At 55.0% G+C, this 68852-nt stretch overlaps 2 protein-coding genes across 8 annotated transcripts in view; one reads left to right on the top strand and one right to left on the bottom strand.

Annotated features, from left to right (window-relative positions):
* Positions 1–544, bottom strand: part of MECR (mitochondrial trans-2-enoyl-CoA reductase) — a 7547-nt gene extending 7003 nt beyond the window's left edge. Inside the window, exon 1 of one of the 2 annotated variants that reach the window (XM_064731727.1) lies at positions 238–544. In XM_064731727.1, coding sequence (XP_064587797.1) covers positions 238–458 — 221 coding nt within the window. In that variant the 5' untranslated portion in view covers positions 459–544. The remainder of the gene's footprint in view (positions 1–237) is intronic. The other variant, XM_064731728.1, reaches the window with a different exon arrangement.
* Positions 545–11555: 11011 nt separating this feature from the next.
* On the top strand, positions 11556–68290 carry PTPRU (protein tyrosine phosphatase receptor type U). Of its 6 annotated transcripts, XM_064731837.1 has the most exons (32): positions 11556–11699; positions 26828–26956; positions 32349–32620; positions 32691–32772; positions 33440–33555; positions 33746–33920; positions 34858–35151; positions 35696–36004; positions 39451–39560; positions 39886–40087; positions 40929–41031; positions 41141–41414; positions 43019–43055; positions 43606–43744; positions 45341–45370; positions 46321–46478; positions 48851–49041; positions 50228–50300; positions 50439–50515; positions 51227–51244; positions 52029–52065; positions 52348–52445; positions 52542–52658; positions 53219–53373; positions 54647–54782; positions 54874–55023; positions 55126–55299; positions 57723–57863; positions 59547–59672; positions 62016–62173; positions 63274–63409; positions 65575–68290. In XM_064731837.1, exons 1-32 carry the CDS (start codon positions 11627–11629, stop codon positions 65635–65637), a joined length of 4353 nt encoding a protein of 1450 aa, XP_064587907.1. In that variant the 5' UTR covers positions 11556–11626; the 3' UTR covers positions 65638–68290. The 6 variants fall into 6 exon arrangements, with proteins under 6 accessions (XP_064587907.1, XP_064587909.1, XP_064587908.1 ...); XM_064731839.1 differs by lacking the exon at positions 45341–45370; XM_064731838.1 differs by lacking the exon at positions 51227–51244.
* The last annotated feature ends 562 nt before the right edge of the window (positions 68291–68852 follow it).

The raw sequence follows: 68852 nt of genomic DNA, 5'->3' as shown, positions 1-68852 counted from the left end.
AGGGGTCCCACAGGGAGCTGCAACACATCCCCATCCTCTACAACTGTGGGCAATCCTGACCCCCCTGCACTGCACCCCCACTCCTCTCGGCACCCCTGCAGCTCCAGATCTCCGCCCAGCTGTGCCCCCCCAGCCTTGGCCCCACGCCTGCACCCCCTCCCTGCAATGCCTCCCATATTCACACCCATCCCATTCCTGCACCCCCTGCAATGCACCCCCTGCGTGTCCCCCCCTTACTGCACGACGGCTGTGGCTTCCCCGTGCCGCTCATAGAGCAGCCCGAGCGGAGGGGTCCCCGCCGAGGCCGACCGTGCCCGCACCGGGGGGGTCCGGACCAGGGAGGTCAGCACTTGTGGGGCCCGAACCAGAGAGGTCAGCACTCGGAGGGTCCGTGCCGGCGGGGTCAGCACGCGGAGGCTCCGCGCCCCGCGCAGCACCCGCGCTGCCGCTCGCTGCATTCGGCTGAACTCGGCTCCGCTCGGCTGAACTCGGCAATTCTCGGCGCTCTCCGGCTGAGCCCGGCGCTGCTGCCGGTGACGCTCGGGTTGGCCCCGCCCCCGGCCGGCCCCGCCCCCGCGGCTTAAGGCGGCCCGGCCGCCCGTGCGCGGAGGGGGCGGGGGTTTGGCGGGGCCTCCCCGCGGCCGCTTCCCGCCCGTTTGTCCCCAAAACGCCCCAAAGTTATTGACTGTGCCCGGTCTGCGCAGGCAGGCATCGCTGATGGACGTAGGAGCATCTCGGTCCGAGTGGTCACTGGATCATGGAATCATTTGGATCGGAAAATACCTGCAGGATCAGCCCTGGAGCCCTGGTAGTGCCCGAGGCCCGGCTGGACACGGGCTGGCAGCACCTGGGACTGTGGGAGGTGTCCCTGCCATGGCAGGCGTGGAATGGGATGAGCTTCAAGGTCTCTTCCCACCCAAACCATTCCATGGTTCTGTGATTCTGGGGAGAAAAGTCCATTTTCTCTGCTTTATTGCCCGGTCCTGTCTGGGATAGACACACTCCCGGCAGGGAGAGCTGCAGGGACGTGTTCGTCAGATGATTACTTAAAACAACAGATGCCTGACACAAGTGGTGAGGAAAAAAATTGCCGACAGTAATTCAATTCAATGTTTTGTATAATTATCTTGAAGGAAAGGTCTCATTTAGTCTTCCAATTATAACTGACTCGATCAGAGGGGGAAAAGAGAAGCAGAGCCTCCTGCTTTCCCGATAGAGCTGTCACAGAGGATTGCTTTGCAAAGGATTGATATCCAGGGGAGGATTTGCTTGGTTCAGCCCCACAGATCCCTCCTGGATCCTCACAGATCGTCCCAAGCCTGGCCCCATTGTGGGGATCCAGCACAGACAGATACTGGTGGGTACTAAAACAAGGCCAGGTGCTCAGGGCAGGATCTTTTCTGTCTCAGGTGACCCAGCCCTAAGACTGTCGTGATCCTAAGCAGAAGATTTAGTCAAGCTGCTTGATATGTTCACATAATTTTTTAACAAAAAAAGGAAACCAACATAGTTTTTGGGGTGTGAATTCAGATTCAAGGTGAAGGGAAAGTTCAGGTTTGGAAAAAACTCTTCCAAAGTGCTGGTGACAGGTTTTCTGCCTTTTCTAGGTTATGATTTGCTTTTGGGGGTGCCTTGGAGGGCTCAGGGGTGTTCCCACCAGAGCCTCTGTGACAGCACGGAGAAGAGAGACTAATAAAGAACTTTTCTCACTGACTTCTTCAGTTTATAAGGAGCCTTAAGGTCACTTGTAGGTGGATGTAAAAGTCTCCCATGTGAGGGCACTGCAAGGACAGCAGAGTCACAGGACAAAACAGCCTTTTCCCACCTGGTTGGTTTGGGATCCTGGGCACATCCAGGTCCTTCCAGGCAGGAAGGGGCCTCCCCTGCTGCCTCCAGCATGGCTGGACATTTCAATCATTTAATCATTTTAATCTAACCACAGCAAGAAAATAATGGGATTTTAATAACCTCAAAACCTACAGCTTTCCAAGGATGCCAGGAGTGCCTCAGATATTTTGTGTTGGGGGGATGCACGAGCAATCCATGGTGTAGAATGCTGGCTGTGTCCGTGCTCTGCCCCGCATGGCAAAGGGTTAATCACTAATTACAGAAGCCAAATGAGAGGCCTCTCCATCCCCTTGCAAACGTGTGCTCCCGCAAATCAGAGCTGGCAGACGATTTATGATTATTTTGTTAATGTTTCTCCTGTAACAAGCACAATTTCCGGGTGATTAATGACTACTTCACATCCTGGAATTGCACTTTTTTATAGGAGCGTTGCATGAAAATCCACTTTGCACTTGAGGGTTTAGGAGTGGGTGGGCAGAGGAGGAAGAGGAGATGACTCCCCAGCACCTGGCAGGGGGAAGGAAGGAGTGCTGTCCTCTGCTCCCCTCTGCTTTAACCCCTGTTATTGTTAACGAGCTCTGATTTATCACAATATCACGATTTACAGCCATCAATTAATTGCAATTGTTCACACTTGGGCATGGCTGGAAAGCAAGAGTGCTGATGGTAAGGTGGATTTGTTCCTGCAGGCGTGAGGGGATGCAGGGTGGGAACAAGCACCTTTGTGACACCAGGGTGGCATTTTCTGGGATTTCATCCCTAAATCCTGTTGAGGACAGAGATTTTATCTCCTGGTTTAGGAGGAGTTGAGCCCAGCAGGTTCAGCCTGACCCCGGGAGCCTCGTGTGGACTGTGCTGCCTCGAGCTCTCCCAGTGCTTAATTAAGTTAATGTGGAATTATTAATTAACTGCTTATAAGACCGACACCCCTTTTAATTAAGGGGAATAATAATTTATTGCCTTTTCCCTTTTTGGTGGAGAAATGGAAGGTGTGTCTGCTTTGTTTAGGAAAAAATAAGAAAGCCGGGGCTGGAGAGATTTCTGGGAAGGGTTTCTGAGGGGGGATTTTGATGTTGCATCTCCGTGCCTGTTCCAGGGCAGCTAGATGTGGTCCAAGCCCTGTTGGATCCCCTGGACATCAGGTCAGGAGGCTGGGATGGGATTTTAGGGCTGGGATGCACCAAAAGGACAAGGCTTGCAACCAAGCTGCAAAACATCTTCCTTGTGCAGGCAGAGAAGGGGATGCTCAGAATCCCCCGTGGGGGAAGGTGGCAGAGGGGCTGCCCCGGCCCTCAGCACTGAGCTCCGGTGTGCCCAGACCCTTCTGCCTCTTCCACCATCCTGCTCCTGTGTCCATTGCAGGCTCCTGGGGCCAGCCCCTCCCCACCCCCTGCATTTTGTAATGCTTAAGAACAGCTCAGCTGGTTATTTTCCCATTTTGAGCCTCATTCCCCCCAAACCCAGTGCTGCTGGTAGAGGCCCATTGCTCTGACATCAATCGCTTTTTATTAGACGTGCCTGAATCTTTGAATGGAAAACACATTGTCCTTAAAGATCTGCTTTACATAATCCTTGGTTTATCCCTGAATCCCTCATTTAACATCTCTGATGGAGCTGGCCAATCCCATAAACTATTGAATTCTTCACCTCAAAACGTGTGCCTGATGCTCCCAATTCCACATGGGGATGAGGGCAGTGAGATGGGATGCCCACAGAGGTTTATTTTTTTAAGCACACTGATGGCTGTTTTTTGCCTCTCTGATTTTTTATTAATCCCCCTTTAAGTTGTTTTATTGTCAGATAATTAAGAAAAAATGTCTGGGAAGAAACATGACGCTCGGTGGCGAATGGAGAATTGATGAGTTCTGATCCTCTGCCAAGGAGATGAACAAGGAGGATTCAGCTCCAGCCATAAATAAGGAAGGAGGGAGAGATGCTGAGAGGATCCAGCTGTGCTGGGACATCGTCCTTGCTTGCTCCTTGCTTTTCCCATCACGGCTTTTTCCTGTGCTGCCAGTATTCAGGTTGTGCAGTGGAGCTCTTCCATCCCTGGACTTTCAGGGTGATTGATGCAAAAATCATCCTGTTCAGGCATTTTTCCAGCTTGGGACAGTGCAGGAACTGGTCTTGGAGGTTGGTGTTTGGGAGGTGACTCAGAAGTGAGGTGTGATGTCCACAGGGATGAGGAAGAGCACGGCCGGGGTGGGGAGGGGAGACGCTGCTTTTGGGGAGATGCTTCTTTTGGGCCCCATGCTGCCACAATGGCACCCAGAGGCATCATCCCAAGTGACTTGGCAGGGAAGATCTCTTGGAACAGCTTGAAAAGTTGCCCAGGTGAAGAAAGGCACCAAATTGGTGTCTCTTATCCTTTTAAAACTGCATTTTAAATTCTCATTTTCCTTCTGTTGTCTGTAGACCTGAAATTTCCCCGTCATTGCAGGAAATTGTTAGTGTGAACAATTATTTGGGAAAAGAACTGATGGATGTCTGGGTTCTGTCCATGCCTGAGCCAGTTGGTTTTGTTTGTTCCCATGAAATGCCCGATAAACTCTTTTTGTCACAAACTGCCGAGCGCAGCTTTTCCCCAACGGGATTTGGAAAGGCACCAAAGCTGAGCTGCCGATGCTCAGAGGAGGGCAAACGAGACAGGAGAGCTGACACTTCTCCTGTACAGAAAACTGAACAAAATAAACCCAAACAAGATGTAAAACCAAATTTAAAATGATAATAAATGAACGTTGGATGTGATACTGTTCCTTCCTTTCCTTGCTGTTGGATTTTAAAAGGAGCTGGTTGCACAGCCAGCTCTGTGCTCAGGCTCCAGCCTGTCAGCACTGAGACATGATTATGAGAAATTTGAGCAATAGCCAAACCTCAGGTCTGAAAATAAATGACATTTGTGATTTTGGATGTGATCAGAGACACAAAATGCCTCAGCTGATTTACATCCCCCCAAAGAAAACCTCCATCCTGAGGCAATACCGAAGGAGCAGCACAAAGAGCTTTGGTGTAGAACTGGCTGGGTTCAATGCCTTGGTTCTGGTTGGTTTTTAATCAAGGTCATTTTCTTGCGAGGTTTAGGGATGGGCAAATCCAAGCAGCTGGAATGGCAGCTGGGCTGCGTGAATTGCTGAGCAGGTGGACAGACGGATGGTGCATGGTGCTGGGGTGTGTTTTGGGGTTAAAAGCAGTCTGCTAAAATTCCAGGAGCATTTATGACGCTCCCAGACAGTTCCAAAAGCAGGGAAGGGACTGGAATGAACACCTGTGTCCCCAGTAATGTAAATTTTAACTGTTTATGTGACAATTCCAGGGTGGGGACTACAAGGTAATGCAGAGCTATTCCTGCAATTCTACCCCACACTCACAGAAGTCTTTCCAGGAATAAAAAAAAAGAGATAAAAATGACTTGAAGGAAGATAAATAAGCCCACAACGAGGTGACATGGAGAAATCATTTGGGCTTTTCTTGCACGGCTGGCCAGGAAGCAGCTGTGGCTCCAGGTGCTGTGGGTGCAGCCCCAGGAGCATCACGGTGTGCCCAGAGGTGACACTGGTGGTGCCACTGTCCTCATGTCTGTCACACTCCAGAGAGGACAGAAATGGGAGGGTTTAGGAGGGTAACAGAGGGGGAACAAGCAGGGTCCTAGGAAGTGTTGGGATTTAAAATTCTGCAGTGGAGCTGCTGCCTTGGGCTGTTCCTCACCAGCCCAGGAGGGAGGCCCTGGGGGTTTGCATCCCTCCAAGGAAGTGCTGTGAAAGCCCACGGGGGGAGTTGGGACAGGGTCAGTCCCTGTTGGCACAGGGTCAGTCAGGGCTGGCCAGGGCAGTGGTGGCCTGCAGGGCTCACCCAGAGCTCCTGGCTAGCTCCAGAGCATCTCCACAGGGGCTGGGACGCTGCTGTGGGCTGGGCTGGGTGTTCCACCTGCACATCTGGGGACATTGCATGGAGTCTTGGGAAATGCAGGGACAGCTTGAGACATCTCTTTCTGAGATGAAAAGCAAAGTTTCTCCTTGGAATTAGTAGCTGGGGGGAGAAGACAGCAGTTTGCTGGATGTAAGTGGTGCAAGGATTCAGCCACATGTGGAACATTGATGAGGTTGTGCCACTGAGCAGTCAAAAAATGCTGGAGCAGCACCCGGGTGAGGATTTAGCTCTGTGTGTTGGCACTGATCCTTGGGCTTCCCAATTCCCCATGGAGAAACCCCCACGCCCTTTGAGCCCAAACCAAATGTGACTTGGTGAAGGGTTGGATCTTAAATAACACCTTCGAACACCTTGTAACATCTTCTAACATTTTCCTAGCTATTTCCCTTGGGAACTGTTGTTCATTTGTTGCATTGAACAGGAATAGGGAGTTTTATTTGGATGAAGGCACAGAAGTTATTTCATCCTTTCAGGCTGTGATAACTCATCTAATAGCCCTATTACATCCGGCCACGGCACCGACGGGTGTCTGACCACTTGGGGCTGGACAGACAGGGAGGAGAACAGCAGGATGAGATAATCTATTTTGTCTGTTAAGAAAGAAAAAGGGCTTTTGGCATTAGCAAAAGGCAGGTGATTTAAGAAAATGGCAGAGAGTTGTTAGAGCTGGATGGGGGTGTGATAGGTGGAGATATAGAAAAAGAAACGGGGGGATATGGGAGAAAGAGGGAGAGAGACTGGAGTAAAGGGGAAAGGAGGAAAAAAACCCAGAAGGCAAAAAATTTTTGGGGGGTGAAATTGCTTAAAATTCAATGTGGGGTGTTGTGTCCCAGCAGCTCTGCAAGAGCTGTTTGCTGCAGGGAAGGCACTGCTGGGAGTGATGCTGGGGAGGGAGTGATGGGCTCTGTGTCCTGTGGGTTTAATGGGGAAAAATGAGGGATTACTGTGCTGGCAGCAAAAGATGGTATTCTGAAACAAGTCAAAATTTAAAGGGTTTTGGTGTGGTCAGTATGGAGATGCTTGCCCAGTGGTTTGGGGAGGACCAGTGGGTGCTGCAGCTGCATCCCTGGGCTCTGGGTTAAGGGCTCAGGGCAGCCCTACTCCCTCAACCTGCCATTCCACAGAGATATCTGAGAGCAAAAGAATCCTCCTGAAAGTACTGCTGGCTCCTAAGAATTCAAAGCCCCAAGTCCCATCTCTACCCCCAACCTGGGAGAAGCCATAAGATGTGATGTAGCCACACTGGCTGTGGTTGAGGCTGCTGTCACTGAGCACCCTGGAGCTGAAAACATTTCTCTCCTGAGTGGGAGGGATGGTTGCAGTGGAGACCATTTGCAATCACAGCAAGGCCTATATTTTTCCTGCAAATGACTGTACTTGAAAAGTGATTACTTCATTTTAACTCGATCGCTCCTGCAAGACCGTCGGGGGCTGATGGCACAGGGAGACAGGGCAGGGGACTGCAGGCTCATGCTGCCAGTGCTCAGGGTGGGAGGAGATGCTTGGGAAGGGTTAGGAGAAAGGATTCGCACCTCGGGAACGGAATGGAGCTTGTTCCTGATGGGTTGCCACTGGCTTCATCCCTGCAGCTGCATGGGGCAGTGCCATCTGTCCGTCCATCCTTCCTTCCTCACTGCTTCCCTTTGTCCCTCCTTTCCTCCCTCGGTGCAGGGTTAGTCCCAGACCACACATGATGGGTGCTGTGTCCCCTCCAAACACATCCTGTGTCCCTGTGTCCCAGTCAGTGCCAGGCAGGCCCCCCCCAGCTTGGGGAAGCAGTGGTGGGTCCTTGGCCAAACTTTCCTCCCTTTCAGCCCTGTCTGACAGATGGGATTGAGCTGGATGTGCTGGAGGGACAATTGTCAGTAACTGTCCTCATGCAGATCCCTGAGGACAATTTTTGCTTGTCCCCAAACCCAGTCACAACATGAATGCGCACCATCCACGTATTCCTCCCTGCATCCCTCCCCAGGCTCAGCTCCATCACCTCGGGAGACTCCCCCAAGCCCCTTCCCCAGGGAGGAGCCCCTGGGAGGTGCTGCCCACCTGCGCCGGGCCAGTGCCAGCCCTTGTTGGGGACGAGGAGCCTTTGTGGAGCCCCGTGTCCGTCCTGCTCATGCAGAATTGGTGCCGTGCCCGCAGTGCGCGGTGGCTCCTTGACCAGTCCGGCTGTTCGTCTCTGCCCGGTCATGCGTACGATGGCCTTGGGACAGCCCGCGCTCCAAAGGACGAGTCTGGACTCTTCAGATTTTCAGTCTTCGATATTGTTTATTATTTCTTATCTACAAGATTTTCTTTCAGCCTGACAGAGGTCTGACCAGCAAGGCAGCCAAGGGCACTCTGACCTCCCACTGGGCAGTCATCTATTTTTATACTAAAAATGACATACATCATATTTACCTTTATTTCCCAATACCTTTCACCCATATTAGCAAGTGCACCTTCACCAAGAACCAATCCCAAAGTGCCAACATCACCACAGAAAATGGATGACAAGAAGAAGAAAGAAGGACAAGACATGCCCTGATCCCTCCATCTTGTCTCCATAACCCCCCTTTACCATAATCTTAAAATCTATATTTCCACCCTGTGAATACTTAATTCTTACACCATTTATCCCCAAGTGACTCTCTTGTCCTCAAACAGGTGGCACATCCTGTGCAGGGTCAAAATCCAACCACCAAGCACTCCTGGCAACATTCCAGGATTTCCTGGCCCCCCAAGGGTTGTCTCGGTAACTCTGGACATGCAGAGTGATGTGCTGAGTTCCCACAGCTCCTGGTGCACTGATGATCCCGCTGGGGAAGCACGGGGGTGGCACCGATGGACCCCAGGGCTCCCCCGAGGAGGTGGCACCGATGGGCTGTGGGACTGTCGGAGCAGCACGGTGACCACAGGGAATGGGGAACAGTTCTGTTGGGATACGCTGGCTGCAACAAACCTCCCTTTTATTGTTTTTTGAAGTGATTGCTTTGGAAGTACAATTCAGGGGTTTAAAAGGTGGTGGAAAGCACAGCACAGTGCTCCAACAGGCTTGTGCAGCTTGAAAACTCCACGTTTCCTGGTTGATTTCCCCAGAATCCTGGGAATATTCTGCTTCTGCTTACCCTTGGCTGCATTTCCTCCATGAACATCTTCAGTTCAGCTCCTGGGTCAAGACCCCTCCAGATTCCTCCCCAGTCTGGGCAGAGACTATCCCCAGCTCATCCCTCAGCAGCTGCATCACCCAGCTCCTCTTCCCAGAAGGATTTGGGGGATTTTTCTCAAAAAATCTCCAGGGGGACCCTGCAAAGTGCCACCCTCAGCACCGTGCCAGCCTGCGCCGTGCCAGCCCTCTCCTGCCTTCGCTGCCACACATCTAAGCAGCTTAATTCCCTTATTGGGCATTATTTTAACAGGCTTTTAGTGTCACTGGGGAGAGGATTTGTCAGGATCACACTGTGCTCAGCGCGAGGCAACTTGGAGAGGAGTGTCCATCACCCTCTGCCCTCACCCCAGATGTGCTGTCCTGGTTGGGGGGGACACGGGACTGGTCTGGTTTGTCCCCAGATCCATGGGGACGGATGGATCCTGCAAGAAGTGTCACCATGGTGCTAACCTGCTGGGGGAGCTGCTGGGGGCAACTGGGAATGGAAGAGAAACGTTTTGTACCCCCATGGCACAGGCAGGGGTGACACCGGGGACACTGACAGGAGGAGTATTTGGGGTTGGCAGCTCTGAGGTGTGCTGAACCCCTGTCCCAGGGAGGAGGGGGCCAGGCGGGGGCTCTGCAGTGTGCCCAGGTCAGTGCAGTGTCCCCAAGGCTGTGTAGTGTCCCCAGGGCTGTGCAGTGCCATGTGTCAGTGCAGTGTCCCCAGGTAATGAAGCCAGCCCAACACGGAGAAGCAGCACAGCAGCATCCCTAGGGATGAGCTGAACTTGGATGGAGCTGGCGGGCAGTGCTGTCCTACTTCTGGGGCTGGGAGCTCCCCAGTGGCTTCGCCGGGCTCAGCAACCCCCAGACACCATCCCCCTGCCTCTGTCACCCTGCTGGATGCTGGCAACTGGCTGCTGTCCTTCAGGACAAGGCTGAATCATCGCAGGGTGATGCCAATGCCAGGGATTCTCCCTGTGTGATTTGGGGTAAGAAGTCCCAATATTTCCAGTGTTGTTCCCTCTGCTTTCCAAGTTTCCCTGTGCCCAGGCAGTTTCACACCCTGGAGCTGCAGCCAGGGCTAGGTGAACTAGGCATGGATCATACCAGAAAGCTGATGCAAAGTTCCCCTCCTCCTCACCTCAAACATTTGGGAAAACATTTTCCTCCAGAAATAGGGCTGGAGAGGATGTCAACAAACAAGGGGCCTTTCATCTCTGCTGGCACTGCCGGCAGGGACACCAGGGCTGCCAGTGCTCTGTGCCTGATCCTGTGCACTCGGCTGGGAAACGGACAGAGATTTTCCTCCTTTTCCGTCCTTCCAGGGTTTTCTCCTTTCTGCTCACTCTGAGTTAGACCCTGCACCTCCCCTCGCTGGGGGATGGTGACTTTGCTGGGTGTCTCTGGGGCTCAGGTGCCACTGCCGCTCCCACACAGCCGTGTCCGGCTTTCCCTGTCACCATGCTGCGGAGCCAAGCATCCTGTCCCTGTCCCTCAAGGACATCCAGGGGGGTTTCAGGGTCCGAGGACACCCTGCACAGGGCAGGAGGCTCTGTCCCCAGTGTCCAGTCCATAGGGTCTTGTCTCTGCCCCACAGCCTCGGACACAGCCCAGGGGTGATGGGGGCACTCGAGGGCTGGGGGAACCCACCCCAGAGTGGGTGTCACCATCACCTCCCAGGTCCCAGCCTCCTCCCAGCACCTGTCCCGCAACTGGAAACCCTGCAGGATCCACTCCCAGCTCGGTGGGCACCCTACAACTGGGACCCCTGAGGACACTCCCTGCATTTGGGGAGTCGTGGGGACCCTTGTGGAGGCAGGCCCCCCAAGCTGGGGACTATCCCTGCATCCCTGCACACCCCGAAAACCAGGGATCCCCCAGCCCCAGAGCCTGGCAGCCCCCTGCCCGCAGGGAACCCCTCTTTCCCCGCTCCGCTGCAACAGGAGACACCGCAGCAGCTCTGCAGGACCTCCCTGCAGCCGGGGCCCCCCGTGCTTTCTCCGCACCCTTGCGGGTCCTCCCGTGCCCCATCCCTCACGCAAGAGGCGCTCCCGGGCAGCCCCAGCCGCTCTCCCCCGGCACCGGAGACCTCCCCTCCCTTCAGCGTGCACCTTCCTCAGCCCGTAATTCCCGGGACCCCCACTCCCCGCCTTTGCCGGGACCTCCTCTCCCTCTGTCCCGGTACCGGATATTCCCCTCCTCCCACCCCCCGGTACAGGAGGCCCCCCCGCCCCTTACCCACGCACCGCCCCCCTCTCCCCTTAACTCCCGGGACCGCCCCTCTCCCCGCACCCCCCAGTACGAGAGAACCTCCTCCCTTAACCTAGCGCCGCCCGGGGTCCACAGCTCCCGGGACCCCTCCCCGGCTCTCCTCTCCCCCGGTACCAGGGAACCCCCCCCCAGGCGCCCCCGTAGCTCCCGGGACCGCCCCCGCCGCTGCTCCCAAACTTCCCCCGCAGCGGCACCGCTCGTGTCCGCCAGGGGGCGCCGCCGCCCCGCCCGCCGTTGCCGTTCCCGGTACCGGCGCCCCCCCCTCCCGCGCCCCCCCGCGGGCGGCGGTGACGTCACGGCGGGCGCGAGCCGCCGCCGCTGGTATTTGAGGCGCGGGGCGGGCACGGGGGCCCCGCTGCGCCCCCGCCGCGCCGGAACCGCGGGCGCGCAGCGGCGGCGGCGGCCACGGCCCCGCCGCCCCCCCTCGGTCCCGGCACCGGCCGCACCATGCGGAGCGCCCGGGCGCTGCTGCTCGCCCTCGCCCTGCGGGTCTACGCGCTGGACACCGAGACGCCCGCCGGTAGGAACGGAGCGCGGCATGTGCGCCGGGGAGAGGGGTCCTGCTCGCTCGGTGCGGTTCCGGGGCTCCACCGACCCCGGTGCGCGGGGGGTCCCGCCCGGCCCATCGCCACCTGTTCCCAGCGGAGGGTGTCCGAACCGCCTCGGGACCCCTGTCCTCCGTGAAACCACCAGAACCCCGCTTCCGTCCCCTCCGGGCACCGGTGTGGGGGCTCCTCTCGCCTGCGACCCCCCCCCCCCCCGCCACCGGGGGAAGTTTTCCCTGCCGGGAGTGCGGCGGCCGGGGGGTCTCGGCGGCGCCCCCCAGCCCCAGGATGCTCCGCCGAGCGCAGCCCCACGGTTCCCGCTCGCTGCCGGTACCGGGGCCGCCGTCCAACCCCCGCCTCCCGCCGCACCCCGGCAGGGAAAACTTCCCCCGGTGGCGGCGGGGGGAGCGCGGCGGGAGGAGCCCCCCGGCCGGTGCCCGGCGGGATCCCGGTGCTTTCACTGGCGGCTCCGGCGGGAAGCTGGGGACCCTCCGTAGGAACAGGTGGCGGCTCCGATCGCAACCTCCCGGCTCTCGTTTTGCTGGGGGGGTACCGGGACAGTTGTACGGAGATACGATCGATCGATTAATTTGATTAATTTATGTATTTTTAATTTTCCCTTCCTCCCCCGATCTACCCGTGCTGAGCCCTGCGCCCCCCGGGACCCCCGGGCAGGGGCTCGGGGAGAGCTGGTGCGGCGTGCGGGACGATGCCGACTGGCTCCCAGTCCCTTCGGGAGGCTGGAAATGGGGTTGGACGCTGCGGAGAATGGGAATTTGGGGCTCCCGAGGTGCTACCGGGGGCTGCCAGCGCTTTTTTGGGGAAACGGAGCCCCGGGAGTTGGTGCCTGACTCCAAGGGCTCCCTGGTGCTATTGCTCCCAGCTCCTGGGTGATGTTGATCACATTAAATACACATTAAAGGGTATTTTTGCCTAGTTCTTTGGTTTTTTACCTTTAAATCCAAGCTGTTCACCTGCACACAGTCCCTGTGGTGGTGCATTGATTTTGTTTTTTTGGGTAGTGGCATTTCTCCAAAGATTATAAATAGTGACACCCATCAGCAGAAAACAAGCGGCGGCTGACCCGTGCATGGGGGGTGGGGGGATGCGAAGCCGTTCAGGGTCCCCCGGCTCCTGCAGGGTGGGGGAGATGGGGAGGGAACGGGTTTGTATTTTGGGGGGAGAGGCTGTGTGCTGCTGCTCTGAGCTTCGGGGCCGAGCAGGGGGCAAAGGGGAAACTGAGGCATGGAGCTGATGGGGGCTGGTGGAGTAAGGGGCCTCTGCCCGCCCTGGTTTCAGAGGGGGATTTGGGGTTTGCTGCTCCCCAGCCCTGGTGCGTGGTGCTGTGCTGGCTCTCGGGGCTGAGCTGCTGGAGAGGCAGTGCTGGGGAAGCACCGGGGGCTGGGGTGGCTTTGTGGGGAGGGTCCCCTCCCAGGCAAACCCTTTTCCCTCGGTGGGGTCCCTTCCCTGCAGGACGGCGCTGGCGAAGGGCAGGATCGAGCCTGCTCCTGGAGTAAATCAGGAGTGCGTTTGCTCCATTTCCCTGGCAGATGCAGAGCAGGCTCAGCTCCGCAGTGGAGCTGAAGGGACTGGATCCAGCTGGAGGTGAGGGGTCTGCTGCCAGCCCCCTGCTCCACTGCAGCCTGCTTTTCACCTGGATCTGCTGTTTGATCCTGCTGATGTGGCTTGGCCGGCTGTGGGGAGGGTGCCCAGCTCATCCCTGGGGCTGCACGGTCGGCAAGGGCTAGGAAAAATATATTGAAGCCATTTGCACGTGCTCTGGGCCTCTGGGGAGGACACACTGCTTGTCTCGGTGGATATTTTCAGAAGATGAGGTTTTTTTAGCTGTGCCTTTGCGAAGAAGGGGCGTAGGTGCTCCCTTCTACAGGTGGGGGAAGTGAGGCACAGGGAGGAAGCAGGATGCCCTGGTTACAGCCCACCACGGCCTTAGGGCGTTCTTTGCTCCTTCCTGCAGCCCTCCAACTTCTTGTAGTTCATGAAGGTTTCACAGTGACTGAGCTGTCATTGCCGGCCCGTTGTGCTTGTCACGGAGGGGACTTGGGTGAGGTTGGGAGGCACTGGCTGACCCCCCAAACTGAGGGATGCGGGGGCTCGTGTGGTGTCGGCAGGCTGGGATGGGGACCTGTGCTTGGCACCAGCCTTTGGCAGCCCCGTCTCTCCTCCCTGGGCACTTTGCGGCAGGAGCCTTTCCCTGCTGGAAGCCCGTGGCCAGGAGCCGCCGGGGGCAGGAGGTTGTGCAGGCTCCGGTATTTCCCTCCGCTTCTTGCCTTCCCTGCCAGCAAAGGTGGATGTGGCACTTGGGGACGTGCTGCGGGCATGGCTGGGCATTCCCAACCCAAATGATTCCATGGTAAGGTGCACCTCTGCTTCTGTGTGTTGCACCCCAAGAACTCAGCGGTGAGCTGCTCAGGGGTCCCAGCCCGCGCTCCGGGGCTGTTTTCGGCGATGGGGACACGGCCGTGCTGCTGCGTGGCACTCCTGCCGGAATTATGCGGAAGCTGTTTGCGCTCGGCTCCGACTTCGTTTGCGGCAATTAAGCAAATAAAATATTTGGGTTTGCAGCTTCCACTTGGGAGGTTGGGACTGCCAGGGAGCGCTGGACTGGCGTTGGTGGCGGCTCCGGAGGCTCTCAGGCTGCTGGGGGAGGTGGCTGCCGGCTGGGGCCAGGCGGGGGACGGGGCCCCAGCGTCCCTGTCCCCGCGCGGAGGTGGCACGGGTGGCGCTGACCCGGCAGGGGGTGGCACGGGTGACACGGGTGACCTGAGCCCGGCGCGGCGGGGCCGGCCCGCTCGGGTCAATGGGAGCCGCCGAGCAGACGCCGCTCCCGGGGCGGGGATTGGGGTCGGCGGCGGGGCAGCCCCCGCCCGTTAACGGTCACGGGGGAGGGGATGAGCGGGGGATGCTCGGGGAAGGCGGGTCAGGAGCAGAGATGTCCCCGGCTGCTGCTGGGGGACAGGGTCAGTGCTCAGGTGCCTGATGCCGCTCTTCCAGCGCTTTTCCCGGTGTTTGTTTCCCTCCGCTTGGCTGGCTGTGTGCTCTCCGATGCCAATGCATTTTTGTTCTCCCCAGCCCGCCTTCACCAAGTGCATAAAATGTGCGAGAACCTTACATTTTCCTTGTCAGCTTGTTTCTGGCTTCGTGGGGTTTTTTTGTTTGGGGTTTTTTTTTTTTTTCCTCTTGCCTGTTCTGTCGTGCCAGGGAAGAAGCTCTTTCTCTTGTTTGCTCCTACGTGTGTTTTTAATGCCCTGAGAATGCCATGCCCTTTCCCAGAGCACCCAGACAGTGCAAACACCCTTGAGGCTTCTGTGTCGAGATGCTCCGGAAAATCCTGTTGACATGCCCGAGTGTGCCCAGGGCAGAGGTTTCTGGCTCCTGAGCCCTCGGCTCTCCAGTGTGTGCAGAGGGACACTGGAGTGTGGTGGATTTTTACCGTCCATGAGGCAGAAGCAGAATTTAGGGAGGCTCAGAGTGATGCTGATGCTCCTGGATGGACCTGTCCCTCTGGCTTTGGATCTGCAGCTCCATGGTACAGCCTGGCAATGTCTGGGTTTTTTCCTTCCCCATCGAGACTTGCAGTTGCATTTGTTTCATTTTTACCGTCTTCTTGTTCTAGAGCTCCTGTTTCCTGTTTTTCCTCTGGGTGCCTGGACCTGCCCTGGCCCCGGGAACAGGGATGCTGGTGAATCACCTCCTGGCCCGAAATGCACATTTTCCCCTTTGTTATCCAAACTAAGACAAACCAGCCCTATTCCATCTTCCTTGGGAGCTTTCCCAGAATAAAGTCTATTGGGATCAGGGCTCTGGGGGAGGAGGGACACCCCCTGGGAAACCAAGGCAGGTGTTTGTTGATGGCTTTAACCCCGTCCTGGCTGTGACCAACTCCTTGCTGCCTGTTGATGTTGGTTTTCCCTTGACTGCACCTGAGATGAACTTTTCCATCACTTCATCACCCAGTCCTTGCTCTGCAGAGAGGCTGGGAGCTCTGAGCATCCCAAAATGCCCCATAAGAATCTTCTCCTGGCTGCAGTCCCTCTGCAGGGCTTTGCTGCTTTGCTTTGGGCAGTCATGTGAGGGTTAAGCACAGGGAGCTGGAGGCAGAGGAAGGCGAATCCCTGCTGCATCTCTGGGAGCTGGGAGGTAGCACAGGCTCTAGAAAGAGAGAGCCTTATCACCATGGCCCTACCATCTGCCTGCTTAAACCTCCATAAATAAGCTTTTTAATAATCTATTATTAACATGCACTATAATTGTCTTATTAGACATGTCTGCAAACCTTTGGTTACTGCGTGATTAAATGTCAAGATTCCCAAACCTCTTCTCCCCCATGGCAGCTTGGGATTTGCTTTGCAGCATTCCTTTGATCCTGCTCTCTCATTCCAGCCTGGAGATCCCTCCTTGTACTTGGTGAAACTGAGACTTTCCCCTCTGGACAAGAAGGATTCCCAACAGTTAATCCCCTGAAGCTAATCGCTTCCTCGTTGGCAGCCTCAAAATAAATAGGTCCTGGAGATGGAGCTTTTCCTTTCCACTGCAGGTGGCCTGGAGGAGCTGCTGCTGCTTTTCCCCCTTTGTGCTGGGGTGGCTGTGGGTGGGTGATGGTGGGGAGGGGGTGCCAGCCTGTGTCTGCCTGCCTGGAGTGCTCCTGGGGATCTGCTCCTGTTTGCGGGTGAAGGGCGGCTCTGGGGAGTGCCTGTGGAGCTGGCAGCTGTCACCGGGACTTTCCTGGGTGTTCCTGGCCCTGGGAGCGGCAGGCTCTGCACCCTCTGCCTGGATCAAAAGCCAAAGTCCAGCTCTTCCAGCTGCTGGAAGGCAAAGGCAGAGGAGCCCTTTCCTGTGGAGCAGCCCTTTGCCCCTCCCTGCTGCCGGCACTGGGGCTCAAATGTCACTTGCCCTTTGCAGCTGTTATTTTATGTCTTTTTTTTAAACATCAAAAGTGTTGTTCCTGCTTGCTGGATGGTTGCTGGCTGCAGCTCATTCCCAGCTGCTTGTGTGCTGTTCCAAGTCCTGCCTGGGTGTCGCAGCCCAGCTCTGCAGCTCCTGCCTGGGCACTGCTGGGGGAGCATGCTTACTACGTGTTTAAGGGGCCCAGGCTTTGCACCCCAATTTCTCCCACCTGGAGAGGGAATCCAAGTGTGGATTGTGGCGAGCCAGCCTGGGGCTGGCCCTGTTTCCTGTCCCTGGATGCCTCTGCCAGACCCCAAATCGGGGTGCTGGGTCTATGCTGGCTGCAGGAGCAGACAGCAGAACTGCCCCTGTGCCATGGGGTGCTGAGGGCTGCAGGGGCTGTTCCTGGGGGTGCTGCTGGCTCCCACAGGAGCTGGGCTGCAGTGGGAATGCCGGGAATGCAATGCTCCTGCAGTTTGGGGCCCAGTGGGGTCTCCGTGAGTCACCTTGACTCCGTGTGACAGATTCACAGCTGGAAGAACCCTCTTGACTGGCTTTGGCCATAAATTTATTTCCTGACCTTCCTGCCTCCCAAAGTGCTGAAGATGTTGCGGAGCAGGAGGGGGACAAGGGAGGGTGCTTGGCCCCCTTTTGGCACTGGCTGACCCCAGTGTCCTGCAGCAGGGCTGGTGGGGGACTCTGGGCAGCCCTGTTGCTGAAGGCAGGGCAGGGATGTGCCTCCCCTGTTACCCGGGGGCCCTGGCTGGGGCTGGGAGAGCCCCTGTCCCTGACAGGGATGCAGTGGAGCAGAGCGTTGCACTGCAGCTGGGGAGTGGGAGTATGCTGCAGCTGGAGCAACTTCCTGAATATTTTTGTCGTACACAATTTTTTAATGCCTTTTTTTAAAATTGGGCTTGAAAAATCCTGTCAAATCACCCATGATAGGGTGGCTGTGCTGGCACAGCCCCCCCCAGCTCCCTGCAGCCATCCTGGACTGCCAGAGGGTCCATCCCTGCTCATTTCAGGGCTGTCCTGGTGCTGGGGAGCCCTAAATTGACCAATAACTGCTTTGGCTCCCTGGACTCTCCATGTGGATCCAACCTTTCCTGACATCGTTAAGTTAATCAGGATTGTGGCTGGGATGGAGAGGCAGGAGATGCTGTGAGGATGAGGGACAGGGACATCAATGACCTGATGAGTCTTAACGAGGCCACTGTCCCCACGGCCCTGCTCAGGACGCAAGCCCTGGTGAGCCCTGGGCGTTGGAGCTGTGTGCTGCTTTGTGCTGGAGGCCTTCAGCCTAATTAGCCCAGCTGGCCAAGCCAAGGAGCCCGTGTGGCTGCGGCCCCTCAGCTGGGGGGCCCACCAGCTGGGGCAGCTCCCCAGAGCAGGATGTCACCAGGGGCGAGGGGTGGCCAGTCCGGAAGAGGAGATGCATCACTCACCGTGGCCCAGCTGCTCCCCCAGAGCGTGAGGCTTGACTTTGGGGTGCTGCCCGAGGGATCTTGCTGCTGTCCTGACAGGAGGTGTGGGAATGGCTTTTCTCCTGAGGGGATGGAACATTGTGGCCACTTGCTTAGGGAGAGGGATGGGCTACAGCAAACTGCATTCCTTAACTTGGATGGATTTGGAGGTGTCTATGGAGCTTCTGTGGTTTTGGGGGCGCTCTGTAGGGCTCCTCAGGGTGCAGCCCCTCTCTGTCCTGTGCTGTGTGACCCTGGAGCCTTGGGTTCCTCCAACAGCTGTGATGGGAACAGCAGCAATTTTCAGGGCTGGTCAGGAAGTCCAGGCAGATCCATGCAAGGATGTGTCTCCTTCAAAGTCCTTCCCTGCTGCTGGCAGCCCCACACACCCTTGGGTGCCAGGTCCTCATTCCCTGCCAGCACATCCTGCCTGTTAGCAGAGGTATGCTGACACCCTGGGTAATTATATAATAAATGCTCTTTCCTTAATTACCTGGTGCTTCAATGTGGTTCATTGAATTAGCACAGGTGGGTGATCCTGGGCACCCCTGGCGCCTCAAAGTCCTCACTGGGACATCTGGTTCTGTGGTTATGGTGTCAATGGGGCACCTGCCTCTTCCCCCTGTGGAGGTGGGTGCTGGAGCTTTCCAGGGTATTTTTGGGGAAGGAGCAGCTTGGGAGTGACTTTGGAAGCCTCTCAATGCCAGGGCAGCCTCTGAGCTCTTCCTGTGGTGCAGGTTCAGCCGCTGCTCTTCTGGGGCTCTTCCCAAGGACTCTCTTATTTTTGTTATTATTTCTTCTTATTTTTACTGTCTTTTCATCTGTCTGCTGAGTGATAATATCCCATTGATTTTCTGCAGCCAGCAACCAACCTGCTTTCTCTGGATTATAACAATATTAAACTAAAGCGCTGCATCTCCTCATTGGGTTATTTTTCTTTATAGCAGCTGAACTTTTTATTTAGTCTCTCACCCAAGCTCCTGTCTGGGGACCTGCTGGCTCTGAATGACATTTCTCTGTCTGAGAGGCTGTGTCCTGCCTTCCTTGCCATGGGATGGTGGCTGGTTGGGGATGGGAGGTGGGCTCTGTCTGGGGCAGGATGTGGGAGTGCTGGGTATTGGGGTTTCATGGTTCTCCCATGGGGTTGCAGGGTGTTGTGTGCACTTCTGAAACTGCAGGGACTCTCCAGTTATTCCTGCACACCTAGTGCAATCCCAGAGTTTTTGCTGGAATGAGTTGAGGGCTCTCCAGGTCAGCATAGGTGGATGCCCAAGCCAGCACTGACGGGGGTGGCTGAGCCAAATTCATGGACTGAAGGGTGCCTGGCGTGGTCCAGCGTGTCCCCAGAGCTGTGACAGACCTGCTGGGCACACGGCTCCCTGTGATTGCTCCCACGAGGGCTCCTGCCTTTAACCTGCATGCCACAGCAGAGGTTCAGCCCAGTCCTGCCACTGTGGATGGCTGTGCCCATGTCACACGGTGTCACCTTCCAGCCCTGCCTCAGCCAGCCCACCCTGCTGCTCCTGGCTCTGAACAAGGAAGGAGGAGGAGGATGGTGGCCTGGATTTTGCATGGTACTGAGCCTTATTCCTCTTCTCCCCACATTTATCCCACCTAGGGCTGGCTGGGATGCTGTGGCCCTGTCCCGTCCCTGCTGGGGCCGAGGGCTCCCCGGCTCCGTTCCCTGCCCTGCAATGCCATCAGTGACCCTTGGAGCTGCCTCCAAGGCCCTCCCAGCGCTGGCACAGGCTCCATCCCCGGAGCTCCTGCATCCATCACTGCAGAGATGCGGGACCTGCTGTGGGAGGGGAGGCTGAGGGGTGCCCCCTTCTTATCCCCTGCAGAATGGGGTTGGTTTGGGAAACTTGCTCTTTCCCATGATTTCTGCAGCTGATGTTGGAGTCCCCCAGGGCTTTGGTATGGTACTGATGTGACCTAGGGCAGCTGCTTTTCCAGCCTGAATTCCTGCCGTGGGAGCATCTCTGTGTCCTCAGGTGTCCCCTGAAAGCAGCGTGTGCCCCTTGGGGCTCATGGGCCTGGTCTCTCTGGGTCCCTGGCATGAGGAGTGGATGGTCCTCAGCAGACACCTGGGGGACCTGATAGTAATAAAGGAGCGAGGGGGAGAAATGAGCATTATTTCCCCTGCCTTTTCTAGTTTATTTTAACTTGTTCCCATTTTTTTCCCTGAGGTGTCACACAGCTCTGCCGCCCGTGAGCTGTAATTGCACCGGGTGTGATCAATAATGGCAGGATGGAGGTTTCCAAAGGTTTCCTGCCTTGTTTTTTTCCCATGCAGTCCACCAGGCAGCACTGATGATGTTAATTAAGTGATGGTTCATTATTAAAGCACTTGTGCAGTGGGTTAGTGGCCTCCTGGCTGTTCAGCTCGAGGGTGTTTTTGTGCTGCAGGACCTCTCTTGAGCAGGGTTCAAGTGACAGAGTGATGCTGATCCTTCCTTGGGAACAGCACTCGCTCTGGACATGGAGGTGAAGCCTCCTGGGCTGTGTCCCCCAGCATCCCCAGAGCAGCCAGGGAGGTGCACTCCGGGGAGATTCCGGGTGCTGCCTGCAGCAGGGTGGTGCAGCACCCCGGCCCCAGGAGTGCTGATCTCTCTGCAGCTAAGGGCATATGGAGCTGCAGTTGGCAGCTGGGTTTGCCCCAAGGAATGATTCTGGCAAGATTAATTATTCCCCCTTTGCTTTTGAATGCATTTTCACCATGCAGTGATGTATGGCACACTTGGTCCTTGCCCAAGCACAAGCCATCCCTGTGGCATTGCAAAGCCTTTGGAGTTGTATTTTCCCAGTTGTATTTGCTTCAAAATGCCTGTAATGAATCCAGATTTGCCAATTCTCCCCATCCCTGGGGTTCCTTGGAGGCTGCTGGGACTGAGTACTCGCTGTGGGAAGTTTGACAACTCCTTGGGGACCTGCAGGTAAAAGCCATAAAGAGTCTTTACCAGTCAAGAATTAAAAAAGAAAGGAAAAAAGGAGATTTGTCTTCTGTAGTTGCTGGCAGATGGATATTGTTCTCTAGTCCTGTGTGTTCCAAACACTGAGGTTATCAGGCATAAGTGACTTATTATGCAAATCCTCCGTCTTAATATCTGGCTGCTCTCTCCCTGGAATTGCATTGGCCAAACCCCACACGTTCCTGGAGCTGCTAATGTTTACACATTAGCTTCTCTGGCTAATATACAAGGCTTCAAGTTGCAAATTGATGTTTCTTACAGCTGAGCAAATTATTTTTCTATTAAATACAATATTTAAAATGATTTGGAGAACCAAAACAAACTACTGGTGAGAATTCTAATGGAGCTGCTTTCCATATTCTTCCAATCAGCTTTTATCAGGGCTGAGAAATCAGTGATATTTCTCCTAAAAGTGTCTCTTGGCAGAAGTGGGGAGCAGAGGAGCAGGGACGGGGTTTGTCATCATCTCCGGGGTGTGATGCACAGAAATACTTTTAATGTTGTGCCAGTGCCCCAGGCCCTCTGCATGCGCCAAGTGCAGCTACAGAGGGATTCAGCTCCCCTCTGCTTGGGCTGGAAGAGGTTTTCCCAGTGAAATCCTGGGGTGTTCGGGCTTGGCCATGGAGCTGTTGGTGTACAGTGTGGCAGGGCTCCCCATCAGTATGAGATGTTGGGGTGCTGGCACACAGGACCTCTCCCTGTCTGGATTTTCCCACTGAGCTGGATTCCTCAGTGCCAAAGAGCCCCTGTAACATCCCACCCCTGGGAATCGGAGCCCCCTGCAGATGGAAATGGTCCTGGATCCCTTACCCTCGCTTGGGAGCTGTGGGGTGCTGTGTACCGGATCTCACTGGCTGAGAAGTGCATCTGATTTTAGATGAGGTGCAGAGTGTGCTCCCTGTGCCCCGTGTGTGCCGGCACCCAGAGGGAAGCAGCTCCTGGCGTTTCCTTCCCGGGGCACGTTCCCGTGGGAGTGTGCCAAGGAAAGCACCTTAAATAGCAGCTGGGAGCTGGGAGGTGGAAGGCTGGCTCTGCTCGGAGTGCTGGGAGGAATGGCACCTTGGTGGGATCTGCTGGAACTGTGGTTCTGTATCACACCCAGCTCCCTGGGCTTGCTGCCATCCCTGGGGTGATCCCGGGCTGCCAGTCCTCTGGGACTGCACCACATCCCCTCTGTGCCTCGGTTTCCCCATTTACAGCAGCTCATTGACCATGTATCCTGTGTGAAGAGCTTCATCCTTTGGTGCAGGCAAAGAGCATCTTCCTCACGTGCGTTTAAGAGGAGAGGTCTTGGGCATGATAATTTGGGGGTGTGCAACTGCAAAGCCTCCAGCTCCATTCCTTCTCCTGGCAGGCAATGAAAACTTTGGATTTGATGGCAGGAGAGCTCTGTTCATCCCCTGCCACATCTTGCTAGGTCAGATGATGGTTTCACTCTGCAGGGTGTTTGCACTTGACTGCCAGGGCAGCATGTCATGTGTCCTGTGCGTACCTGAATCCTCCCCATTTCCTGCTGGGAATTACTTGGGGTGGAGGACTGGAGCTGCTGGATAAGGCCAGGGATAAAAAAAATTATAATTATTTTGACTCTGAAATATGACCAGCATTATTTCCCCTGGCTGGTGCCTATGCCATGGGGTGCTGTGGCTTGTGCTCCCAAGATGCTGCACCCCAGAGATGCTGATCCATGGAGCTGATCCAGTCCTGGCTAAGCCAGGGTAGGAGCAAAATGGGCTTTTTCCCATCAGGACTGGGTGTCCTGGGTGGCTGCACTGTATTTTACTAGCCTGTCCCCCTTTTGGGACATTATTGGTGTTTTGTTCCCATCAGATGATACCCTAGAGGGTCTTGGGTGGGGGAGAGCACAATCCTGCTGTTCCGGATGGTGCCGGGCTGTGATCCCAATCCCGGATGGTGCTGGGCTGCCCTTTGGCAGAGGAGCCTTTTCAAGGCTGCTCAGTAGAAGGCAGGAGAAGACACGGATTGTGTCCCATGGTGCAGGAGGTTAAACAGGAAGGGTTTAAGTGTGTAATTAACTTGGAAGCGAGAGCAGTGCAGACTCTGTGGATGAAAGAGCGTGGGGTGGGCTGTAGGCAGGCGGCCACGTTCCTCGGTGGCCACGGAGAATTAATTAGATGCTGTCCTTTGTACTTGGCTGTTTGGTCTTTCTTTTCCTCCCTTTTCTTTGTGAATCACTAGTCCCTCCCCTCCCCAGATTTCCTCCTCTTCATCCCTGTAGAGGGGGATGCTGGGTGGCAGTGGTTCCCAAGGGATGCTGAGTGGCAGTGGTGTCCTTCTCCCTGCTGAATCCATTAAGCCATCTCCTTTTCTTTCTTTTTAAGAATTTTTAGTCTATCTGGTGTTTAACCCTCATGTTGGTTCCCATGCCTCTGCTCTCTCAGTGAGCCCTGGTGCTGTAGTGGTACCTAAGGGGATGCTGAGCCTATTACCAGACTTCTTGACAAACCCCTCCAGACACCTTTTTTTGCTTTCTTTCAAGCGATTTTGCTTCATCTGGTGTTTAACCTCTACACTGTGCCTGTCCCTCTGCTCCCTTCCACCTGGGCATGTGGTGGATCCATGGAGGTGGCAGCAGTACCTGGAGGCTGGTCCCCATCTCCATAGCAAATCTCTCAAACCACCTCTTATCTCTTTTTTAAAAATAATTCTGGTCCATCTGGTGTTAAGCCCCCGTGTTGGTGCTCATCCATTTCTGCCCTCTGCCCAGGAAGGTGTGATGCTCTGGGGTGTTTAGTGGGGCCTGTCTCATCCTTGGCACAGGCAGCCTCGTGTGCATGGGGCAGGCTGTGTGTTGGGGGTGATTTAGGCAGCTCTGGGGTGTTCAGGCTGTGTCTGGGACACGTCCCACCCTCGGTGGCAGACCCAGCTCCCTGCAGTATTTTTAGCTGCTGTTGCATTGGGATCGCACCTCCCGCGCTCACTGCCTTCACCTCGGCGCCCGGAGCTGCTGTCACCCTGGCCTGGGGCCAGCTCAGGGGGCTCCTTGCTTCCTTTTTAGGATGTATCCATACCTGGAGCAGTCTCACCCGGCTCCCACAGTCCTTGTCCTGCTGCCCTTGGGATGGAATAACCCTCCCACTGCTGCAGGTGGATATTTTGGGTTGCAGCTTCCCTGCCCTCCTTGCAAACGTTGTGATGGAACATTAATTTTTTGCAGGTTGCTCTGAGTTTCCCCTCTCTGACTTTCCACAGTTGCTGGAGCACCTCTAGTCACCCCTTGTGGAGTTGGGCTGTTGGCATTTAATTGCTCAGGTGTTAATTTTTATGCCCTTAATCTTGTGATGAGGAGGAGAGTCTGCTGGAGGTCGAGCTTCTCCCAGCCCTGTCCTTGGCTGGGGAGAGATGTTGCCAGAAGCATCCCCTAACTCATGGAAACCAAGGTTCTGTGAAGCCCCTTTGGCTTTTTTCCCTGTGTGTACAAATCATGGACAAATTAGTCAGGGAAATGGAGTGGCCAGTGGAACTGCCTTTGTTTTGTGCCGTGGATGGGAGGGAAGGCTCGTGCCGGGAAAAGCCTTGGCAGTAAACCTGTCTGAGGAGGGAGATGGATCAGCTTGGCCAGCACATATCTGCTCTGTAATTGCATTTTAAACTTCTGCAGCCTGGGCATCATCTCGTGGGTGGCTGAGGATGCAGGTGTGGGGTGATGGAACTGTGGGTTGGTGGCAGTGGCTGTGCTGGAGATGACAGCAGGATTTGGCTGGGGGGCTGCAGTCCACGAGGAGGAGTAGGGTACATATCTCATTATGTTTTCAGAGGCTGGGAATAGTTTATTGGGGGTGAAGGAATCACTTTTCCTTGGGAAATTGGGCTCTGCCAGACTGAAACGTTGTTTGACTCTGCTCTGGTTTATCAGGCCAAAAAAAATCCCCCAAGAACAAATTTCTGCCTCCCAGAATATCCTGCTCAGTAGATCTTGGAAAGAAACACTTGGGCCTTTTTTTCTTTTAAATCACTTGGCACTTAGTCTCTGACAGTGTTTTATTTTGAAATTTATTTTATTTCCCTTCCTTCCTGGAAAATTTTGACAGATTTGTGCTTTTCCTCCTGTTAGAAAGTGCAGCCAAGTTCCAGACTCTAGAATCCAACACGTCTCGTGGCGAGAGCTGAGGAGCAGGGGCTGCGGTGCGGGGGCACATCCGCACGTGGGCTGGGCAGACGCTCCATTTCGGGAAGGGCTTTAAGAAAGCTGTGATGTCTCAGTGCCTCCAGACATATGAATAGGAGAGAATTTGCTTACAGGTTTTTAAAAAGAAGTTTCTTAAGGCTCTGAGAGGAAAAAACAGTTGGTGACGGAGCTGGAATGTGCCCTCGTGCTTTAAAAAATGAGTGCAAAGGGGCGAAAAAAGCCACAAATGCCTCTTGTATATAAAAGAGCTGGGAATTGAAATTTCCTGAGCATCTTATGGGCTTTTTTCCCAGTGTTTGGACTCGTGTTTGACTAAATGTTGCATCCAAGCATCCCTGAGCACAGGGAGGCACAACCCGTGCCAGCAGCAAGGCCATTAACTGCCAAATCCCCAGGTGGCGGGAGGGGGGGATTACTGATGTAATTTGGGATAAAATAGGAAGAAAACAGCAGAAATAATCCCTTGGCCCAGGTCTGTTTTCCTGCTGGTGCATTGGGGGATGTTTGCTGTTGTTCATTCCGCTTGCTCAGGGCTCCCGGGGCCCCTGGTGAGCCCGGCCCCGTTAATTAGCGCTGTGCCCCGGTCCCTTAATCGTGGCTTTAATGGGACAATGGGGCAGTGTGAGCCACAGCCCCCGGTGGCCCCACGGCAAAGCCGACCTGAGCTCCAGGGTTGGCTGGATGGGGGATGATGGGAGGGCTGGATGGGGGAGCTGGAATGTGGGATCGCGGGAGGGGCTGGATGTGGGACAGGGGGCTCTCTCTGTGTCACCTCCCGTGGGAACAAGTGGCCTTGTGGCATTTGCTGCTCTTCTCCGTGCTCAGCTGAGCGTGCTGTGCACCAAGGAGGTGCTGTGTAAACACTCTCAGACCCCCAAGACATAAATCTGTAATAAAATATGGCTGCAAAAAGGGCTCAGCAGTGCCAAGGGGGGCTCAGGGCTGCATTTGGGGTTGGGGGTCCTGGCTCAGAACTGCCACACTCACATCAGGCCACGGAGAGACCCCCCGGGGGCCCAAGCCACAGGTGGAGAGTTGGGGTCAAAGCACAAATTTTGTGTGGCCACCACAGCCAAATGATATTTCTTGGGGGAAACCTCTTGTGCTACCAAGCCCTGAGAAGCCGAGCTGGGAGCTGCATCCTGCTCCTGCTGTGAGAGCCTCCCTGGGACCTGCCGGCCTGTGTCACTGGTGAGGCTGCACAGGAGCTGGGGGGGCCTGGTGGCACCCAGGGGCAGAGCCCTGCTCGCAGTGCCCTTGGGGAGTGCCTGCAGTCCCCTCCTGGTGGGGCATTCCAGGGGCATCACCCCCTCCTGGTGGGGCATCACCCTGTCCTGGTGGGGCATTCTAGGGACATCACCGTGTCCTGGTGGGGCATCACCCTATCCTGGTGGGGCATCACCCTGTCCTGGTGGGGCATTCCAGGGGCACAGCCCTGTCCTGGTGGAGCATCACCCTGTCCTGGTGGGGTGTTCCAGGGGCATCACCCTGTCCTGGTGGGGCATCACCCTGTCCTGGTGGGGCATTCCAGGGGCATCACCCCCTCCTGCTGGGATTCTGGGGAGAGAGCAGCCGCTCTGGGAGCTCAGGGGCTGACGGGTCTGTCCCCACAGCTGGCTGCACCTTCGAGGAGGACAGTGAGCCCAACCAGTGTGAGTACAGCCAGGGCGAGGACGATGACTTCGACTGGGAGCTCCTGCGCAGTTACCTGATGCCTCACCTGGTGCCTGAGCTGCCTCACGGTGAGTGCCAGGGTCCCCCTGGGCCCTCTGTCCCTACCCTCCCTTTGTGTCCTGTCCCCCAGGGCTGGACTGTGTGATTCCTCCTGGTTTATTTCCTGCAGTGTTTTAGACTTGGCTTTGGCCTGCTTATGTGGGAAATGGGGGAAAAAACCTGTTTCTGCCATTTTCAAGTGTGGGGAAGGGCTTGTTAGTTGGAGGCATCTCTAAAGTCTTGGGAATGGTAAGGAAGAAAATTAAAATGGACTTAAAAAAATCTCATTGGTTTAGAACTGTTCTGTGTTATTTTCTGGGTCCATGTCCTCTCTGCTGGCCAGGCTGGGGGAGCAGACCCGGCCAGGCAGCTGTGAGGAGCTCCCCTCTCCAGGAGGATGGTGTGGGTGCATCTGGGGACTCTGCTCGCTCCCTGCTCTGGACTCTCTCCTGCTGTGACCCCCCCTGAGTTGTCTCTGAGCCCATTTGCTCAGTGAGGTTCACTGGACTTGGGATGCTCCTTGTTTTTGGGACTGCTGGCTCCTGCCTGATCCTGAATGGCCAGTCCTGTGCTGGGGATGGGCAGAAAAAGAGGAGCGCTTGTTTGGAGCTCAACAGTAAAAATCACCTTTTCTGTTTATTAGAATGTCACCTACTTTATAGGAAACTCTCTACTGTTCCATCAACCTGCCTCCAGCTGTTTGTCTTGGGCTTTGTTCATGCCAGGGGTTAATTTGGCTTTTCCCCCTCCACTAACTCTGCTCTGCCATTACCTTTTCCCATCACCTTCTCCTTCCATCCTGTCCCTCCTGGCATGTCCTGGGTACAGGGCAAGGGCAGGGATCTGCTGGCACATCCCTGATCCTCCCTGGATGATTTTTCCAAGTAATTGCTTTAAACTGAGCTACCCTAATTGGTGTGTGTCCAGGGGGTTTCCTGGGGAAAGCAGAGCTGGGGCTTGAGGTGACTCATGATGGAGTGTCTGAAACTTGTAATTAGTTGAGTTTTCTGCTCAGTATTCAGCTGTAATTTAAAATCTGCCATGAACTGCCTGAGTTGAAAGCCTGGGGGCTTGCAGGGGGCTGGAAGGTTGGGTGGAATGGGGCTTCTCTCCCTGCTTGAGGAAAAAACTGTGGCTCAGCAGGAGATGGGGCCTTAAAGGAACACAAAAGAGTTTAAGGAATAAACTCCAGGATTGATGGGGAAGTGGGTGTGACATCTCGGGTTGGAGGATGTGAGCATTGCAGTGTCACCCCAGGAAGAGGATTCCTGTCCCTGGAGCTCCCCTCAGACCAGGTAATGCTGTTTCCTCATGATCATGGGGCACCAGGGGGTGCAGGGACCCCGTTTTTGGGTGGTTTTACCCTGTTTTGGATGGGGAGCTGTGCATGAGGCTCTTGCAGCTCCCTCACCCTCACCCCCTTGGTCCTTGCAGCAGCTCAGGGGATCAGAAGGATTTCACAGTGCCAGGGCCTCTCCAGGGAGCACTTTCCAAAGGAGTCTCGTGGTCTCAGATTAAAATGAGTTTTTATTGGAGATCAGCCAGTTTCAAGGAGTGTAGGATTTATTGGAGTGGGTGCTGGCTGCTGGCCACCTGCTGCTACCTTGCCATCCTACTCTCTTCTTGCTTTCTTGTTTGGTTTAGGATTTTCCCCCCCCTTCTCTTGACTTGTCTCTCTTTCACCTAAATATGATGGATGGGTCTCTCCCATGTTGCAATCGTGATTTTTTTTTTTTGTCTCTTTATTGTTCCCTTTTTGAAGGAGCAGCTGCAGGAAGCTGGGTCAGGCAGGTGTGAGCTTGTAATCCCAGACTGGTTTGAGGTGGAAGGGACCTTAAAACTCATCCAGTTCTACCCCCTGCCATGGGCAGGGACACCTTCCCCTGCCCCAGGGTGCTCCAAGCTCCAACCAGCCTGGCCTTGGGCACTGCCAGGGCTCCAGGGGCAGCCACAGCTGCTCTGGCAATTCCAGCCCAGCCCCTGCCCACCCTGCCAGGGAACAATTCCCAATTGCCAAGATCCCATCCAGCCCTGCCCTCTGGCACTGGGAGCCATTCCCTGGCTCCTGTCCCTCCATCCTTGTCCCCAGTCCCTCTGCAGCTCTCCTCTTTTGGTACTGAAAGAGGCTCTAAGGTCCCTCACTCAAAATATTAAACCAACATATTTGTGGGTGTTTTTTTCCCCTCAAATGTGCTTTTTCCTAGATTTTCCTTCCAAATTCACTGACGTGAGGACACCCTTTGTGCATAGGAGCTTCTCAGTGCATGGAACTGCTGTGTCCCTGCACAACCCAATCCCTGTGCTGGGGGGACTGAGTTGTTGTCCCCATCCAAGGAGCTGCTCCTTCAGCTCTCAGCTCCAGCACTGCTTCCCAATCAGCTCCTGCTGCAATCCATAAAACCCTTGAACAAGGAAGCCTGGTGGTTTGCTCCCTTGGGGATAGCTGCAGTTTGTCCAAGGACCCTGTGGTGGTGGGAGGTCAGCCCTTGGTGCTGGGGCTGCTGTGGGAGACGCTCAACACAGAATGGGGAGTGAGGGGTTCCCTGGTTCCCGTGCTGGCTGTGACACAGAGCAGGATCCGGCTCACGTCAGCTTTGTGTTCCAGCGGGAATTCCTGGAGGCAGATGCTGCAGAGCTCAGACCTGCTCCCCTGGCACCTCTTGTCTGGCACTGCCGCCCTCTCCCTGTCATCCTGCCTGCCTTTCCTGCCTTCTAATAGCTCTTGGAAGTTGGTTTTTTTTTTTAATTTATTTTTATCTCTCAGTGATTTTGTAGGAGGAAAAACGTATTGAGACAGGGAAGTGGGGGCAATGAGTTCTTCCCTCTGCTTCTTTCAGGGCTGTTTGGGTTTTTCCTGGAGGGATGCAGTGGCAGGCAGAACCCTTGGGATGGGCAGCATGATGGGAAGAGCTGCCCCTTCCCATGGGCAATCAGGGCTTCAGCTGGCCCTGGGCACTGCCAGGGATCCAGGGGCAGCCATGGCTGCTCTGGGCACCTGTGCCAGGGCCTGTCCACCCTCACAGGGAACAATCCCTTCCCAATATCCCGTCCAACCCTGCCCTCTGGCAGTTTGAAGTACCTCTGCTTTTCTTATGTTTATAAAAGAAACCCAACCTACACCCTGGGCTTCAGGCTAATGTCAGATATTTACAGCAGAGGAGGATAAAATTAGCACAAAAGCGAGTGGTTGGAACCTGCTTTTTCCAATGCTGCAACACCAGGAAGAAAATTAGGAGGGGAAAATAGTGTGTGTGGGAAGCCCTGCCTGATGAGGGATGCTCAGGTGCATCACTGCTCCCAGGTGACCTTATGGGCATTCTCTGTCTTTTAAAATAACTCATCAGTGGTTTAATTTTAGTCTTGGCCTCTTTATTTTGGTCCTACGGCTTTTTGTTTGTAAAGGGAGGGCAGAGGAAGGGTCTGTGTTTGTTAACAAGAGCCCATTCATTAATGAGGTGGCTTTTGGGAGATGTCCCCTGGCATGGGGTGGGTCAATGGTCTCTCTCCACTCTGCTGTCGCCTGGACCAAATGGGGCTGATCTCATTAGAGCAGAAGTAATTTTGCTGGGGGAAATGAGAAGAGAAAAAAGAGAAGCATGGACATAGTGCCTTCCCCTCGGTGGGTGAAACGAGCTGTGCTGGACTCTGAGGAAATAAATTGTCATCGTTTTATTTCACCCTGAGTAGCCACCCCAAGGGGCTGGCAGGGCCAGGCAGCCACACAGGTCAGTGTTGTGGGGAAATTTCCCTTTCAGGGATTTCTCTCCCTTGCCCCAGCTCCCGTCCCTGAAGGGTGCACTGGGAGATGCATCTGGTTCTGTGTCACCCCAGCTGGTGCTGTGTCCTCCTGGGTGCTTTGGGGTCCCCCCAGGTGCAGGTCCCAAACTCTGGGGCAGTAGATGGGCCTCCCTTGTGATCCCAAATGCTGCATGGGCATGGATGGGTGCCCCCTTCCAATCCCAAGTGTTGTAGGGTGGGTGCCCCCTACAATTCCCCTTCACCTTCCTTTGGCTTCTCTTGGAGCTGCTCAGTGAGAGTCGAGGGGAGGAAAGCGCCTGAGCTTAGAATTAATTGGTAATAAAGCACTGACTGTCAGGAAACAATGGTAGGCTTGAATAAATGGCCCAGCTTTGTTACTTACAGCTTCTGCTGGTATTAAAATGGAGATTAATAATCCCCTTGCCTTTGGTGAGGGGGAGGATTTGGTGTGGCAGCTTCTCATCCATCCTGTATCCCATCCATCCTGTATGGGATGTCCCCATGGCTGTGATGGACATCTCTGGGAGCTGCCACGAGGGGCTGGGACTGCTGCATCCCCCTCCTGCCTCCAGACTGCCTGGCTTGGAGCGTGCAGGGCAGGGAATGATGCTGCCTTAGGGATCCCCTTTGGGATTGTCATCCTGCCTGCCCTCTAAGTAGGGCTTCAAGGCTGTGCTGGTTTTGCTGCTGGTGATGTTGGGTGGTGGGAGGTGGGATCCCAGCAGCTGCTGCTGGTGGTGGGGCAGCTCTGGGAGTGACATCCCAGGCACCCCTGAGAGCTGGGATGCTGCTGCTGCTCCTTAAGCCAAGGAGGATTTCCCTCTGCGAGTGCCTGCTGAGCACAGTTGAAATGTGGTGACAACTGTGTGGTAAATGATGCGAGGAGCTGGGAATGGAGGGGAACAGCTGGGGCCCGGCTGGGGGTGGGACTGGTGCAGCCAAAGCTGTGAGAGTTAAGGGAGGGCAACATCGGAGCCTTTCCTGACCCCGGGGCCCTGGGGAGGTGCAGCTCTGATCCTCCCCTCCTCATCCCGCAGTCAGGTCCCACTGCAGTGTCCTGCTGCTGCCCAGGGGATGTCTGCTCCTCACTCCATGCCAAGTCCCTCTGGTCCTGCCCATCCTCACTGACTGCCATGGACCAGTGCTCTGGGGCACATGGGCATCTTTGTGGTCCCATATCCTCCACCTTCTCGATTCCCTGCTGGCAAAGCTCAGGAGAGGTGGAACAGAGAGATTAGAATCATAGAATCTCCGTAGTTGGGAGGGACCCACAGGGATCATCCAGTCCAACCCTGGCCCTGCCCAGACCTCCCAATAACCCCATCCTGGGCATTCCTACAGCACTGTCCAAAGGCTCCTGGAGCTCTGGTAGCCTCGGGGCCGTGCCCATTCCCTGGGCAGCCTGGGCAGTGCCAGCACCCTTTGGGGGAAGAACCTTGCTCTGAGCTGCCCTGGCCCAACCCCAGCTGTGCCCTGGCTGCTGTCTCTGTCCCAGAGCAGAGATGGGAGCTGCCCCTCGGGAGGAGCTGCAGATCCCTGAGCTCTGCCCTGCTCCAGCTGGACACTCCAAGAGCCCTCAGGCACCCCCTGTATGGCCCCTCCAGACCCTTCACCATCCTTACTGTTAACTCCACTCTCTCCCCCTTCTCCCCACTGCTGCAGGCTCCTACCTGATGGTGAACTCCTCTCAGCACACCCCGGGCCAGAAAGCTCACCTGCTTTTCCAGGCACTGAGTGAGAATGACACGCACTGCCTTCAGTTCAGCTACTTCATGTTCAGCCGGGACGGGCACAGCCCCGGCACGCTCAGCGCCTACGTCTGGGTCACCGGGGGCCTGCTGGGCAGCGCCGTGTGGAACGCCTCGGGCTCGCATGGCCGCCAGTGGCACCAGGCAGAGCTGGCAGTCAGCCTCTTCTGGCCCAGCGAGTACCAGGTGAGGCCCAGCAGCCCCCCGGCCCCATTGCGGCTCCTCAGCCATGGCTGACCCCTGTTTGGTGCCGTAGGTGCTCTTCGAGGCTGTGGTTTCCAGCGAGCGCAGGGGCTACCTGGGCCTGGATGACATTTTGCTCCTGAATTATCCATGCTGTGAGTGCTGTGGGATGGGACCTGAGGGGGGGCTGGGCTGGGCAGCAGGGCTTGGAGCTGGTGTCCATTGGGATGGTCCTGGGGAGAGTGGAGGGCCTAATGCCAGGGGGCAGCCTGTGGCACCTGGGTGTCCTGATGTTACCTGGACTGGTGGACCTCCATCTCCTGGGTGCCTCTAAGGCCCCTTTTTGCATCTCCATCCCTATCCCCACCAGCTGCAACATTGCTTTTAGTTTTTATAAGACTTTGGAAAAGCACAGATTGAACGCAAGGCTCGAGTGTCCCCATCAGGAGGGGCCACCCGGGCTGGTGGGGGTCCAAAATCCCAGACTGTCCCAACACATTGGCTCTTGGGGTCACATCCTATTTCTTCCAGGCTGGGCAGGAGACCTGCCCCCTCTATCATCCCATACCCTGCATCTGGCACCAGCACTGCAGGGTGCTGGAGAGAAAGGCTCATCCCTCCCTGGGCTGGTTCTGTGGGGACAGGAACACAGGCCTCACTTGGAGCCAGGCTCTGAGGGTGGGCATCAGGCCTGTCCAGAGCTTGGCTCAGCTGTGACATCCTGGGTGGGTTTTTGGGTGGGGAGGGATTTTTGTGGCAGTGCTGCTGTGGGTCTCCTTGGACCTCAGGTCCTTCCTCACCTCTTGCTTTGTCCCTCGGCAGCGAAAGCGCCTCATTTCTCCCGCCTGGGTGATGTGGAGGTGAACGCGGGTCAGAACGCCACCTTCCAGTGCGTGGCCGCTGGCAAGGCTGCCGAGGCCGAGCGCTTCCTCATGCAGGTGAGGAATGGTGGTGGTGAAACGGCCCCAGCCAGCCCCACACACGGCTTTCCTGTGGGACAAAACCCCGCTGGACACGGCGGGAGAAGGGCCATCCCCCTGCATTTGAGCAGACATCATGTGGGGACACCCCGGTGGCTCTGGAGGTGCCCCTGTGCCCCCTGTGACGCCGTGCGTGTCCCGTGGGCAGAGGCAGAGCGGCGAGGTGGTCCCTGCCGCCTCGGTGAAGCACATCAGCCACCGGCGCTTCCTGGCCACGTTCCAGCTGGAGGCCGTGTCCAAGGCGGAGCAGGACCTGTACCGCTGCGTCACCCAGTCCGCCCGCGGCGCCGGCGTCTCCAACTTCGCCGAGCTCATCGTCAAAGGTGGGTGAGCTGCCCTTGTCCCCTGTGCTGTGGAGAGCCGCTCCTGCTTCGCCGTGTGCAGAGATAGGTGGGATGCCTGGAGCACTGGGATTGCAGTTTCTCACTGTAGAAGAGTTGCTAAACACAGACTGTGCAGCATAAAACCAGAAACTCCTTTCCTGGTGGCCTTAGATAATTTATTTTTGATTGCAGTAGGTGGGAATTAATTAATTATGGTGAAACTGTGCGGCACCATGCTGGGCTGTGTGACTTATGAAGACAATTAAGGTTTGATCACATGAAACCCTATTGCAGCTCTTGAAGCCTTCTGAAAGTGATGGAGGGCACAGGCACAGACTGAAGTTTGAAGACTGGATGGTGTTGTCCTGTACTTGGGTGACTCCCATGTCCTCTGGGTGGGGAATCCGAATTTGTTCTGTGCTCTGCAGGACGAGTCCCAGAATGGTTTGGGTTGGAAGGGACCTTAAAGCTCATCCTGTGCCACCCCCTGCCATGGGCAGGGACACCTTCCACTCAACCAGGTTGTTCAGAGCCTGGCCTTGGACACTTCCAGGGATGGGGCAGCCGCAGCTTCTCTGGGCAACCAGTGCCAGGGCTTCCTCACCCTCACAGGGAAGAATCTTTCCCTAATATCTAATCTAAACCTATTCTCTGTCAGTGTGAGGCCATTTTCCCTTGTCCTGTCACTACATGCTCTTGTAAAAAGTCCCTCTCCATCTCTTTTGTAGCCCCTTTCCGATACTGGAAGGCCACAGTTAGGTCACCCCAAAAGTTCCCTTCTCCAGCCTGAGTGTGGTGGGTTGGTGTGGGAAGAGACACTGGAAATGTATTGACTGCAGCCTGTAAACAATAAAATAAAACCATGGTACTTGTGGTTGTGCCAGCACTGGCCTGGCTCTGGGGATGCTCCAGCTGCCCCTTCTGTGCTCTCTTGCAGAGCCCCCCACCCCCATTGCCCCCCCCCAGCTGCTCCGGGCCGGCTCCACCTACCTCATCATCCAGCTCAACACCAACTCCATCATCGGGGACGGCCCCATCGTGCGCAAGGAGATCGAGTACCGCATGACCTCGGGGCCCTGGTCCGAGGTCCACGCTGTCAACATGCAGACCTACAAGCTCTGGCACCTGGACCCTGACACAGAGTACGAGATCAGCGTCCTGCTCACCCGGCCCGGCGAGGGGGGCACGGGCAAACCGGGGCCGCCCCTCATCAGCCGCACCAAGTGCGCAGGTGGGCCCCACGGCGTCCCTGGCACGGCTCTCCTGGCACCCCAGCCCTCCTCCTTCCTGTGCTGAGGAGAGGAGCTAGCCCAAGGCACCTGTGTGTGTGCTGTTGGCAGAGGTGCCCCCTCGTTAACTTCTCCCATTCAGTCCAATTAGAGCTGATTAAACTCCCTCCCACCAATGGCACTTGGTCCCTCTTGTCTCAAGAGCCTGACTTGGCGTGATGGCACCACAAGGGCCCTTGTGGTGCAGGCACCTGTCTGGGCAGCTGGGGCTGCTTGTGGGGCTGGTACCCTGCTTCACCCCCACAGGGAAGGATGAGCCTGGGGCAGCTGCATGGTTAGTGGCTGAGAGATGTCCCCAGCAGTGTCCCCAGCCCTCTGCAGGGCAGCAGCATTCTATGCTGGGGTGGTCCCAGTTTTGCAGTCAGAGTTGCTCTCTGCTCTCATCTCTTTTGTCCCTATGGACAAAAGGGTTTTCCCTGATAAGACACACAAATCCATGAGAAGTTTGCCTCCTTGCTCACCTCTCCCTGTCTCTGTTCCCCACAGAGCCCATGCGAGCCCCCAAAGGCCTGGCTTTCTCTGAAATCCAGTCCAGACAGCTGACGTTGCAGTGGGAGCCGCTGGGCTACAACCTGACCCGCTGCCACACGTACACCATGTCCCTGTGCTACCGCTACTTCGTGGGCAGTGGCCACAACCAGACCTTCCAGGAGTGTGTGAAGATGGAGCGCAACGCCAACCGCTACACCATCAAAAATCTGCTGCCCTACAAGAACATCCACGTCAAGCTCATCCTCTCCAACCCTGAGGGGCGCAAGGAGGGCAAGGAGGTGATATTCCAGACAGATGAGGATGGTGAGTCTGCTCGGGGAGATATGTCATCCCCAAAATTGGAACTCTGTAGCTGGTGAGCTGCAGGGTTTTTCCTGTGGCATGGTGTGCATCCCTGGCTCCTGCCCTATGGGCATGATGGGAATATCTCCTGAGCCAAGGAGGAGGTGAAAAGGATCTTGCAGCCCCAGAGGTGTGCAACAGGAGGTGAGAGAAAGGGGCACTGATGGTGTCTGGGGAAGGGAGATGCCAGGGGCCTGGGAGGCTCAGGGGTTGGATGGGGGTGTCACTGTGGACACACTGCCCTCATGCTTGGAGTGGAATTTTATCCCTGGCTGGTCCAATGGAGGGTGTGGGAGTTGGCTCATACCCAGCTTCTCTCAGCACAAGTTGTCCTCACTCACCCGTTCTTGGGAACCAAAGCCTGGCAGCCATAATAACAGCAATTAAAACAATTAATGCTTTGCACTCAGGTAACATCGTTTATCTGCTTGGTTTCTGATTGATTGGGCACTGCTGCATTTCTGGGAAAGTGCTGTTCACCAGGGCAGGTGCAGCTTTTCTTGGCTTCCCTGGTGCTCTTCCCTGGTGAAGTTTGCTTTCAGGTGGGTTTGGGTTTGTGCAGAGAGCTCTGCAGTGATCAGGCCCCAATTTCTGGCAGCAGCTTTGCTGCTGTTTCCCCTGTTCTGGCTGCGCCATGTTCTGGGTTCCCTGTCACCTGAGTGGGCAGACATCCTTGATGGATGCTCCAGCATTGCTCCAGGACTTCTTGGTTTTGGAATCTCTTGTTCTGATGAGCCCTTCCCTGAGGACCTGCTCAGGCTGAGGCTGCTGGAGAGGTCTCCCAGGTCCGGCTCCACCTGCCCGTCACCCTGTCTGCAGCTTGCCATCAGCAGTGCCTGAGTCACTCTGGGCTCTGGAGATCCAAGGGATGTGGCAGGAGCTACAGGACAGAGCTGGCTCTGTGTCCAGTGCCACCCATCAGTGACAGGCCACATCCAGAGCTGGCCTCTGCCACTGCTGAGTGTGGCTGGAGCATCCCTGGCTCTCACGGAAGAGACATCTGTTAAGCAAGAACGGAATTAATCTCCAAAGTACTTTTGAACATTAAAAAAATCATCAATTAAAGGGAAGGAGCTGGTAATTGCAAATGATTGAGCTGCCTCCAGAGCCCTGGAGGACCCCTGAGGAGAAGCCTGCCATGGAATTCCCCTGCACAGGACTTGCCGTTACCTGTGCAAAGCTCACTCCTGTCTCCCAGGCTGGAAATCAAAACCTTAAGAGCTGGAGAGGAGCTGAAAGCACCTCCAGGTCCTTTTTCGTCTTCAAGGCCTAAATCTAGCACCTTCCTCTGTACACTTTCCACATCCCCAGCCCTCAGCCTGCCCCAGCAGGGGCACCCTGCTCTGCCCTGCCAGTGCTTTATTTTCCAGCTATAATTGCTCCAGTTGTTCTCACTGGGCTGTGACTGCTCCAGCTGTTTGCTTATGGAATATTAATACAGGAGCTCCAGATGTCTTTTTGCTATACTATAATCACTCCAGCTGCTTTTTCCTGTGCCTCAATTAACTGGGGCTGCTGGCTTCCCCCTTGGATTGAACTTGAGGCTGTGTATACACTCAGTCTGATGGCGATGGATCTGTGGATATTCTACGGATGTGTGGCAAATACTCCTCATGTGTCTGGCCCAGCCTGCCTGGGAGGATGATGAGGATTTGAGCTCCTAGAACTGCAGGATGAACAGCTGCCCCTGCAAGTAAACCAAGGTGCTGAAAGCTTATTAATGATAGGGCTCAGAATCCTATCATAAAAAAATGATAGATTTAACTGTGGTTTATTCTGGCACAAGGCCAGTTTTGGCAGCAGCATCCCCTGGGGCTGCTGTTGGTAGGCTGCAAAGATGCAGCCTCCCCATCCTGAGTGGTAAACCCTGGTTTGGGGCTGGAAAATCCAAGTAACTGGGCCAGACCAAGGCTGTTGTTTACAGCATCCTTCTTGGACTCCAGGCAGAGCTGTGCTGTGGGCAGGACACTGAGGGAAGTGTGCTGCATCTGTAGATTTTCCAGCTGGTGTTTCAGTGCCCCCCATGGATCCAGGTGACCCACAGCTGAGACTTCATTCTATGTGTGCATGAAATGATGAAACTCAATCCCAGGGACCTGTGGAAATACCTCTGCAATGTGATGGTGCTGCAGGGAGCCACTTCTCCTGGAAGCAGGCAGGGTGCATGTGATGCAAGCCAGGATAAATATATATAATTCCATAAATAAATATATGCGTGCAAATATGGATAGCAGAGGGGTATGTGCACACCTGGGAGCTGTTGTGTGCATCCTCTGCCTCTCTCAGCCTGGGATGGAAGCACGATACCTCTACTTGAATATGTAAATATGTGTGTGTATACATATATATACATATATATGTGTGTATATATATATATATGAATATATAGGTATTATAATATTAAGACAATGTATAAATTATCATAGAGACAATAACAATGATACAATATATAATAATAGAAAATAAGATGTAATCGTCTATATATAATAATAGAAAATAACATATAATTATATATAGTGTAGGTTCTGTATATTAAAACCCAATCTCTGTAGGTACACACTTTACTGCCCTACAGGTTTCCGTAATTCTTCCCGAATTTAATAAGTGCCTGAGTACATGTGTAGGACACAGTGCCTCTGATTAAATTAACTTGTAAATCAGGTGGAAACGGTGCGTTTGCACGGTGGGAAGCTCGGGAGGTGATCCCTCTCTCCCAGTCCCGTAATTACACCCGAACAAAAGCTGTGAAAAAAGCCAATCAGAGAGAAGAGCTGCTGTCCCCTGCAAGGTTTGGGAGGGGGGGATGCTACTGGTGCCTTCCCAAGCTGTTGCCTTTCCTTGCTGACCGCCTCGGGTGGAGGAATCCATCCTGAAGGAGCGGATATTGATCCCGGCGCCACTGATTGCTGTCAGTGATTACAGTTATTATTGTGGTGGTGTTAATTAGAGGGGAGGCTGGGCCAGTCAGGCCCGTCTGCATGTGAGGATGCTGCTGCTTGCTTGCGGTGTCTCCACAGGATGCTAATGGCTCCGGGGGGGAATTGGGTTTGTGGGGAAAAAGGGAATTTATTTCTTTTTCTCATGCTGGAAAGCTTAGGCACCCTGTGCTGCTGCTGGTGCCTGGGCTGAGGTGCTGAAACTTGTGGGGTTTGTGCTGGTGTGGGAACCTTCCCCTCCCATGCCAAAGTGTCACCAGTGGGTCCAGGTGCATCAATGCCTTGGGTGTCTCCCTGGGGAGCCACCAGTCCTGTCTGGTGGCACATGCTGCAGGTGGGTGACATGGCACAGGGAGTGTGGTGGCTCGGTCACAGGGCACAACTGCCACAGCCACCCAGAGGGGTTTCCTGGAGGATTTCTTCTTACAGACTGGTTTCTAGCTGCATCCAAGCACATCTTTCCTTCCCCAGTGCCTGGTGGCATTGCCTCCGAGTCGCTCACCTTCACCCCGCTGGAGGACATGATATTCCTGAAGTGGGAGGAACCAGTGGAGCCCAATGGCCTCATCACGCAGTACGAGGTACATCCTGGCTGGTGTGGCACCTGGTACATGGGGACACGGGAGGGTCCTGTTGAGGGGTGTGTTGGAGGGGTCTGGGACAACCTCTGCTGTTGGCCATGAGGATTAGAGGCAGCTGCTGCTGCTCCTGAGCCCTTTGGCTTTTCCAGTGAACCTCTGCTTTATTTCATCTCAAAAAGTCCCTGGCTGCCTCCAGGGTGCCCCGTGACCACCTCCTCCTCTGAATTCATTATTTTCATCCCTTCTGCACCTGAATCTGGGTGATGTGCCCTGTCATTGTTTTAATCTCGTCTCCCATGGGTGATGTTGTGCCCTGTCTCTGCAGATCAGCTACCAGAGCATCGAGTCCTCAGACCCCGCAGTGAACGTGCCGGGCCCGCGGCGCACGGTGTCCAAGCTGCGCAACGAGACCTACCACGTGTTCTCCAACCTGCACCCCGGCACCACCTACCTGTTCTCGGTGCGCGCCCGCACCGGCAAGGGCTTTGGCCAGACGGCGCTCACCGAGATCACCACCAACATCTCTGGTGGGTTCCCCTCTCATTCCTGCTGCTGGGGCGTCTCCTCCACTCAGGTGTCCTGCAGTGCTGTGCAGCCCCTGGCTCGCTCCTGTGCTGTTGGTGACTGGCAGTGTTTTGGTGGCTGGATGCTGCCATAGAAAGATGCCCTTGGTGGTGGCAGCTGTGCTGTGAGCCCATGGGCAGCCCCCAGACTGGTGGGTACCTGTCTGGGGAGCCTGGCCAGCCCAGTGCTGGTGGCTGGTGCTGTCTGAGCCCTCAGTGTATGAGCGAGGGATTAATTGGGCTTTGTTAATAAGCTCTGCAGTACTCAGGGCTCTTTGCTCATGTCCATGGCGTCACATTAACTGCAGCAGATGGGCTGAACTGAGTGTGAATGAGGGTACTGGGGCAAAGCAACTCAAGCTGGGTCCCAGTGGCTGGCAGTGATGGTTTGGGGACCACAAGGTTATGGCAAGTATGAGGGGTGTCCCCCACCTTGCTCTGGGGGTGCTGCTGGGCTGGCTCAGGTGTGCTTCTGCCGTGGGGTGGGGGAAGCTCACACCGTGCCAGTGATTCTGAGTGGGGCTGTTCTTGGGCACATCTCAAGACTGGAGCATTTGGGTCCTGCTGAGGTTGGATCCCATTCTTGGTTTCTTCCCCTCTGCTAGACTGGTGTTGGTGACCTCCCTTGTGCACACCCAGGGGTCATCTCTCAACTCTTGTTCAAGACATGGAGAGGTTTTTTACTTTAGTTGCAATAATTCATTTGACACCACTGGGTGATGCCTTGCCCTGGGAAAAACTGCTTATGCCTCAGTTTCCCCCTAAGCCAGGGGAGCCCCAGGACTCACCCCAGCTCCTGTTGCAGCTCCCACCTTCGACTACGGGGACATGCCATCGCCGCTGAGCGAGTCAGAGAGCACCATCACGGTGCTGCTGCGGCCGGCACAGGGCAGAGGGGCTCCCATCAGGTAGGTCGGGGCTGCAGGAGGGTGAGACCCCAAAATGGGGTGATACAGCAGGGTCCAAGGATGGGGCAGGATTGTTGTTCCCAGAACTAACCCATGCCTGCCCTCACAGCACCTATCAGGTCATTGTGGAGGAGGAGCGGCCCAGGAAGCTGAAGCGGGAGCTGGGGGGGCAGGAATGCTTCCCGGTGCCGCTCACCTTCGACGATGCCGTGTCCCGTGGCTCTGTGCACTACTTCGGGGCAGAGCTGCCCGCCAGCAGCCTCACCGAGGCCAAGCCCTTCACCGTGGGGGACAACCAGACCTACAGTGGCTACTGGAACCCACCCCTGGAGCCCAAGAAGGCCTATCTCATCTACTTCCAGGCCATGAGCAACCTCAAAGGGGTGAGTAGCCCTGACACCCTGCTCCAGCCAGGGGCTGGACCAGGTAAGGGCAGGCTGGGGTCTGGGGGTTGGTAAAATTGGGACTACTTTTAGATTGCCCTCCGCCGGATCACCTCTGGGTTTACCACTGTTGTCCTGCCAGGGCAGTTGGTGCTCCAGGCCACCCTTATGGCATGTTGAGATGATGGGTGGGTGTCCTGCTCCAGCACCCCTGGTGGTGCCTGTCCCCATCCCCATGCCAATGCTGGGTGTGGAGTAGTCTGATTTCCCCCACCCACTGCAGTACCAGCCAGGATACCAACAAGCACCAGTGCAGGGGAGCCCCTATTCCTGGGGCTGCCCCTGGTTTGGAGAAGGACTTTGGGCAGCCAGAGCTGTGTGTCACTGCTGGGACCCAGCGCTGGCAGGACAGCCAGTCCCAGCTCCAGAGAGCTCCTGGAGCTCCCGGGCTGCCCTTCCCTCCCTGCTGCTGCCAGTTCCCTCTGTGGAGCTGCACCCCTGCACCCCCCGGGCTGATTCCTCCACGTCACCGGCTGGACCACTGAGACCCTGTGGGGACCCTTCTTGGCATCACCTGCTCCAGCAGCTCCTGTCAGACCCGCGGGAGCATCCTCATCCTGCACATCTCTGTCCTGCTGGAAAGTGGTTACTGAGTCCTTTTCTTTGCTCCGGGATCGTTCACACCTCACTGCTTCGTTGTAATTGGAGCTGAGAGGGACAGGGAGGGTTCTGGCTCTGGCGCCCTCGGCACTGCTGGATGATTACTGGTGGCTGATGCTGTGTTACATATTTCCTGCTGGAGGGTAGTGGATTTATCCCAGCAGCCATCAGATGTTGGAAAAACGCTGGATCATAGCTGGGGTTTTCCATGGGTTTTGTGCCAGATGAAGCAAGAAGCAGAAGGAAAAGCTGGAGATCCCAAGGAGAGCAGTGCTGTAGCTGGCCCTGCCCTGTGCATGTGGCATGGGCAGATCTTGGGCCAAAAGTGGATGGAGCACATTGGTGCCTGGTGTCTTGAGAGACTGGAGGATGCTTGGAGAGGACAATACTGCCAACATGGTGCTTTTTATTTTGCAACAGAAGTTGGATGCATGGAAAAATGGAATATTTTAGCTGAACTAATCCCTAAATTGCAAATGCTAAAACTATTGGAGACTTAAGCTGGAACCTCATGGCAACCTAGGCAGCAGATGCAGAGCTGGAGTTTGAAACTTTGACTGATGGAAGACAAGCCCATGAAGCTCTGGATGACAACCTGGGCGTGTTTCAGCTGTACCTGGTGGCACATTGGTGACTTGTGGCTTGGCTGCGTCTGCTGGGTTCTCCATGCTCTTGAGCTTCACCATCCCCTCTGTGCCAGGAGCTGTGGCTCCAGCTAAACCTGGGAATGCTGGGGACAGATCATTCAGCAGCATCTCTTGGGCTGTGGGTTCCCAGGAGCTCTTTGGGTGCTGCAGCACAAATCACCCATGGACTCCCTCAATTTGGGAGCCAAGGCACCAATGGACCAGCACTGTGCCCACCCGGCCTCGCTTGGGTGAGAGTGGGGAGCGGAGCGGCTGGGAAGCTCATCCAGCACTGACTCCCCCTTTTTACCTCCATAGGAAACTCGGCTGAACTGTGTCCGGATCGCTCGCAAAGGTGAGCCCTCCCTTTGCCCTGAGCCCCCGAGGCTGCAGCTCCGGCCCCACGGCGGCTCCGGTGGTCAGGGCTCTGCCGTGGGCTGGGACCAGCACTGGCGGTGGTTGGGCTGCATGTGATGGGTTATTTATTCCAGCTCCACCCCACACCCTTCTGTTTCCCACTCTCTTTGGCATCTGAGGTTTTTTCCCTTGGTTGAATTTTCCTTTGTAATGCTGTTACCATGGTGGAGGTGGGGCTGGAATGGTGGTGCTGGATGCTGAATCCAGGGATGGATGATCTTACGTGGGATGTGATGAAAGGTGCACAAAGGGAGTGTCCCACCCCACTGGAACTGAGAGAGGGACTTGTCCATGGTCATAGTGTGGCACTGCAGAGCCCTGTAGCATCTTGGTTGAATAACTTGTGTTCATGGAGAAATAAGCATCCCATGGGATGAATCTCAGTGTTTTCATGCCTGATGTTGCCAATCTCCCTGGAGTGGAATGTGGTGGCTGCTCACAGCACCCTCATCCACCCACCCCTCCTGCCTGTCCCTGTCCCCTGGCAGCTGCCTGCAAAGAGAGCAAGCGTCCCCTGGAGGTGTCCCAGCACTCGGAGGAGATGGGCCTGATCCTGGGGATCTGTGCTGGAGGGCTCATCATCCTGATTATCCTGCTGGGAGCCATCATCGTTGCCATAAGGAAAGGGTAAGGAGACCTGGGCTGGCAGCTGGTGCTTTATTTGTCCCTCCCTCCCTCCCTCAGCTCAGCTCTTCTCCACCACCCCAGCACGAACTGGAGTTACTGGTGAGGATTCAGCTGCTCTGGGCAGCCTCCAGACACTCCCTTGAGCTGAGTCTCCATGTGCCTGTGCATCTCACTGGGCACAGAGCAGCAAAGTCCTGGGGATGTCCCTACTCCCTCTGCAGCTTTGTTCCACTGTCCCTCTCCCCCATATTTTTTGGTTTTTTGCTTCTTTTCCTGCTGGTTCTTGGCTTTGTGCTGTTCTGGTGATCCTGCATGGATGGAAATGCTTCCGGCCCATGCCCGAGCTCTGCCCCGGTGCTGAGCCCAGCTGTCCCCATCCCACCAGCTCTTCCCTGCCAACAGCAGCCATGGGATGTTGTTGAGATGAGATGTTGCCTCTGGGCTTCCCTGCTGCCTTGGCCAGGCCAGCAGGAGCACGTCCAGCATGGATGTGGCCGTTGTGGGGGGCTGGCACAGGGGGAGCTCATGGGTGGGAGGGAGGAGGGCGAGGGCTTTTGGGGACACTCATCCCCAGGAGCGCTGGGCACACGGCCGCTGCTGTGCACGTGGCTGCAACGCCCTGGAACAGTGGAAAAATGGAAAAGTGGCTGCTTCTGTGCAGGGCTCGAGGCAGCACCGGGCCAGGGGGGCTCTCAGAGCTGGGATAAAGGACAGCAATTAAACACGGGGCTTGGGAGGATGGAGCAAAGTACATGAACAGCCAGAGGGAGAGAAAAACAGCAGGGCAGAGCCTCGGCCCCTTAAATCTGCAAAGCTCTTTATGGCTGCGTGTACCCTGGAAGGATCCTTGTGGATTTACATCGCTGGAAGAGCAGGGCTGTAGCATCCCTGCACGCTTTGAGGTGTGGGGCTGGCTCACAGCTTCGTTGGCTCCTTCCCTGATGGAGCAGATGCCAGCAGCGCTGATGTGTTTTGGGGAGTGATGCTGTGGGTGGGAAGCTGTGAGTGTGGCTGCTGCATTCCCATTGCCAGTGCTGCCAGGCAGGATGAGGAGGAGCAGCTCTCCTTCAGCAGCCCAGGATGAACCTGTTGAAGGATAAACTAGAGCCACAAATTAGATCTGGTGCTGAGAAGCCTGAATTTGGGGCTGTTGGGAAGCTGGGATGAGCTCATGAATCTCCACAGTGCATTGCTGTTGGAGAAACACTGATGTGGTGGAATGGAAATGCAGCCTTGGAATATGTTCGTCTCTGGTAAATGGTGCTCTGGGAATGTGACATCCCAAGGCCATCTCCCCCTCTGGGCCCCTAACCAACAGCCTGGGGGGAATCCCTACATTTGGGACATCTGACACAATCTTCTTAAAAATTATACACCCACCACAAGTGTGGTCCCACTGAGAGCCGGTGCTTGTGCTCTCCTGCCAGGATGCCAGCTCCTGCCTGGAGTAAATAACCTGTGGGTGCCACAGGGGAGTCTGATTCCTTTATGGTGCATTGAATTTTCTGGCAGCTGACTTGCCCTGTAACCTCCCTTCCCAATTGAGGAGAAAAGCTGCTTATGCAATTTCTGCTGTTCTCTTTGCACGCTTGCCAGGAGGAACTACTATTCTTACTCCTATTACCCGTAAGTAATTGTCATTCTCCTGCTTTACCCTCCTCCTGGCCACCCCCCTCACCCTGCTGCTCCAACAACTCCTTATCTCTGCCAAGTGCATTTTAAGGGTCTCTTTGGATCAGGGAAAATAATGCTGCCGAGCTTGTTAGAGACAGAAGGCAGTGTAAAGGGGAAGGGTCAGGTACTCTGAGTTGAATTCTGGATTTTAGCAGTGCCTTGCAGTGTTCCAGCCCCATCACAATGCTGACATGGGCTCAGATCTCCTGTTCATCCTTCTGGCTTAATCGCTGCTCTGGCTTTGGAGCCTGATGCTGCCTCTCAAAAACGTTCATTCAGATTTCTTTAAATGACTTGAATTTGGGGTGGGAGGTTCTGTCCCAGTGAGAACTCCTGGGATTTCCCAGCATTTTCATTAGGTGCCTAAAGAGACCCTGCATGGGGGAAAAAGCCTCTGCAGTGAGTGCTGAGCACAGGTTTACTCAGGGGGGATCCAGCCCATCCCTTGAGATGGATTTGGCCCCTGACATGGCTTTAAAATCACAGAATGATTTGGCTTGGAAGGGGCTTAAAGCTCATCTCATTCCAACCCTTGCCATGGGCAGGGACACCTTCCACTAGACCAGGGAGTCGTGTCTGGGGAACTGGGGCTGGGGAGGGCTGGGGCATGTCCATGTGATGGTTGGAGAGAGCATTTGACTGCACAAGGAGCACACCTGGCTGTCCAAGGGCAGGGGACAGGAGGGGACATTGAGGTTGAGCAGCTGCAGTTGCTGCAGCCAGTGAGGGATGCTGCATGTGTGCCTGTGACTGGCCTGGGACAGCAGAGAACCAAAGCGTGATGACCACGCTGCTGCGAATAATCCATCCTGCTCCTGGAATAATCCGAGCCCAAGTGCTCTGGGGGGACCTCCGAGCACCTGATGGTGAGTCCTGCTCACTTCTGCTCCTCCCCACTGCAGGAAACCTGTGAATATGACCAAAGCCACCATAAACTACCGGCACGAGAAGACACACATGATGAGTGCCATCGACAGGAGCTTCACTGACCAGAGCACCCTGCAGGAGGACGAGCGCCTGGGGCTGTCCTTCATGGACACCCAGGGCTACGGGAACAGAGGTGAGCCTGGGAGCCTGGCATGCCCTGCTCTCCTTCCACAACTCTGGAAACAGAGGTGAGGCTGAGAGCCTGGCATCCCCTGTTCTCCTTTACAACTCTGGAAACAGAGGTGAGGCTGAGAGCCTGGCATCCCCTATTCTCCTTTACAACTCTGGAAGCAGAGGTGAGGCTGAGAGCCTGGCATCCCCTATTCTCCTTTACAACTCTGCAAACAGAGGTGAGGCTGAGAGCCTGGCATTGCCTGTTCTCCCTCCACAACTCTGGAAACAGAGGTGAGGTTGGTAACTGGCATCCCCCTGCTCCCATCCCACAACTGTGGCAAGCAAGGTAGGGATGGAGACCCTGGCATCCCCCTGCTTCCTTCCAGCCACAAAGGTGCCCAATAACCCCAACATATCACAGAAACAGCCTGCCAAGGAGTGTTTGGACCACGGGGGTGAGGTTGTTGGAGTGTCTGTACAGGGCCAGGAGTTGGACTCAGGGGTCTCTGTGGGTCCCTTTCAACTCAGGATATTCTGTGATTCTCTTGAAGGCTTGGTGTTACATCTGGTTTAGACTGTGTGTGGCTTGGCAGGTTCTTCCTTGCCCTGTGTAAATCTCCAAGGGCATGGATTTCATCTGTGTTGGAGCTTTTGCCACCATCCAGGCTGTGCTGAAGGGAAAGCTCTTGTGGGGAGCTGCATCTCTATTTTCTCAGGGAGATCTGAGCTTGTGGCTGGGCCAGTTGAAGTAATTTGTGGTTTCAGGATCTGGCTGCAGCCCCCTGGAACTGGGTGAATCCCACCTCCTGGTTTATGCTGAGGTTGGAAACTTCCCCCCAGCCTTCCCCACACAGCCTGGGCATTGAAGGGTTAAAGAGCCTCTGCTCTCCTATCAGAGGGAGACTGATAACTTCACACCCACCGGAGGATGTGTCTCCATGCTGATTTAGTTGTAAAATAACTCTTTGGCTGCCCCAGTTTCAGCCATATGCTAATAACATCTGTTACAGTAGCTGCAAGATGCCGCCTGCACGCGGCACTGATGCCTTCCTGCCATTGTCTCATGGATCATTAAAGCCCAGAGGGCAAACTTTCCTCCTCTTTACACATTGAGCTAGGTTGGGTGTGTTTTTCCTTTGGTCGCTGTCCTTGAAACTCTCAAAGGCTGGTGGGGCTGAGCTGGGGAGCTTGGGCTGCCTGCCATGGCTGGGAGAGTCTCCATTGCCTGTGAACATCCTTAATTAACAAAGGGAAATTAATGACTTGGTGACTGCTTGGTGGCTGTACCCCCCACCCACTTCAGTTTCTGTGTATATAAAAGAAAGTCACTGATCCTCATGGAAACCCCAGTGGTTCCTCAGCGTGTGGCTGTGGCAGCACCTTGCAAATGCCAGCAATTAATTAATTAATTCCTCTTTAATCCCAGCAGCTGATGAGCCCATTGGTCAGGTCATGGGGTGTGGAGGCACTCTCCTGGGTTGCCCTGTTGGTTCCCACTGCCAGAGGACAGGGATGGATGGGATATTGGGAAGGAATTGTTCCCTGTGAGGGTGGGCAGGCCCTGGCACAGGGTGCCCAGAGCAGCTGGGGCTGCCCCTGGATCCCTGGCAGTGCCCGAGGCCACGTTGGACAGGGCTGGGAGCACCCTGGGACAGTGGAAGGTGTCCCTGCCCACAGCAGGGGTTGGCACTGGAGGGGCTTTAAGGTCCCTTCCAACCCAAACCATTCCCTGGATCCCTGCCTGCCCTTCTCTGGGAGTAGCTCAGAGCATCAGGTTTTGTGCAAACCCAAATTTTGGGATCTGGTGTGGGAACTTGCCCTGACAAACACAGGTGAGGTCTTAGCCTGGCTCTGCTGGTAATGACACAGCAAAGGCATAAACCAGGTAAATACTGCACAGGCTCTCCATCAAAGCAGCAAGCTCCATTTGTGGCAGCGTGAGGAATCCAGTGCTGGTCTCTAGCAGTGAGGGAAATGAACTGTTAAGCTGTGCTGGAGACTTTGGCAAGGTGATTTTTCAACTTAGAATCTTGTGTGAATATTTGGGCATGGAGCTCTCGCTTGTCTGCATGGGAGCTCATTGTTCCAGCTGAGGGGAAATGAGGTTATTATCCCCTTATGGCCTTGCCCACTGATTTCTGATTGACCTGCTGAGATCCTAAAAGGCTGTGCTGGGCATTTTTGGCTTTGTGGTGTAGGAGGAGCTGTAGAGAGCACAAGGGGGTTGGGAGTGGGATTGCGGGCCGGGCCCCTGGTGGTCCCTTGGGAGGGCCTGCAGCAGCCGCATGTCCCAGTGTGTGTTCCCCAGCCTCTGTGGCTGTGAGGCGGTGATGGGGCTGCAGCCCGGGGTTTTGCTGCCCTGCTAGCCCCCGGTTGTCCCTCCCCGTGCAGGTGACCAGCGCAGCAGCGTGGTGAACGAGTCCAGCAGCCTGCTGGGGGGCTCCCCGCGGCGGCAGTGCGGCCGCAAGGGCTCCCCGTACCACACGGGGCAGCTGCACCCGGCCGTGCGCGTGGCCGACCTCCTGCAGCACATCAACCAGATGAAAACGGCCGAGGGCTACGGCTTCAAGCAGGAGTATGAGGTGGGGACAGCTTGTGGCAGCCTCTCAGGGGAGCGGGGGGTGGGATGGATGGGGGGACACGGGTGGGATCTGTGTGCGAGGAGATGGTGCTTTGGGTCTGGAGCTCTGGATGGGAGCTGGAGCTCACAGCTCTGGGCTGTCATTGTCAGCATGGGGGCTGTCCCTGAGGCAGGATTGAATGGCTGGTGCTGGCAGCTCTGGGTTATTTCTCAGCTTGAGCAGGTCCCTGAGATGAGCCAAACCAGCCCTGTCTGCAGTGCACCATCCCAGCTCTCCTGCATGGGCCAGGGCTGCTCCTTCCTTTCCCTTTCCTTTCCCTGGGCATCACTGTGTCACCTTCTGCTCTCCAGCACACTTGGCCTGTGATAAGCATGGCCATAGTCTAAGAACAAGCAAATCCTCTACAATCTGGCAGCTCCAAGACCATGAAGAAAGACACTGGGGAGAAGATGCTGTGGAGGGTGATGTCAGGGGAAGGGATTTCTTTCCCAAGAGTTGTTGGTGGCATCATGTCCATCCCAGCTGGCCAGGTCAGAGCACTTGTAACAGAGCAGGTTATTTCACAAGTCTCTGCCTCAACATAGTCAGCAGGGTCATTTCCTGACTCCTCAGTGTCCCACAGGTCTGGAGATTGAAATTTCCCAGTGAAATTACTGTTTAATGCTCAGCTGTTTCAGGAGCAGGAGCTCTCTCCCCCCTTTCACGCATTGGACAAACCAGGGCTTGTGATAATCATTAGTGCTCCTTGAAAAGCTGCTGTATGTTCTTGGAACTAGTCATTTGAAAGCACTCAGATATTATGGGAGGGGAGAAAACATGTAATTTCCTTCCACTTTCCACCTCTTACGCCAATCTATGAATGTCACTGTTATTACACACAAACCTGTTCTGTGCTGGGGAGAGAAAGGAACTGGGGAGGTTTAGGAATAAAAAAAACTACAACCAACCCTTGAAAAAAAAAAAACAACCCAGGCAGTCTGTAATTTGCTGGAAAATGGGCTGTTTTGTGGATGTAAAAGGAGTGTGTAGCTGGCAGAGTGTGCTGTGGAAGTGGAGACGAGGCTGCCCGAACCAGGTGTTGGGGTGGAGGGACCACCCTGTCTGTCCTGCTCCCCAGGGAGCTTGTGGGGCTGGGGGAATCCCAGAGTCCTGCCCTGAGCTTGAGATGTCCATCCTTTCCTTACAGAGTTTCTTTGAGGGCTGGGATGCTTCAAAGAAGAAAGACAAGACCAAAGGGAGACAGGATCACGTGTCCACATGTGAGTGCCCTTAGCAAAGGCTTGGACACCCCAAACAGCTTCAGAAGCCCATGTTTTGCAGATTCCTGGGCCAGAGGGATTGCCCAGGGTGGCCTGGTGGGTGAGCAGGCACTGATGGTTCCTGTCCCCTTTCCCCAGATGACCGTCACCGCGTGAAGCTGCACCCGCTGCTGGGGGACCCCAACTCCGACTACATCAACGCCAACTACATCGACGTAAGTGGGGACAGAGCCTGTGTCCCTGGGGCTCTGGCTGCAACACGAGCTTCCTGTGGCCTCTCAGGGTTTGTCCAGCAGCATTTGGAGGACTTTGGACAGCCCAGGGTGGGCTGGTCAGTGCATCATGAAGGACCTGCCTGATTTATTTGTGTTCATCAGCTGTTTCTGCTTGTTGCATCTCTCTCTGCTCTGTTCTGTCCCTCCTTCTCATTCCCTCTCTGCTTTTCTATCCTCTTCCCCCTCACCTGCTCATGTGGCCGTGGATCTCCCTCTCCCTGGGTGGGGGATGCAGAGGTTGAGAGGAACAAGGGACCATCAGGGGCTCACACTGGAGTACCCCTCGATCCTGCTGGTGTGTGTGAATCTGGGTAGAGCCCAGCCCTAGTGTCCTCTGAGAGCAGTGTCCCCAAGACCGATGTCCCCTGCCACCTCCACTGATGCTGAGACCAGAGCAGCTGCAGGAAGGCTCCAGCATCTCCTGGAAGCAGCAAATTCCACTTTTCCCTCCTGCCCAGAGGGTGTCTGTCATGTGGCCTGATCCCAGTGCCCAAGCAGTGTCCCTCAGCCTGTCCCTGCTCCCTGTGTCTTTTCTGCCCTGTCTCTCCATGGCCTGCTCCAGGGCAGGTGCTCTAACCCCTCTCTGCTCTGTGCCTCACTAATATCTCTGATCTTTTTCTCTCAAACCTGTGTCCCAATGGGATCGTTAAGATTCGGATTAACCGAGAAGTAAGTAGATTCTTCCCTCTCTCCTCCCTTCTCTGCTCCCATCTCCTGCCAGGCCTCACCCTGGGCAGTGTGGTCTAAATACCATCAGGGAGAGGCAGGCTGGGAAGATGTGTCCATAAACCTGGGAATGTCCAGGGAATGGGAAAGCAAGGTCTGTGTGGCACTGGGGCATGGAAAGCAGGGCCCGTGTGCTCTGAGAAGGGGTTGAATTTGACCAACAGAAGTCCCCTGTGAAAAGACCCACAGGGGATGGAGAAGCCACTGTCACCTCCATGCGTGTGGTGTGGTTTAACTCTGCTGGACCTGTGGTCAGGGCGTGGGACATTGTGTTCACAGTGCCTCTGGCAGTGGCCTGGCTGGAATGTGCTCTTTGGCATGTTCTTGTTAAGGGCTGAGCAGCTGGGATGAAGGAAGGGAGTGGTGTCTCAGCGCCAAGTGGCTGCTGTGCAATGGGGGGATCACTAATGGAGCTCTCCCGGCAGCAATGGCGTGGCAGCAGGAGCTGGAGTGAAGTTCATGGATGCCTCAAGGTGCTGATAAAGGATTTTGCAGACCAGGGGTGTGGGTTGGGCATTACATGAACCTCTTGTGGGATGCAGGAAATGCACCATCCCAGGACAGGGTGTACTGAGTGTGGGATGGCTGCTGAACCTCCTCCTCCTTCTGTGGTGGACTTGCAGGACCTAGCCCATTGGCTGTGGGGAATTTCTACCAGTTGGGTGTCTGGGAAGTGTCTAAGGGTCTGTGCCCCAGCTTGGGAATGATGTCTCTGCTTCCCTTGCAGGGCTACCACAGGTCCAACCACTTCATAGCCACACAAGGTGAGTCATGCCCTGCCCTCTCAGCCAGTGGTTCCTCACCTCCTGTGTAGCAGCCAGGTTTTATTCCTGGTGGAATTAAACCTTACAGGAGCAGGAAAGGAAGGGAGGGGGCCAATTTGGAGCTGCTTCCCCTTGGCACTGCACAGCCCTGGGGAAAAGGGCTCTGAGGTGCTGTGGAGCTGTTTGTGCCTCAGAGGTAGGAGAGAGGATTGGGCCACTACCAGGGCTGGGTTCTGCTGGTGGTGCCCATCCATCCGTGGGGCCTTTTGCTGTGTCCCCCAGGGCCCAAGCAGGAGATGGTGTACGACTTCTGGCGCATGGTGTGGCAGGAGCACTGCTCCAGCATCGTGATGATCACCAAGCTGGTGGAGGTGGGCCGGGTAAGCATCCCTGTTCCCATCCCAGGCCATGCCATCCCATCCCTGCTGGAAGCCACCTCTGCAGAGCCTAGCCCCCATCCCGTGCTCTCCTTGCAGGTGAAATGCTCCAAGTACTGGCCGGATGACTCTGAGATGTATGGGGACATCAAGATCACGCTGGTGGAGTCCGAGACGTTGGCTGAGTACGCTGTGCGCACCTTCGCCCTGGAGAGGGTACGGCCCTGCCCTGCCTGGGGACAGACCCCTCGGGCACTTCTCATACTCCATAGCTTGGCATTTACCAGTATCCTGTTTATTTAACCCAATATGGGGTCACCGGTCGCTCCTTCCTTTGCCTTTTCCCTGGCTCTGCACCCTGTGCCGGGCAAGCAGCTCAGTCCCACCTTCATTTGGACAGTGAGTGAGTGTTTAATTTTCGTGTGAGTGTGGTGGGGGTGAAGGATGTGCTCCTCTCCTCTGGGCTGGAGGTGATGTAGCCATCAGTCTGCAGCATGGTAACTGGAGATGGAGCCGGTGCAATTTACCCATTAATCTACAGCAATGTCAAATTACTGTCTGGTTATAGGGCAGGGACACCTGAGGCTGCTGCCACCTCCTCCTTTTTCTCCTTGGTGGTTTTTAACCCTCTTGGAGCCAAGAGGAGAGAGCTGTGGGGCTGCCCAAGCATGTGACTGCTGTGTGGTCCATCTGCCTGGATCCTGAGCTGGTAAATCTTGGATTCCTGAGGAAATCAAGTGTTTGAGTGACCTTGCCCTCTCACCCTTCCCTTGCAGCGAGGTTACTCGGCCCGGCACGAGGTGAAGCAGTTCCACTTCATGTCGTGGCCCGAGCACGGTGTCCCCTACCACGCCACAGGGCTGCTGGCCTTCATCCGCAGGGTGAAGGCGTCCACGCCGCCCGACGCCGGCCCCGTCGTCATCCACTGCAGGTGGGGACAGGCACGGGTGGCAGGGGGGTGGAGGGGACCTGAAAGCTCATTCTCCCACCATGGACTGGGACACCTCCCACTAGTTCAGATTCCTCCAAGCCCTGTCCAGCCTGGCCTTGGTGTCCCTCTGCGATGGCATCTGTGAAATGTCACCACTGGGCTGGTGGCAGCAGGGGCTGGTGCAGGGGGACAAGCCGGGAGCAGCAGCACTGTTTTGGGGCTCCTCCAGCCTGTTACTGGTGACAGCTCTGTTGCAGTGGGCAAAGGTGAAACGGCAATGGGCAGCTTGACCACTGCTGATGGTCAGGACGTGGGAGTCTGGCTGAAGGGAGAGGCAGGAGGCAGCAGGACAGCCCCGTTGCAGGGTTACCCACAGGGCTGTCCCTGCAGGGCTCAGCCACTGGGATGCCAGAGCTGGGAGGACACATCTGAGCAGCTTTGGTGGCTCTCTGTGCCCTGAGCAGGCATTCCCACATGATGGGCTAATGGCTTTTCCTCCTCTGGGCAAACCAGGAGGAGCTGATGAGTGGGAGGGATTTTTTTATTTTTTATTTGATTTCTCCCTGTCAACTGCCTCATCAGCGTTCATTCACCAGCCGGTGTGATTAGTGCCCGTAGCCTGTAATCACTGATAATCATGACGAGTGATTCATCAGCCCCAGAAATTAGTATTTCACTGGAAAAGACTCTGTAGGAAAGGAACAGGGGGGTGGCTCCGTTCCTGGCACATCACTGGGGAGGGTGTGTCAGGGCACAGTAGGTCCTTGACTGTGACTCCAGCCATGCCAGGGCCTGGGACATCACCACTGCTCTGGGTACCCTGCTGGGCTTAGCCTTGCCCTGAATGTCTCACCTGGTGCATCCAGAGCTGCTCATGCCAGGGGAGCCTCCCTGCTTCTCCCAGGGCTCAGAGCTGAGCCCTCCTTGGTGGTTTTGGGCTGCCATCCCAGGGGACTCTTGGCACTTGGATGGTTTAGTTGTTGGTTTTGTTGCAGAAACCATGTGTTCTGCAGCCTTAAATGAAAAATGAGCTTTAGGCATGGGTGCCCACCTGACCTTCACGCACTCTTGGGGCTGCAGCAGGGGTGTTTGGGCAGGTTAAAGGCTAAACCAGGCTCTGGAGGTGTGTGAGGTCCTGGCAGCCCTGCGGGGTTGCCGGGTACAGGATCTGTGTGTTGATCTGTGGCCTTGCTTGGTGCCCAGCCCTTTCAGGCTGTGTGTGGGTGCCAGCACAGACTGGGAATGTGTTTGCTGTTTCTCCCTCCATCCCCAGTGCTGGCACGGGCAGGACTGGCTGTTACATTGTGCTGGATGTGATGTTGGACATGGCTGAGTGCGAGGGCGTCGTGGACATCTACAACTGCGTGAAGACCCTCTGCTCACGGAGGATCAACATGATCCAGACAGAGGTGAGCGGCCTTGGGGACAGCTGGGGACACCTGGGGCCACTGTCACCAGCCAGCTCTGGAGGCTCAGCCCTGTCCCCTCCCCTCCCCAAAGGAGCAGTACATCTTCATCCACGATGCCATCCTGGAGGCCTGTCTGTGTGGGGAGACCAGCATCCCTGCCAGCGAGTTCAAGCCCACCTACAAGGAGATGGTGAGGATAGAGCCGCAGAGCAATTCCTCGCAGCTGCGGGAGGAGTTCCAGGTGAGCTCCCCAAACCTCCGCAACTGCCCCCTGTCCTCATCCTCCCGGTGCCCAGCCCTGCTGGCACGAGGCAGGGCTTTGAGGGGACCTGTGTGCCTGCAGACCCTGAACTCGGTGACGCCGCACCTGGATGTGGAGGAGTGCAGCATCGCGCTGCTGCCCCGCAACCGCGAGCGCAACCGCAGCATGGACGTGCTGCCGCCCGACCGATGCCTTCCCTTCCTCATCTCCGTGGATGGAGACAGCAACAACTACATCAACGCGGCCTTAACTGACGTGAGTGCTCCCTGGGGAGGGAAGGGGCTGCTTCCTGTGGGCTCAGGCAGCTTTTCATGGCAGAACTTGGTTTGGTTTGGATTTATGGCCTCATTTTGTGCATGGGCAGGAAGGGTCATGGCAGCTGTGTGCAGGGAGGGAAGGGCTGGGATGGTGCAACGGGGTCCTGCACCCCTTCTTTTGTGTAGCAGTGCCCTGCAAGAGCTTTTCTCCTGCTCTCGTGAGCCAGGCACAGAGGGACTTGAGGATTTTGCAGTGACACTGGAGCAGGGGAGGAAGAGGAACCTTTTGGGGAGGTTGGTGACATTAAAACCCCCATGTGCTGCCAGACCCCCCGTGATCCTCTTGCCCCTCCTGATGCAACTGAGGGGGCTCTGAATTGCTCCCAGAGCCAGCATGCATCCCCCTGATGCAGTCAGAAAGGACCCTGTGGTGACAAAGCTATCTCTTGTATCTGATGATCACAGAGCCAAGCAGAGGATGCTGCAGGCTCCAAGCCCTCGCTGAGGGATGGGGTCATTCATCAGCAGCCCCACTTCCCTTTCCTTGAAATGCTTTGCATGGGCAGCACAGAGCCCCCCCACACCAGGCATCTTCCCCAGACCCTCCTGGTCACAGCTGAGCACGGGCACCAAGCTGAGCCTTATGTTTTCCATGCTGTGGGTGATTTATCCTGCTGGATCTCTGTGCAGATCCCATCTCCCTGATTGCTGCTCCCACAGCAAAAGCAGTTTGTAAAGCAGAGTGAGCTGCTGGTGGTGGGGAGTGGCTCTCATAGTGCTGCAGTGGGATTGGAGTTTTGTTTCCAGCTTGCTTGCTGTTTGCATTTCCATTTTATCTTTATGCATCACTGAGCCTCCCTTAATCTCTACTAAAGGGTCAGTGAATGAAATATTTTTTATAGACAGACAAAGCCCTTTCTATGAATTTCTTGCTGAAGAAAAAAAACCTATTTCCCTCTTTGGGTAAAAAAAAAAAAAGTCTCATTCTCTTTAAGTGCCAAAGTGGTTTGCTCAGTCAGTGTGTCCATCTGTCAGATCAGCTTGGCCTGTGCCACCCGTCAGTGTTGCTGGTGCCAGTGGAGCTGTGCCCTGCTCCACACCCTGCTGTCACTTACACCTGTGCCAAGAGGAGGATGCCAAGGCAAGCCTGGGCAACACATGGTGAAATCTCTTTCCCCTTGCTGCTCTAATGCCTCTCCTTGATGGTGGAAAGCTCTTGCTGAGTGCTGGGTCTCGCTGCTGCCCATGGACAGGGCCATAGGAATGGTTCAATAAGGTCATTTCTGTGAGCTCAGTCAGGAGGTCCCACAGCAGGCAGAGCACCCCCATGAGCACAGAGCTGAGCTGATTCTGGGTCTGAAGAGCCTTGAGCCAAACTGTGTTAATTTAGGTGTGCCTGATGCAGTGTTGAGCTCAGCTGTCCCTTGGCAAACCAGCAGCAGGATGACCAAGGGGATGTATCTTGTTCAAAGCACAAACCAGAGATACAGTAATTTCCTTCCCTCCCACTTCCTTCTTGCAATCTCTAGTATTGTTGCAGGGAGCCCCTGATGCAGGAATAACGTGCATTGAGTTTATGATTTCAGAAGGCTGAACAAATACTTTATTAAGCTATATTATACTGTACTACTACTATACTACAGTACTGTGACACTTTCAGACAGTCATGACACAGCTTTGACCTAATTCAATCTAAATCACCATCAATTCAATCAATCTAAACCACCCATCACTAGTGTCCAATTAAGAAATCCCTCTTCAGTAACAATCTCTGTAACACCTTCCACGTGTGCCAAATAACAGGTGCAACAAATAGAGATAAGAGTTGTTTTTCTCTTTCTTTGAGCTTTCTTACTGCCTTCCCCAGGATTCTTCCTGGGATAGTTTTCCTGCTGCTCTCTGTGAAGAGAGCTGTGTCCACACTCTGGGATCTTTTTTGGGGAGGTTTTCTTCCTCCCCAAAAAAAAAAAAAAAAATTGAGCCCAGGTCAGTGGTTGTCTCTGCTACTCTCAGTGCCTGGTGGTGGGGTGCTGTGAGTGGGGGTGATGCCGTGGGTGATACTTCCAGTCAGGGCCAGGTGCACAGCTGGAGTCTGGGGTCTTCTGGGAGCCACAGCTACTGCTTGTTCTTTGCTCAAAGGTGGCATCTTTTCCCTAGTTATTTATTCAAAATACTCTTTCCTGTGAAAGCAAAATATATGTGTTTTCATCCTGACCAAGGGCAGGGATCACTTGGATGTCCCCATCACCAGGACATGGTGGAACTGAGGCTGTGCCAGGGACACCAGCTCTGCTCAGGCATGGAGAAGAGGCTTTTGGTCCCACTCATCTGTTGCACTGATTCTTTGGGGTGTGACAGCAGTGGCTCCAGTGTCACCACCATGACACTGTCCTTACTGGTGCTTGTCTCTCCTCTCCACAGAGCTACACCAAGAGCGCTGCCTTCATTGTCACCCTGCACCCGCTGCAGAACACCACCACCGACTTCTGGCGGCTGGTGTACGACTATGGCTGCACTTCCATCGTCATGCTCAACCAGCTCAACCAGTCCAACTCTGCCTGGGTGAGTGCTGCTGCCCTGGCACTGCACCATGGGTGGCTTTGTCCTGCTCTGTCCCCATTGCCCTGACAGTGCTGCAGCCCCTTGCCTTGCTCACTCAGAAATTCCTCCTCTGCAAAGGGACACGGGTCTGTATGCAGCACTCAGGATTTGTCCCCTGTAAGCACAGGGCTGGCCAGTTGGAGCCAGAGAGGTGTTGAGCAGTAGCCCAGCCTGGGTGCATGGTAATGGTGTTGCACTACCATTGTGTTGGCATTGGTGTAGGGTTGGCTTTGAGTTGGTGTTGCATTGATGTTGACGTTGCATTGCTGTTGAGAGTTGGCGTTGGCATTAAATTGGCATTGGCATTCCATTGGTGCTGAAGTTGCATTGGTGGTGACGTTGCATTGGTGTTGAAGTTGCATTGCTGTTCCATTGGTCTTGATGTTGCATTGGTGGTGACCTTGCATTGGTGTTGCATTGGTGTTAATGTTGCATTGCTAATGGTGTTGCATTGGTCTTGTGTTGGTGTTGATGTTGCCTTGGCTTTGAGTTGGTGTTGGTGTTCCATTGGTGTTGACATTGCTCCAACAGGTCCATGTTCCCCAAGCTGGAGGCAGTTCTGCAGGTGGGGTCTCACCTGAGCAGGGCAGAGGGACAGAATCCCTTCCCTTCCCTCTGCCATTTTTCCTCATTACTCAACCCTGCCTCTCTCTCGCTGTCTGTTCTTCAGGGGTGTCTGGGTTACAATATTTAGCTGGATCATAAATGTTTACTGGTATAAGACCAACAGGTAATAAATCAACCTTTCCAGCAGGCAGCTCTGAAAGGTGACTTTGAGGGTACAGCCCTCACTTGAACTACGCCTTGCCAAGGGAAGTTTTAATATCCAAATTATAGTTCTGAGTCTGGAAGGCTCAGAGATCTCAGAGATTTATAGCTCCTATTAATAACCAATTATTCCTGAGACACGTTTGCCGTGCAGTTGGGCCCAGGCCGTGACTGACCTGCATTGCTAAATGCCCTGTGAAAGTGCGGTGACAAACATCATATATTTTGTGTCGGTGCTGGTTTCCCAGCTGTCACACTGTGAAAACAATCTCACCCATGCTCCAGGGACTGAGCCATCCATCAGTGCCATGATGGACACAGGGAGGGGAGTTGCTCCCCAGAGATGCAGGCTGGGATTGCTTTGGCTTGGTGGGATGTCCTGGCCATGGGATGAGGAGCACTGACATCCCACGGTGCTGTCGCTGCTGGTGGCAGAGTGGCTCCTAAAACCAGCAGGGCTGGAGAGCCAGCTGGGAGCAGCCCAGCCCTGCTCTGTTGTTGTGCAGGTTCAGCTCTGTGCTGGAAGTGGGGCACAGCCCATCCTGCATTCTCCTGGAACAGCAGTGTCCATTCCAGGCTGTGTCAGCTGTTGTGTCTGTGCAGTGTGAGGGGACTGTGTGGGTGCTGGGGCTGGACCTGACCTTTCATCTCTGATCCCCAGTAAGCTGGGAGATCCTACAGCCATTGATGTTCTGAGTGAGAAATGGCATTGTGGTCCAGCACTCCACCCTGGGGCCACCATCCCACCCTGGGGCCACCCCGTGCCAGCAGCCCCCAGGGTCCAGCACCAGCCCTGCCTTCACTGGTGTCTCCTGCTGCCCCTGCCTGTGTCCCAGCACACATTTCAGTCCTGATGAGCTGTGCTTCTCTCCACAGCCCTGCCTGCAGTACTGGCCCGAGCCAGGGCTGCAGCACTACGGCCCCATGGAGGTGGAATACATCTCAGGAGTAGCGGATGAGGACATCGTGTCCCGGCTCTTCCGAGTGCAGAACATCACACGGGTGAGCTGCTTTATATGAGTTACAGAATCCCAGGATGCTTTGGGTTGGAAGGGAACTTGAAAACCGTGTTGTTCCTACCATGGGCAGAGACACCTTCCCCTATCCTAGGTTGCTCCAAGCCCCATCCAGCCTGGCCTTGGACACTTCCAGGGATCCAGGGGCAGCCACAGCTTCCCCGGGCAACCTGTGCCAGGGCTTGACAACTCTCTTGGTGGAAAAATTTTCCCCTAATACCCCATCTAAACTTCCCATGATGCAGCTTGAGGCTGTCTTCTCTTTTTTAATCACTTGTTACCTCGGAGAAGAGGCTGACCCCACCTGGCTTCAACATTTCAGGGAGTTGTTGAGAGCTGTAGGATCTTTCCTGACTGCTGGGGTCTCCAGCCTAACTCTCCTCCTGCAGAGGAGACAGCCCCAGCTCTTCTCCTGCCAGAGAGGAACTTGTAAAATTGCCATTGCTCCATCCAGCCTTTCTGAAGTTCGCAGCTCCTTGAAAGGTGTTAGAAAACTGCTGGAAGACCTTTCTCCTCCTGCCTGAAGCTCCATCTCTGCCCTGCCACACACATAGCACAGGATGGACACTCCCCACGTGGGCACGGCAGCTCCCCTGGTATCAGCAGAGCCCTTTCCCTGCAGGATGAGAAGATCCACACAGATTTTTGCCCTTTGTCAGTGTTGCATGGCTGGTTAAGCTTGTCTTGAAAGAAGAGAAATGCAGGGCAACAGGGAAAGGATGCAGAGCTGTACACAGAAAGAAGCAGCTGATTTACCTATAAATGCCAGCTGGGAGGAGATGGCATCCCTGGTGTCTTTAAACTCCTAATGGTTGCCAAGAGGCTGAGGCGAGTGCCCCAGTGAAGGTCACTGGGCAGATGGGAATTAGGGAGCTTGGAAGGGAATGTGTGGCTTGGCTGACAGCCCGGCTGGGAAGGTGCTTGGGCAGGGTGGCTGGGGCCAGAGGAGATAAATCCTGATTATCTGAACTCTTAACACAAAGAGGGTTTTGGTTCACGAGAGAGCATCTGGCATTTCCTGGGTGTCAGCACAAAATCCTACACCAAATATGCTCAGCTCTCAGGTGGTAGGATATACTCTGGGCTAAATTAAAATGCAGCGTGATGGAAATCTCTGGATCGACGAGGAGATTCCTCCAGGGAGCAGATTGCTGGAGCAGGGCTGGGAAATGCATGGAGCGACTTTGTGCCAAGCCTTGCTGGAATGGAGATGGGCACTGGGGGTGTCACAAGTGCTCCAGAGCTTTCACCCCACTTAAAGCAGATCCTAAAACTTTCCTTCCCAGGCTGTCAAAGGAGTTTTAGTCTGTTTTAACTCCATTTATTTGTTTCCTCTTCCTCCTCTGCTTTCCTGGCTTCCAGCTGGAAGAAAAAACTGGAGCCTAGGGTGGTCAGGCTATCACATGCACATCACCAGCTCATATCAGAGCTCCCAGAAGGGTTCAGGAAAGCTCCCAAAAAGGTTCAGAAAAGCCCCTTTTTGAAATGTGCAGGTTAGAGTGGGCACCAAATGCCCCCAACTCTTAGTCCCCAGGAATACTAACTCCCCCACAGGAACACCTGGTCCTGCTGGTGGAGAAGGTCTGGTGCTCATCCCACTCAGCAGCCACCTGAAACTGCGTGGATGGAGCCTCCAGAGCTGAGTGTCCCTCATCTGTGCCTGACCCCCTATCTGGCCCTGACCCCCCCTTTCTCCTCCACATGCTCCCCACACGTGAGCTGTGAGCCCCAGGTTGTGTTTGGGGGGCTGACCATGGTCTCATCCCGTCCCGTACTTGGGATGCTCTGAGTGCTCCTGAGCAGGAGTCCCACATCTGCCCAGTCAGAGCCTGCTGAGTTCCATGCATGTAATCCTCCTCCTGGATCCAGCTAACCAGATTAGCTTTCCAAACTAACCAGATTACCAGGTATTAAGCTCCCGCCTCTGTGGCAGCCTCTCAGCAGCTTCCTGGTTTACAGCAAGCACAATAGAACCACATGCCATGGATCTTGGGCATGCAAAGGTGAAGGTGTGATGGAGAAGCCTCGAGGAGGCTCAGGGGTCTGGGAGCAGGTTTTGGGAGATACAGAGAGATCCCAAGATGCTGTGAGGTCGAATAAACCATGACAATGGAGTTCTCCTGGGTGGGATGGGTTGGGGAATGAGTGTGAGCTGGAGGTCAGGGCTGAACAAACCATGTTAAAGCAGCAGGAAAGGGTTTTCCTCTCTGCCTCTACTGTCCATGTGTGGCTTTCCCTCCATCAAATATCTCCTGCCCTCTGTCAGATCTCCAGTGGAGGCAAATGAGGGCAGCTCATGGGTTGCAGCTGATGAGTTTTATTTTTCCAGTTGCAGGAGGGGCACCTGATGGTCCGGCATTTCCAGTACCTGCGCTGGTCAGCCTATCGAGACACCCCGGACTCCAAGAAGTCCTTCCTGCACCTCCTGGCCCAGGTGGAGAGGTGGCAGAAGGAAAGTGGTGATGGCAGGACTGTGGTGCACTGCTTGTGAGTGTCAGCTGGGGAGGAGCAGGCTCTGCCCAGGGAGAGATGCCTCCAGATTCCATGTCCACAGCACTGTCTGGAGATCCTCACAAAGCCCTCACTGGGGTGACTTTGTCCCCAGATGGGGCTGCCTCTGCCACAACATGTGTTTTCGGTCGCTTCCTCCATGAGGTGGATGCTCAGCAGGGGTGACATCAACCTGCCCTTTGTGCTGGTCACCCACCCTTGGCAGAGCTCCCAGCCCTGTCCCCACATCCTCTGTGTGTAACAGGCACTGAAGGGACGTGGCAGGAGCTGTGCCACTCCCACCACTTGCTGCTCATTGTGGGGGGGACAGAGAACCATGCAGTGATTTCCTGGGAAGGGACCTTAAAGCTCATCTTGTTCCAGTGGGAGGGACACCTCAGGTTGCTCCAAGCCCTGTCCACCCCTGTCCTCCCAGTGGGATTGGCTCATGAACACTGTGTGTGTTCCCCTCAGATAGGACCCAGCACCTTCACAGATGGGAAAAGACAGCAGTGAAGCCTTTAATCAAAAACTAATTACAGCCTTGTCCATCTTCGTTAGCTGAAGGATAATTTGAGAACATGCTTTATAAAGCTCTGGCATAGTGTTCTCTCTTCCTCTCCCATGTTCCCATTGCTGTCAGGCTGCAGGTGTGGTGGTGTGGGAGCAGGGGTTCAGCCCAGGATCTGGGGAGGTTCCCAGTGCCCTGTGTGGATTATGGGTCAGTTCCTCCAGGCAGCAGCAGCACCGTGTCACCAGCCCAGGGTCACCCTGTGCAGGGCAGGAGGGACATGGCAGCTTCCCCAAGGTCACAAGGAGCTGATCTGTGGCAGGGCTGGGACCTGAGCCCAAATGTCCAAGATCCAGCCTTGGTAATCCAAAAGGGTGTTTTCATGCTCTTGTGAGGGTTGGAGGGCAGGATCATTGTCCTGCCACCCCATGGGGCAGGCTCAGGTCCCCTGGTACAGGTACAGCCCCTGCTCTGGGACACCCCCTGGGATGCAGGGTCGGATAGAGAAAAGGAGACTGGAAGGGAGCAGGAAGGTGCTCTGATGCCACCTGATTGTCACCCCTGACACGTGTGTTTGTCCCACCAGGAATGGAGGTGGCCGGAGTGGCACCTTCTGTGCCTCCACCATGATCCTGGAGATGATCAAGTGTCACAACATGGCAGATGTTTTCTTTGCTGCCAAGACCCTCCGCAACTACAAACCAAATATGGTGGAGACCTTGGTAAGCACCACACCCTCCCTTTCCACCCTGGCTTCTGGTCTTGGCACGGAGGAGAGCTGCTGGGGATGCTCACCTCCCAAAATGCCTTTTCCACCCCAAATCCTGATCAGCATCATGGGCATCCCCATGGCAGCACTGTGCTGGGGTGGGCTGGGAAGTGAGGCAGCTCCTCAAAGCAGCCTTGGGCTCGTCTTCATCCTACTGTGCCAGCACAGCCTTGGAGTCAGTGCTGGGATTGTTGGAAATCCTCCCCAAGAGCTGTAAGGCCCAGTCACATTAACCCACGGGATGTAACTGTGGTTCTTTGGAAGGTTTGTGGCATTGGGAGCAGCGCTGGTGTGGAGTGAGAGAAATTCCTGTCAGAAATATGAAAGGGAATGAGCAGCACTTGGAGTGAAATTAATGGGTGCACAAGCTGCTGGGAGCAGCAGTGGAGTGATGTGTCCTGAGGAGGAGGCTGGAGCTGGCAGCAGGTCAGGGCAAAAAGCCCCTGCCCTAATTCAGGCCCTGATGATGGAACAGGGGAGGGAGTGGGTACTTGTCTGTCCCCGTGGTGGAGGGATCCAGGTGCCTCATGATGTTTTAAAAGCAAGTCAGCTGGAAATGTTTACCCTGTTTAGATTATAAAATCCCTAAGTTGCAAAATGAAATGGTTTTGAGGAGGGGATGTGATTTGCATTAGGAATTAAAAGCAGAGGAGAAGGAGAGGGAGGGGAGAGGGGATGGATGCAGATAATGGAAAGATGATGTGACAAGCATGAAGCCACCAGACCCATTGGGCTAAATTGCAAGGGTATTAAGAAAAGGTAACATTTCCCATCAGGACACAAGCCTCCTCCCGCCTCAAATGAACCTGAACTGGCTATTCTGGGAATCTCAATCTCCCAGAGTCACCAGGAGGCTGAATCCATGCCTGATGTAAGGAGCTCAGCCCAGCAGAGAGCACTTCCTGCTGCCTGCACCCCTTCCCCCTGTGTTTGCCCCGGGGGTTATTTTTATATGATGATAAATGGAAACAATCCCTTTCCTTAATCCAAAAAGCATTATGTGCTTTTAATCTGGGCTGCTGCAGCCTCCTTGCTTTGAAGTCCCTCTCCCCCTCTGCCTGCTCCCACCTGGGATCCCGTGGGGGATAACAGGATTTTCGTGCCAGGCTCCAATCCCCATCCTGCGGCCAGGATCTGGGGAGAGGAGCTCTGCCCTCTCCCTCCCTGCTCTCACACCCACCTGATGTCCCAGTGCCTGTAGCAGCACCAAAATCCTGATTTGTTTGGGGTTTTGCTCTCCTGGGATGGGCACTGCCACGGTCAGAGCTCTCCTGAGGATTTTGTGCTGTCAGTTGTCCGAGGGTGGGAGAGCATGGGAACAGGTCATGGGCAGGAGGACAGGGATGGATGAGCCTGCCCTCACAAGCCCCAGTTCAGGGATTTTTGTTTCAAAACCAGGAGTCAGCCACTCTGGGCTTTCCTTTTGTGCAGCTGATGGGGAGTGAAGGGTGGGAGGATGCTGACACCATCCTTGGATGTCTCACAAAAGATGGGAGAAGGAGCCTGGTCCTGCTGGGCAAGAGAATTTATGATAAAGGAATGTCCTGGCAGCCAGGGCAGGGTATCTCCATCCACTCCAACCATGGATATTTGCCTGGGTGCTCTCCCCTTTTCCAGCCTCTGCTGAACTCAGAAACAAAAACTCCTTGATTTCCTACCTAAGGTTTTGTTGTGGACACCTCTGACCCCAGACTCCATTGTTCCCACGTCTCTTCCATCATTTGACTGACACATGTCAGTCACTGAGATGATTAAGTTGCTGAGCCCCCAGTGCTGGTTGTACCTGGGATGGTGAATAAAGGTATTTTCACAATAAGGGGATGTTGCAGTTCTGGTTCCTCCCTTGGGGCAGGTGACGGTGCTGTGTGTCCCCAAAATGCTGTGTTTCAGTGTGTGTGGAGCTGTTGGATCTGGGGCACCATGCCCCTGCCCCAGTGTGGGTGTTGTTTGCCAGGAGTGGAATTTTCCTGGCTGTGGCTTCAGCAGAACGCTCAGGGGGCCCCAGGAGGGTGGCAGGTGTTTCCTGAGGGCTGGTGATCTGTGTTTGTCCTTCCTCCTCACAACTTTGGGAAACAGCTCCCTCCGGATCCTAACACCCTCTCTCCTCTCTCTGAACAGGAGCAGTACCACTTCTGCTACGACATAGCACTGGAATACCTGGAGTCCCTGGAGAGCAGATAGCACCTGGCCACGAGAGGGGCACGAGGGCTCGTGCAGGGCCGTGCCAGCCGCGCTTCCCAGCTGGGCACTGTGTCCCTGCTCGGGGAGACAGCCAAGGACCCTCCAGGAAACTTGGGATCCAGGAAACAAAAGGACATGGAGATGTGTTGGCCACTCTCCATCTTCATCTTCCGCTCTCCATCTTCCCTCCCTGCCTGGGTGGATCCCACAGCTCAGCCGGTTCCTTGGAGTCACAGCCTGGCCTTGGTGCTGCTGGGTCTCTGCAGCTGCTGGAGAGGAGGCCAGGGAGGGGAGGAAGAGGAGGCCACGAGGAGCTGAGGCTGTTTCCCATCACAGAAGGATGGACACTGGGAGATGTTGCTCTTTTGTGTGTGGTATTGAAGCTGCTCCTCGAGGAGCCCGGAGGCTGCTGGAGGTTTTCCCTTGGTGGGGCTCACTCTGAGCCAGAACAAAGGTCCCCCAGAAGCTCTGAGTTTCTGCCCCTAGGCACCATGAATTTGATCCTCTGTTAGTTCTGTGAGTTTTGACCCTTTGTGTACCCAGCCCTGGACAGACAGAGATGAGGATGGGGGGCACTGGCCATGCAATGTCCCTCTGCAGGGACTGACCTGGACCCTCCTGGTGCTTTTGCAAAGTGTTGGAGGGGATGGTTCCCCAGCATCTCCACACCTTCCTCTCCATCTGTAGCAGTGAATTCTTCCTGTGATGTCCCACTGACCCATGGGTCTGTTTTTAACCCTGCCTTTGTGCAACACTGCATTTGAAGCAAAATCTTCAAAATTCGGGTCTATCCCAAATACTTCCTGGGTGCCACCCCTGGGCAGTTGCTGGGCCTAGTGGGGCAGGAGGATTGATTTTGGGCTGAGCTGTGCCAAAGCCATGGCTGTGTGTTGGGGCTGGACAGGGGAAGGTCCCCACACTCCTGTGCCACCGGGGCTGGTGGCTGAAGGTACCTGGGGTGTTTTAGCTCCATCCTGCTGCAGGCGGGTGTGAAATGGCACTTTTTCCATCTGATGTTGTGGTAATTCCAGAGACTCTGCTCTCAGCCTGGTTGTAATAAATGGCCTTGGGAAGGTGCATCCCGAGGGATCCAGGTCTGGGAACTGAGGGGAGGCTGGTTCTGTCCTGAGGGCCAGGCTGAGCCCTTCACCATCACTTCTGGGGGGGATGGAGCAGAGCAGGTGAGAAACCCCTCCAGATGCTGGAGTTTTCATGAGGGCAGCCCTGTCCTTCATCCATCTGCCCCCTTCACCCCCATCTGTGTCCCCCCTCCTCCAGCCATGCCTGCCCAGGGCAGGGGCAGCTTCCCTGCCCTGCCTGCCTGGGGCTGCCCAGCCTTGCCCAGGGAATTCTGCCCAGGAATCAGGAAGGCTGCACAGCTGAAATGGCTGGAGGAGCAGACCCAGGAGGTGTTTCCATCCACCTCCCAAGGGTTAAAGAGAGCAGGAAGAGCCATCCCTGCCCTCTCTGCCCTTGGACAATGTGCCACTGCTGTGGTGATGGGGATTTCAGCACCACCCCAGACCCTTGGTTCTGCCACCTCCTCCCTGAGGAATTCACAGTCTGACAATAACTTATGCCAAGGGCTATATGACATCATTCCTTCCTTCTTGCTATCCCTGCTGTCTCATCTGCAGTGTGCCCATTCTGTCTTGTCACCAAAAGGTCTTTTTTACCCCCAAATGGTCCAGTAAAACCAGTACCTGACTACACCAGTACTCACACTGGGATAAATCTATGTCCTTTTCCCAGTCCCCATCTCTCCATAGACCTGCCTGTGCTGTTCTAGGGAAGGCGCTGCATGCTGGGTGCAGAAGTTGTTTGGTTTTGTATGAAAATGGCTGAGCTGAGCCTCCAAAATCCCTGGGAATGGGATGGGATGCTCTGGGGGCTGTCCAGCAATGCTGCTGCCTAGGCTACATCCTGCCTGTGGTCCAGAGGGAGGGAGCATCCCACAGGGTCTGCAGGTAAAGTATTGCCAGAAAGAGGAAAAGAGGAGGGGTGAAACCCCACTTAGTCCTACAGAGACTGGAGGAGTTGTATATATATTTTAAAATCAAGAGTTTTCCCTTTTTATTTTATTTTGATACCTCCTTGCTTGGTGTCTCTGGGTTTTTAGGGCATCTCTGGTGAAGGGCAGATTTTGAAATCCAAGTGCTATAAAACCCAGCCCATCTCCAACTCCTACTGACATGCTCCTCTGACATGAGGCAAGGACATCTTGTACATAGAAATCTATATATAGAAATCTATATATAAAAATATAAATACTGTTCTTAAGATGGATAATGTTTATTGGTATTACAGATTGGAGTGGTGCTTTTTTTTAAATAAAAACAAAACAAAAAAAAAGGAAAAAATTAAAACCCAAGAAAAACACCAAATTGGAACAATTTTGTCTATATGCAGTCAAAGTGATCCTAAAAGCTGGCAGCATCCCAGACCTGGTGCCAAAGGGACTTGGGACCATGAGGCAGCTCCACCATGGACGAGGATGGAGCATTGGGACCGAGGGAGGGACGTGTCTGATGTGGATTGTACCACACACAGCCAGCTGTTGTTAATGTTTTTTTTTATTATTTTGTTATTATATTATTTTTGGCTTTCTTTCCTTTTAAGAAAATTAGTTGCATAAATAAATGTTCCAAATTTGTGATGGCCTCTGGAGTTCTTTCCTGGCTCTGAGCTGGGAGCTGTGATGTGGGGAGCCCTGAGGTGCAGAAAAAGCCTCTCCCTCAGCTCTATCTTTTCAAGGGCATTTTTGGGAATAGATTTGCAGGGCCAGGTTCCTGCAAAGCCCCCATGGCACAGAGGAGATGGGGTTGCCTTGTGCTTCCAGAGCTTTGCTGTTGGTGCCCTCCTGGAGGTCACAGCCACAGCTCCTGCTGGAAGAGGTGGTGTGGAGCAAAAAGAGCACCAGAGCATTTCCCAGCTGGAAAACGAAATCCTGTTGAAAGAAGAGCCTTCAGGAAAAGTTCCTGCATTGTCTTCAGTGATTTATTTATTACGAAGCAGCCTTCAGTTAAATGTGTTGTGATATGAAACACTTCCAGTAACACTTGAGTCTTAATTTAATGGAGACCAAGGAAAAAAATCTAATTGACTTGTCAGGATTGTTTTTCATCTTTAATTAAGGCTCGTGAAGGAAGCAGTAATTACACTTTACTGATAAATAATAAAAATGGGGATCATGCAAATCAAAACCAAGCCCTGCC

Source organism: Zonotrichia leucophrys, chromosome 23 (assembly GCF_028769735.1).
Source record: "Zonotrichia leucophrys gambelii isolate GWCS_2022_RI chromosome 23, RI_Zleu_2.0, whole genome shotgun sequence".
Lineage (NCBI taxonomy): Eukaryota > Metazoa > Chordata > Aves > Passeriformes > Passerellidae > Zonotrichia > Zonotrichia leucophrys.
This window is presented reverse-complemented; position numbering and strand designations above follow the sequence as displayed.

What these genes read in the sequence shown, in the direction of transcription:
- PTPRU (XM_064731835.1), top strand. Translation starts at nt 11,627, where the DNA reads ATGCGGAGCGCCCGGGCGCTGCTGCTCGCCCTCGCCCTGCGGGTCTAC. An exon ending in TCTGGCCCAGCGAGTACCAG is followed by an intron (nt 32,621 to 32,690) that starts GTGAGGCCCAGC and finishes TTGGTGCCGTAG; the next exon opens with GTGCTCTTCGAGGCTGTGGT. An exon ending in CCAGGGCTACGGGAACAGAG is followed by an intron (nt 46,479 to 48,850) that starts GTGAGCCTGGGA and finishes CTCCCCGTGCAG; the next exon opens with GTGACCAGCGCAGCAGCGTG.